The following is a 72,089-nucleotide window of genomic DNA, read 5'->3' as shown; positions in this document are numbered from 1 at the left end:
TATTACTGTTGAGTGAGGTATCACCTGAAGCCTGAAGATATGTTTGCTGAATATTCCAATACAATTATATTCAAAATTTTCTTAATTTAGGGGGATTATTTAGTGATTATTTTTAATTAAACTGATTTTGAAACATTTTGAAACACTATAACACAAATATTGACCATTAAAAGACTCAACATGTGGTTGGATTGTTAAATAAGATTTCAATCGGAAGGGAGAACTTCTTAGAACTCTACCAAGCTATAAACTATTTGGTTTCATAATCCACTCACATAATGTTAAGTTATAAGCCATGATATAAAAATATTGCAACTATTTATGCACTGTAGAAGCCAAAACAATACTATATTACAGCACATCACAATTCATGAATATGAGTGTCAGGAATTATTTGACTGGAAAGTCTGAACACATGAATAAGGTAAAAAGAATAGAAAGAAACATCCATGAATTGAATATATACAAGTATGAAGTTTTCATCTCATTATAAGGCTAATTATAATATATAATTTATAGAAGTGATATTATTTGGTTTGGTTAAAAAATGGAATAATCACCAGAAAACATGCTTCCACTGGGAATAGTGAATGACCCAAATGATTCCACAGTGTAACATAGCTTTGTTTCTAAAACATGTCCTTGAGTTGAGTATCAGACAGACATCATATGCCAGACTTAACTGAGGAGAAAAAGTTCTGAATTGACCAGGCAATGGCAAACAAATGAAGGGAGCACTCAGTATGAGGAGAGTTTATAGAATAATCATTTAGTAAGGGTCATTTATAAGAGATTGGAGTTAGTAGGTATCTTTAGCATTCTCAAATTATTTGTAACCTTTGAAATGTTAGCACTTTATCAGATAGAAATGCAGTAAACCCTTCAAGGGTGCATCCATATAGATGCACCCTTGAAACCAGTATGGCATTTAAAATTAGTGACTAAAATAGTGACTGTTATCCTAAGTGACTGTTATCCTAAGTGAACCTGTTTGTGTGAATTATAATGTTTCATTCGATGAAGGGGGACTCAGTCTTCAAAGGCACCAAGAGACCCTTACTCTTAAAGCACCTGGCACCAGCCTTTTTTTGGATGATGGATGATGCACAGATGGCAGTGCCAAGCCAGAACATGCTTTATGATGACCCTGGTGGACTTTAGGGAACCAGACTGTAAGTGTGTACATAATTAAGACCCCTTATTTTAATCTAGCAGGTGTGAGAACTGGGGGGGGGGGAATAACACAGATGGGGGAACCTGAGATGGGCAACATCAGAAAGTGGTTGGGTTTCACCAGGAGCTGCAGGCAGGTAGAGATCCAAGTGGGAATAGAGGGGCAGGTGAGTGGGGAGGATAAATAGGATTCTGATTATAAGAAGCAAACGAAGATTGGGCATTGTGGACCTCAGGAGGAATTTGGGGGTGGGGGGTATTAATTATGAAAAGGAGGAACAGACTTCAAAGTAAAGGGAGCGGGGAGGGATAAAGGACATCACCTGGCCAGGAAAGATGTCAGGGGCCTGCGGGGAAGCTTGGGCACCCCAACGAAGACCGCTATCTGGGCTCCCTTCCTTTCCCCGCAGCAGCAGCAGCAGTCGTCGCCGCCGCGGGTTTTCTTCGGATGTCCAAGGTGGCGGCGCCCCTTCCCATCTCCTCCGCAGCTACTTTCCCGCCGGCGGCCTGAGCTCACCTGTCAACGTCCCTTCCCCGCCCTCTCCAGCTTCTCCTGCGGCGGCCGAGGCTCCTCCTGCCCGGTTTTCGGCCGCGCGCGCCGCGTCTCTCCTTCTCCCCCACTCACTCACCCTCCCGCCGCGGCCGGAGCTCGCCACTCACCGAATTTGGCCTCGGCCGCGACCGCGGCTCCGGCTCCGCTGCGCAGGAGGGGTCGGTGCCGGGCGACAACGAGGAGCAGAAGCAGCTGCTGCAGCAGGCGGCCAGGCAAGCGGGAGCCGAGCGACCTCATGGTCATGCGTGGCCCATGGCAAGCGCCCGAGGCTCCCTGCTCCTGGCCCCGAAGCCCGGCGGACAGCTCAGTCCGCGCGCGCAGCTCCTCGCTCCTCGGCTCGCCGCTGGGCAAGGCTGGCAACGCCACTCGGCTCCGGCGTCTCCAAGACCCAGGACAGCGACCAGCGCCGTCCCTCGCCCGCCTCGGCCCCTCCCTCTTTCCTTCCCCCTGCAGGCGCCTCCTCCGCTTCCTCGCCCCGAACGGCCGGCGAGCGAGGCGGCTGCCTTCGCCCCGCGGCTGCCCGAAGCGTTCCCTTCTGAAGAGGCAGAGGGGCGCGGATCCCCCGCCCCAGCCCTCGCTTCCCTCCCCCGGCTGAACTGTTCCAATTCGAGGCGTGGGTGCAGAGAAGTCCCCTGACCAAAATGGAAGCGCCGGGTCCGGCACTTTCAACCATGCCTTGGTAGCCTTACGCCTCGCCCCCGCTCCCCGGCCGGGCAGCCCGTGGCCTTCGGTTGAGGAGCCCACGGCCCCGCTCTCGCTTCTGGGTTCCTCCCCTCCCCTCCTCACCCCACCCAAGCCTTGGATGTGCCTCCACGATCTTCTGCGCCCTCAAAATTGTACCGCATGCCCCTAAGTGTAAGCAAAAGATGGCGTGCCTTCCCGCTGCCTTGGCCGGGACTACCGTGCGTTCACTTGGGAAGAAGCACCATTTTGTTTCAGGAAAACACACACGTTTGGAAAGCCGGACATCAGAAGCGCGCCTCCACCCCGCTGTGTGAGACTCCGCAGAGAAACGGGCTCAGCACCTCCTTAGTCCCTCCTCCTTGCTGGTGGTCGCAGCAAGCAAGCAGGTGCAATCTGGAAGTAGGAAGGTGCGATCCGAGGATGTCCGCAGCGTCTGGTCAGAAGTGAAACTGTGGAGCTGACAGTGCGTTGGGGTTTCTCCGGTTTCGGGGAGGGATCATGCTTTCTTTGATTCTGCAAAGAGTACACCGCTATCATGTTTTGCAGCCTCCTCTCCAAGAGGTTATTGGACGTGAAAGTCCGGTCCTCCTTTAAGACGTTCTGGTAGTGGCCACCACCTCCCCATCATAGCATGTTCCACCTTAGAAATGTTTGTTTAAAAACCGTGGGTCATCAAAAGTTAATGTGGCATAAAGGTGGAAAGTGGATCAAACTGAAGGATCTCTGATCAATTACATCTCATTGGATTTACAAATTAAATATAAATATCATAAAATCAGACTAGACTTTGACTCCTACTCTCAATTGTGATCACTAGGCATTGATCAGATTAGAGGGTAAGGAAGAGAAAAATTGGAGAGGCAAAGAAACCGCAAGCTTTTTACCACATTCAGTTTAAATTCCTGACCACTAGCTGTGTGTAAAACCCCAAGCGGTATTGGTAATGCAAATAAAGATAAAGTAAACCATCTTAAAATTCAGTTACTCAGGAGTCAAGTATGTTTTGAATAAAATTTAGTTCCATGTTCATGCAAAATACGTCTATGCAAAATATGACAGTAGCCTCCATCACGTTACAGTACATCCCAATCTAATCTGTGACCCTTGGATTACCTGGTGTTCTCCCACCCAGCCACTACCAGTTCAGTCAAGTGCTGTCACCTAGTGGTCAGAAGTATCTCTGATTTAAAAGCTGACAAGTGAACCAGAAGTCTCAAGGATGCTTCCCAGCCTTTTATATAATCAGATCATGAGTACTTGATAGGAAACAGACTGCAAGAGTTCACTACCATATTGACTGTTTATGAAAACCAGTTACTATAGAAATTATCTCCTGAGTCCATCTGTGGTTGTTTAAAATATCAAGGAAGGAATACGAAAAATTCAAAAATAAAATTTTGTTAACATATGACCTAATAATATGGCTCACATGCAACCTGTATTTGCATAAAGACACACCCCATTCCAGTTTAAATCCTACATGACAACCATTCTGTACAACTAATGAAATAAACTGCATCTTAGAAAGACCTCTTAATAAAATGTGTTTATTAGAAAATCAGACTTCTGATTTTTCAGATAAAAATCCTCCTCCTCCTCCACCACCACCACCACCATCACCACCACACCATCAGCACCTCCTCTTACAAAAGCAAAGAGGCAGTTCTGGCAACACAATTGAAGCCCCATCCCCCATTTACCCTGTTTCCCCAAAAGTAAGGCTTACCATGAAAATAAGCCCTAGCTTGATTTTTGGGGGTGGGCCTAATATAAGCCCTACCTCAAAAATAAACCCTACTTTTGGGGCAAGGCACACACTTAAAAATCAAGCTAGGGTGGGGCTGGGGTGTGTGGATCTGCCACACACGCCCCACACCCACTTACCTCACAGCCAGGCCTCTCCTCACTGGCCCACTTCTTCTCCGGCATCTTCTGCAGCAGGCCTCCATTTCTCAGTCAGAGGCCTTTCCGGAAGGCCTCTGCAGCTGAGAACAGAACATGGATATATATTACAAGATTTGCCTTTATTTTCTTATTGGTTTCCTGCAGACATTCTGAACTTTGTAGTAAAGCAGGGACTTTACTACCTAATTGGTAGTAGATTCAGGACAAATAAAAGAAACCACTTATTTTATGTTCTAAACTATGTAAGTCTAACTCTGGTTTTTCCTGTACCACTCTGAGTAAAGAGGAATTGTCTTGGGCCATATATAAAATATGTAATATAGTTAATGTATATAAATCACATATAATTAAAACTTTGTAATCTTGTGGGATGGCATTACTATCTGTCCAAAGCTGCATGAGTCCATAGGTCACAGTTTGGACACCACCTGTTCTAAACTGTACAGATATGACTTAAGTTAGAAGAGGTGTGGTTACTTATAAAGTAATAAAGATAGGGTAAAAATATAATAAATAATTAAAATTATTACAATCCTGCCTGAAGGTTTTCAGAACTAACAATTGGCCAACATGAATCCAGCCCTTTTTTGCAGTTTTTGAATTATAGAAGCTCTGTAAATCATCTATGAAAACCTGAGATCTTTTCTCATCACATTGCAATCTTTCAATGCAGCAGTGAGATCAAAAGGGCAAGATGGCAGCCACAACTACATGACCATGTTATCAAAGTATCATCTTGACTTTTTTAACATCATCTTTGTAGACATCCTTGCATTCATGTCTCAGTAAAGGTTTCAAAATAGGAACCAAACAAGTTCAGCATGCATTAAAAGAGATTCAAAGGTTTGCCCAAGTTGTTGTTATTATTATTATTATTATTATTATTATTATTATTATTATTATTTAATTATTATTATTTTATTATCATTATTATTATCATTATTATCATTATCATTATTATTATTCTCCTCCTCCTCCTCCTCTCCTCCTCTTAATCCATCTCCCACCTTCCCCACCATCTTCCTCCTTCCTTTTTCCTCCTTCCTCCTCCCTTCTGAACTCTTTCTCCCTCCTTCTCCTCTTCCCCTCCTCCTTCCTCTCTTTCTTCTCTTTTTCACCCTCATCCTCGCATTATGTACCACACCAATAAAGGTGAGATGTAAATCAACAATTAATACAATTAAAACAATTAATTTATAGACTGCCAAAAAGCAGACATTGCAAAGCAGTTTACAAATCATAAAAACAAAATGAAATGTTTAAAAAGCTCCCTAAAATCCAGCTAGTAGCAGAACGTGAAGAGCCTTGTTTGGGCTTTGAAACCAAGCAGGGCTAAATTGGATTAGAGTTTCAATAGGAGACCAGTAGAACATCTTAGGGCTGTAGGTCACAATGGAAATTAGAGAAAAAAACATTCTGAAAGAAATCAGTGGTGATTTTTTTTTCTTTTTAGGCATAGTGGATAAAGAAATGGAAAGGAAAATATTCTATTTTTACATATATTATAGGCTGCAAGGATATTATGTGCACACAGATGGAAAGAGGAACGTATATGTAAGAAGAAAAATGAAGTTTTATGACTTTGGGATTTGAATATTAGCTTTAATGTGATTAGACAAATATAGGGCTATAACGGAGTTACAGTTAGTAGAGTTAGTTAATAGATTTTTATGTAATAAAGATAAAGAAAATTGGGCCCTATCCAACAAAATTAGTTTCAGTGTGGAAAAAAGAAAAGTTTTACATTTAGACATGAAAAATCAAAGACTGGGTGAGACCTGGCTTAAAAACAGTAACTGTGAGAGGGAGAGATGATCACTTGACCATGAGCCAGCAGTGTGCAGCCGCCACCAAAAAAGCTAATACAATCCTGGTTTGTATAAAGAGAGGCATAGAATCAAGATCACATGCTCCCATCGATAGAGCACGCAATCTGGGCGTCCTCCTGGATTCACGACTCAGTTTTGAAGATCATATTGGAGTCGTGGCTAGGGGGGCATTTGCCCAGATTCGCCTGGTACGCCAGTTACACCCCTTCCTGGACCGAGATGCCCTACGTACAGTCACCCACGCACTCGTTACCTCCCGTATAGATTACTGCAATGCTCTCTACATGGGGCTGCCCTTAAAGACCACCCGGAGGCTTCAGCTGGTGCAGAATGCGGCCGCACGGGTAGTGATGGGAGCACCCCGATACTCCCATATTACACCCTTCCTGCGTGAGCTGCATTGGTTACCAGTTGCCCTCCGGGTGAGATTTAAGGTGCTGGTACTTACCTTTAAAGCCCTACATGGCTTAGGCCCGGGATACTTGCAGGATCATCTGCTGCCAGGAACGAATTCCCATTGCCCAGTACGCTCACACAGAGAAGGCCTCCTCAGGGTACCGTCGGCTAAACAATGTCGGCTGGCGACCCCCAGGGGGAGGGCCTTCTCTGTGGGAGCGCCAGCCCTGTGGAACCAACTCCCCCATGAGCTTCGGATGGCCCCAGATCTCTGGTCCTTTCGCCGCGGCTTCAAAACACTCCTTTTCCACCTGGCTGACCTGGACTGACAGGGATTTTAATTATGTTTAATTTTTAACTCTAACTTTTAATTTATTTTAATTTTAATTTTAATTTATTGTACAGAGGCCTTTAATTTTAATTTTTATCTTAACTTATGTATTTATTATATGTTACTGTTGTTAGCCGCCCTGAGTCCTTCAGGAGATAGGGCAGCATATAAGTCCCAATAATAAATAAACAAATAAATAAATTAGTACTGCTTTATAAAACCCTAGTAAGACTACACCTGGAATACTTCAGCCAGGTTTGGTCACCATATCACAAAAAGATATTGAGAGTTTGGAAAAACTTCAGAGAACAACTAAGATAATCAAAGGCCTGGAAACTAAAACATATGAAGAATGGATGCAGGACTTGGGTTTGGCTAATCTAAAAAAAAGAAGAAATAGGGGAGACATGATAGCAGTATTCCAATATTTGAGGGGCTGCCACAAAGAAGAGGGGGTTACGTTATTCACCAAACCACCAGAGGGAAGGACGGGAAACAATGGTTGGAAATTGATCAAAGAGAGAAGCAACCTGGAATTAAGGAGAAACTTCTTGACAGTGAGGGCAATTAACCAGTGGAACAGCTTGCCTCCAGAAATCGTGGGCGTTCCATCACTGGAGATTTTTAAAAAGAGAATAGACAGTCACTTGTCTGAGATGGTATAAGTCCTCCTGCTTGAGCAGGGGGCTAGACTAGAAGACCTCCAAGGTCTCTTCCAACTCTGTTCTATTCTAAAATGAATATTGTTTTCTAAATATTAATTATTAATATTTTAAAGTTTTTCTAAGTGTTGATATTATTTACTTAAACAGAGAGAGATTGTTGTATTTTATAATTGTCCCACTGGAGATCTTGGTGCTCTCTGAGCTTGGTTTTCTTATAGAAATTTTGTTATCCAACTAGGTAACATCTTCAGTGCTAGAAGAAAATGGGGTTTGTATTTCTAGCAATAATGATGTTACGTAGTTGAGTAATGAAAGGAAACAACCAAGCTCAGAGAGCACCAAGGACCCACAGTTCAACCCTAAACTACAAATATTCTCTTCTGTCAGTATAATCATCCCTATAATGAAAAAAAATGGGGCTCACTATTGTATAGGTTTTATGGGGGGAGGTTATAACTTTTTAACTTTGATCTTTTATCTCCTTGTTCTTTTCCCTTATGACAGTTTGTATTTTATTCTGTTATATGAATGAAGTAAATGGTAAACCTCTTGGTGCTTTTGCCAAGAAAATTTCATTAAAGTGACCATGAAGTTATCTAGAGAAGTTTATCCTAGTCCAGACATGTCAAACACAAGGCCCGGGGGGCAGATCCGGCCCGCGAAGTGGTTTCATGCGGCCCACAAAGCCATCCTGGAAACAGTGAGGGAACGGCCCCCACTGCCTTGGCCCTGGCCCAGAGACCCTCCTTCTGCCAGAGACCCTCAGATCTGTCCCACTCCTGCCCAGGCCCCATAGGCACCTTTGATGCGAACGATGTAGAGCTGGCCATGCCCACCCAGTAGGCCATATGCACTCTAGCCACGCCCACCCAGTAGGCCACGCCCACCCTGGGCATACCTATCCGGCCCCTTGAGGGCAACCGCAATGCTGATGCGGCCCTCAATGAAATTGAGTTTGACACTCCTGTCCTATTCCATTCAGTTACTGTTGTAGGGAAAAGTGGGAGGAGAAGGTACTGCGTATATCACCTTAAACTCTTGTATAAGAGATGGGATAGGTAGCTAACTAATGCATCAAGTATGTTTTCAAAATCTTGAATAAGAAGAATTATTTCTAGTCGTACTTTGAGATCATCAAAGCTATCAAGCTCTGGCTTTCTCAAAATAGAACTTGCCAGGGTTTGGAAGAGTTACTAAGTAGGTCAGAAAATAGGCAACTACTAGCATTTGATGCTTGAATTTATGTGTTTCTATAAATGTTATAATGATTTCTTACAGTTTTGGATTAGCACACTGTAAACTTGTAAAAATTGTGGTTTGTTACATAATTAGGGTTAAAACATAATTTGGTTTAATGCATAAATCCAGCCTGGAAACAAATCAGTAACTAATGTCCTATTTTTAACAGAAGGATACTGTGCTGTCCTTTGGGTAAATTGCATGCAATCATTCATCTGCAAATACAAAATCTAGCATCAAAGTTGCTGAATTTAAAATTTATGGGTAATAACAGCATGCAGCAAACAGTACATTGCATATAGAATGTAAGCTATCCAGATTTAACATCCATTTATTAACAATCGTTATCTTTATGTGAGTTTCCTTGATATAAGTTTGGCAAAATAATAGTAAGCATTTATAAAAGCTGGTTTTTTTAAAGAAAGGTTTAGATAAAAGCTATTGTTGAAACGTATGTAATTTTAATAAGATAAGCTGAAAATAGATAATAGAAATTAAAAAATGCAAAGATAGGCAATATATAGAGGACATAATGAAAAATGGGTTTATGGAAAGGTAAATTGCTGAATTCTCATGGGCTGAGCAAATCATATGGCTGGGGGAGGGGACAGGGGGAGGCCAAACTAAAAGAACATGAAGTGGAAAAAAGTGATTCCAGCAGCACATGGTAAACAGTGAGAAGACAGGGTATTAATTATTATCAGTTACCATTTACCATAGTATAATAAACAGTATAGTATAGTAAATCTGTAAGAAAACAACCAAGCTCAAAGACCCCACAGTTCAACTGTCAGATACAAATATTCTCTTCTAACTTTGTCCCTTATTCATGAACAGGTAGTCCTCATTTACTAACTGCCTTGTTTAATGATCTTTTGAAGATAGTGGGGGGGGGGGGACAGCTTTTCAATCAGTCCTTACATTCATGACCATTGCAGTGTCCTGCAGTCAAGCAATCACCATTTGAATGCTTCACAACTAGCTTCCGACAAAACAATGGAGAACACAGAAATAAAATTTCAAGCAGCAGTCATAGGATTTTCCACTTAGTGACCTCAGCAGTTCACAACAGATTTGCAGTCCCAATCGTGGTCACTAAGAGAGGACTACCTGTAAAAGACCCCACTGTAACCACCATCTTGACTTTTTTAAAACCATACCCTGCAGAAACCCCTGTACTAGCAAAAAAAGGTTAAAAAAACTCTTGCCAACAAGATTTAATTTAATTTTAATTTAATTTATTAATATTTCTATACCGCCCTTCTCCCGAAGGACTCAGGGCGGTGTACAGGGCAAGAATAAAACACAGAGATTTACAAAAGATAAAAGATAATTAAATACATGCCCGATTAAAAATACAGTAATACATAGTAAAAAAAAACCCAATAAAAATAGTAAAAAACCCCACCAATCCCCCCTCAGGCCAAGATGCTGGCTAAATCACTGCTACCCTGGGCCTCCACCCAATATGTAGGTACAGCAGTTTGCTCCTCAATTGTGACTGCTCTGTAGGGTTGATCCTTAGCAACTTTCTGAGATCTACAAAGTTCTGCTCTCTACAGTTAAACTGCCTAGGATGTGATGGTTGAACTTCAGGACCTGTCAGTGGATACAGGTAAGGCATCCCAGAGGGCTGGTCGAGATGGTTTCAATGAGAATAGGGTCATTGGCTCCACCATCTACTGGAATCACCTATGCCACATCTGTTAATCCCTCAATGCCCTGATTCCACTTCTGCTGGCCAGGAAAACCCAAAGACCCCGTCACGTGTATCTCATCCTGGAAAGTTAGTACCAGGACTTCAGCCAGATGCTTCCCATAATGCTGAGGTTGGACCTAAAGCCCAAAGTAAGACAACTGATATGCTGCCTCTGGGAGAAACCTGGAGTATTTCACTGCTGCTCTCTTTTAGAGGAGCCCATCTTTGTTCAGTTGAAAAAAAAGGTAAAGCTTGAAGGCAACTTCTGGTTTCCTGTATATTTTACCAAGCAAAACCTCAAAACCTGCATATCACTTCCTCCCTATCTTCCTCACCAGAGGACATGTCTAGCAGGAGTTACGTAAGCCTTCTCCTACCATAATGAAGAGCTCCTCCTATGCAGCTAATGAAGACTGCCTTTTCCCCTCTAGTGAAATAAAACCAATTAGGAGACCTCTCCTATCCCACCCCATCATTCCAATCCTATCCCATCTCTAATGTATTGGCTTTTTGTATGTGTTGAACTGCTTGCTAATTGCTTGCATTCATTTGCTAAGTGTTAGTTCACGTGTATGTTGTAACGATTGCTAGCTGGCCTAGACTGGTTGTCTCCAGCTGGCTAAGTAGGTCTCTGAACGAGCCCAAAGACCCCCCAAATATCTTCAAGATTTTGTAACCAAATAATTGTGTGTTCCATCCAGGGGAAAGGGGTGTAATGTATGGGGGTTTTGTATATGTTGTAAGTATTTGCTCTTGTTGCACTGCTTGCTAATTGCTTGCATTTAAGTGTTAGTTCACATGTTTGTTGTAAGGGTTGCTAGCCGGCCCGACTGGTTGTCTCCAGCCAGCTAAGTAGGTCTTTGGGTGGGAAACCCTATGCTTCAAACCTATTGGTTGCCGCCATTTAAATAGCTGCACAGCAGCTCCCCTGTTGCACCTGTTCTGTTTGACCTTCAATAAAGTATGTTGCTATTTTGAACCTTCCGTCTCGCTCAATGCCTGCAAGAACCGGCCACACAACACCATCCACAATTTGTTGCCAAAAAAATGTAAATGCACTACCTCTCTTTCACCACCAGAAGATGAAGTAGGAAATGCTAAAGAAACTACAAATATTGTATATCCTAGCTAGCCTTTGGGGATCAGAACTCTCTAATAGAGTGTTTCTCAATGTGAGCAACATTTAGAGGTGTGGATTCAACTTTGGAAAGTCTGGGAGCTGAAGTCCACATTTTTTATACTTGCTGACATTGAGAAGCACTGCTGTAGCATGAGGATTTGGTACACCCCTATACCATTCAAAAAGATAGCTAGCAATCCTGGGAATTGTGGCTTGACCATTGTCAAGCTTCACATTGCCAAGAGACAAGATGAAGATGAATTGATAGTCCTCCGGTTTATTAGTTGTTTAGCAATTAGGTGGCCATATTGGTTGATGGGATATAATGGAACTGTTAGGCTCATATAATATCTATGCCTTATTCATTTTTCTTTTTATTGTATTTTATATGTTTTAAGGTTTTTAAAATTGCATTCTTGATCTTTACCCTTGTACTGCAAATGTTTTAATTTCTGTTTTCTTTGTGCAGGCCATCAAGAGCTTTTTTTAAAATTTATTTTTATTTAAGTAAATAAAATGTTCCTATTACGATAAAGTAGCTCTGTTTATTCAAAATACTACTTTGGTATTTTCCAGATGGTGGATGCCATAAAAAAATCTAAGTACTTGCATAGGAATAAAAGAAGTAATGCATATCTTTTTCCAGGTTTTCTCAAATACTTGAACTGCTGCTTGGGGACATCTGGCATGAGGGAGTTAGAAAAGAAAGCACAGTTAGTTCAGCATTAGGCAGCCACCTGGATTTATACAACTCATAAATAACAGAGAAACTCTTGTGCCAAACCCAGGAGATTTGAGGGTGGCTGGAATGTCAACTAGCATTAAAGATCACAAGCCTTTTTAAATCAAAATATTTTACAGTGGAGACCACCAGATCTGAGATCATTACTGAAAGGGTTTCTTTTTCTTGTAACTGCCTTTAAAAAAAACCTAGAGAAATCAATATTGCTATTGGTTTGTGTCATTTCTGTACTGGCTGAATTTCACTGCAGAAAGTGCAAGAATTCTCTCTGAAAGTTAATACAAAATAAAAGAGGCTGCACAGGTCAGCCATTCATTCAAACAAAGGGAGAAAAATGGCAATATGTTAAAGCATTCTTGAATAAGAATGAAATTTTTCATTGCATTGACTGCAGCAAATAAACAAACTAAGCCAAACCCAACATCTGCAGTGAATATTTCTGCATGGGAGTGGGGAGCAAAACGCTGACAGGACAAACTAGTGTTTATTAACAGAAAGCAAATCGCACCCCCTTTTAGCACTTATGATGTTACCTATTTGGGTAATGAAATGTGTGCAAACAAATAACCAACCTCAGAAACCACCGGGGATTCCATTGTTCAACACTAAGCTAATGTTTTCTCTTCTATTAAACCATCATTCTCACCAAACTACAACCCCATAACCAATCAGATAAGCTACTTAGACCTATTGATACTTGAATGGGAGATCTCAGTAGAAACCAGAGGTTGGGCATAAACTGAGCATTCATTCATTCATTGGAGTCTGGAATTATGACTTCTTATACCAAGGTATACAATGTGGTCGGCAGTTTGGCGGGTCGAATCCCGAGTGCCGCGTAACAGAGTGAGCGCCTGTTACTCGTCCCAGCTTCTGCCAACCTAGCAGTTCGAAAGCACGTAAAAATGTAAGTAGAAAAATAGGGACCACTACGGTGGGAAGGTAACAGCGTTCTGTGCGCCTTTGGCGTCCAGTCATGCCGGCCACATGACCACAGAGACGTCCTTGGACAAGCGCTGGCTCTTCGGCTTTGAAACGGAGATGAGCACCGGCCCCTAGAGTCGGAAACGACTAGCACGCATGTGCGGGGGAACCTTTACCTTTTACCTTTATGTTTGAGTCTGCATATGTACGCATGCATGCGCACATGCATATAAGACAACAATTTAAATTAAACCTATCCCCTTAATTTTATTCATGGATTTATATAGTTTGTGCTCTCTTTTCATTATAACCCAAAGAACTAAACATATCCCTGAGATATTTTTCTGCTATTGTCAGAAATTCTTGACTTTTTTTTACAAGTGTTGATAGCAGAAGCTACACTAATTTGCATAACTAAGTAATCTATATTTGCTGATCTAGTAAAGATGATTTGAAAATGGTGATTCAACCATGGGAATATAATAATATATGTATATGAGAGTTGGAAATTTCTTAAGACTTACCACTGTAATGAACCACAGGAGGAGATAAGATACATTTAAAATCTAGTCCTGCATTGTTCTACAGTTTTGTCACCAATTAAGATGAATGAATTTATCATCCAGATGGGAAAATGTTGCAAAATTGTTTTCATAATGGTAGGAGTGGGTAGAGATTTCTGCAGTGTTTGAAGAGATTCTAATATTCTGAATAGCTCATTAAAATCACATCAGAAATAACTCTTTGCACCTTAAGTCAGTAAGCACATTCCATTGTCTTTCTTGCCAAATAGCTTACTGAGGGAAGGAAAACTGAGAATTTTTTCTTGATTGAGTTCAGTGAAGTATTAAAAATATTGATTTTTAATAACTACCACTAGTTTGTAATATATTTTGTCCTCATGAAAAAGGAGTAATAAGAGAGCTTTAAAAAGGGAGTGTCTCCGGTTTCTGAAAGTGTAGTAATTACCTAAGAGAAAGTCTAGAGAAGAATTAAGAGTTGTATTAAATGAAAACGCCAATTATAAATGAGCGTTAACCACAGACCTGAGCATCTGTTTAATGTTTACTGTAGGATATTTTCAGCACAGCCAACCTTAACTAAAACCCTTCAGGAATTACTGTTAGGAATTTAAGACTTTTTAGGAAAGTCATTTGCAGGTTTACTCTCTCCCTGGAAAAATCAAATTTAAAACCTTGGAAATATTTCCAAACCTGACTCCCCTCTGACTTAGAAATCAGAAAAAGTACACCTGCCTGAATATGATGCCTAACAGCAGTCTAGCACAGAGGTCCCCAACCTTTGGGGCAACAGGGACCGGTTCCATGGAGATTTTTCCGTGGACCGGAGGGGGCGTGGTTTTGTGTGCTGCCTGCATCTCGTGGATGGGGCTTCGTTTGTGTGGATTAGTAGCTGGCATGCCACAGCCTGGTACCAGTCCACAGATCCAGAGTTGGGGACCCCTGGTCTAGCAGAAAGTTTCTAAACCTCATGCTTGCTGGGGAATCTTGGGAACTGAAGTCTGCACATCTTAAATTTGTTGAGGATGAGATATTCTGGTGTAGCGTTATGTCTCCCACGTATTGTTAATGTTAACAATTTTAAAAAGACAATACTGACAGTCACATGATCAAAATTTGGATACTTGGCCACTAGTACCTATGATGTTTTCAGCATCCCAGAACATCTGATCACCATCTTCCCCAACAGACTTCCAATAAGCAAAATCAATGGGAGAAACTGGATTCACTTCACGAACGTATGATTCACTTAATAACTGTGGCAAAAAAGGTTGTAAGATCAGGCAACTCACTTAACAACCACTATGGTTAGCAATGGAAATTCTAGTCCCAGTTGTGGTCTTAAGTCAAAGACTACTTATGATTTTTATTTGCCAAGTCATTCGTTGAATGTGCATTTCTTCATACTATTCCAGCCTTCTAGGAGTTGCTATGCAGGTACAATAGGTCTACCAAATTGTTATGAATTTATTAATTTTGGGTTGTGTTTCCATAAAAGATGCTACTCATTCTTACCCTTATTATAAAATAGGCGTGCCTACCTGAACCAGGGTGGTGCAGTGGTTAGAATGCAGCATTGCAGGCTAACTCACTACTCACTGCCACCAGTTCAATTCTGACCAGCTCAAAGTTGACTCAGCCTTTCATCCTTCTGAGATCAGTAAAATGAGGACCCGGATTGTTGGGGTTAATATACTGACTGTAAACTGCTTAGAGAGGGCTGTAAAGCACTGTCAATTAGTATATAAGTCTAAGTGCTATTGCTATCTATATTGGAGTTACTGAAGAGTTAATCGGGAGAACAACCACAACCATGCAGTCAAAGTCCTTAATAGGTGCCACAATTTTCCCAGTGAGAAGTAGCTCTAAAGCTTTATCCTAAAAGGAATAATATTGGTGAGAATATTTTGAGAACCCCTCAAAACATACAATTTTGGTTATAGGACTGAAGAAATAATTTCATAGCCAGCCTGGAAGTGCCTGGACTGATTTCTCAGACAAGGTAACTTGCATAATTTCTTGTTAGCTAAATACTAATAGTCAGTAAAAGCAATATATATGTACAGAAGATCTGTATATCTTCAACTCTTTCAACTTCCCTAATGAAATGCATCCAGAGAAGCAATTGGATGAACCAAGGCCTATACTTATATTGAAAAAGTACAGCAGCTGAATTAGAGTTGGTGCACATGATTTTACCCATGAAATGTTGCAATGAATAAGAATTCTAAATCGGATATGGACAAAATTCCAATTACACCAAGTGGCTCTTCTGGATCTCAAGTGGATACAATGGTGGCAGAAAGGTCGTATCAACTCTCTGAGTAGGCTCCAAAATTTATCTTTGCTTGTTTGCTTATTTTTGATCTAGCTTTTTCCCTCTGCATCTGTATTGTTCTATTTAATTACAGGTAGTTTTCAACTGACTACCATCTGAGGTTATAATGGCACTGAAAAAAGTGACTTATGACCAGTCCTCACATTTACAGCCATCATGAAATCCCTGCACACATATGATCTTAACCAGCTTACATTTATTATTGTTGCAGTATCCTGAGGTTACCTAGTTGTCAGTTGTAATCTTCTCTTGACAATAAAGGGGGAAGCCAGATTCACTTAACTGCTGATTCATTTAATGGCAAAAAAGTACATAAAGTCAGCATAGTCACATGTCTCCCATATAGCTTAGCAGCAGATATTCCAATCCTAGTTATGGCCATAAATCAAGGACCACCTGTATAAGAATGTTTTTAAAAACACCAAATAGTGGCATTTTTTTGTAGCCTAAGCCTTCAAACAGTCATAACTAGACTAACAAAAAAAAGCTAAGATTTTTCCACAGTTGTGCTTAGAAAAGGAATGGTCCTATAAATCTGCAGACAATGCTTCTTCTTGATAGCATGAACAATAGGCACATTTCAAAGCAGAGTGGTCTCCATTGTCATTCAAGGCAACAAAAAGAAAAAAAGAAGAGACAGGCATATTGCAAAGAATGGGAAGAACAATTCTGGCTATTTTGGTTGAGTTCTAGTTGTCTCCATGGATTTTTGAAATACTTTATGTCACCAAAATAAAGGGTGAAGATGACAAGAATTGCACATACTTAGAGGTATTGTTTACAAATCAAGAGGAAATAATCATTCGAGCTGTACTCCAAATTGGTCAAGCTGAGTCATTGCTTTTTGAACCATAGAAATTGTGAAAGTTAAAGAAGAAAACCATAGAACAGGCAAGCTGGTTTAATCTTGCAAAATACAGGTAGTTCTCAACTTATGACTAACTGAAGTTAAGACAGATGCAAAAATGGAGAAATATGGTTCAAACCCAAAGTTTCAAGTCAGCCCCACCCCAGTGCATGGTCACATGACTCCATTTCAAGTACTCAGTAGCATAGCTACATTTATAGCTGTTGGAAGCATCCTGTGATCATAGGATCATGTATTAGTAGTTCTGCTAAAAATTGCTGTTACTTCCAGTTCATGGCAAAACCACACCATTGTGAATAATTGGTTCACTTAATGACCATGTTTTTCACTTAACAATCACAGATTCACTTAATGTTCATGATTTGCTTAACAACTGCGACAAATTTTTTTTAAAAAAATTGAGTTGGTCACATTACCCAGGCTCCCAAATTCCCCAATTATCAGTAATAGATCAAAGGATCAAGTTGATAGCTCAATGGTTGGGCACAAAATGATGACTGTGGGAAAAGCTTACTACCATTTCAGATCAGGATTAAATTCTAGAACAATTTATCTTTGTAAGAGCTGTTAAGCCTAGAAGCCTTCCTAAACTAATTTCAAATAAAGTTTACAAAACTTCCAACGGAGGGGAGGTGAAGAAAGTCAAGAGCATGATCATAGCAGAGATTTCAGGTACATAATGGTCTGGCTCCAGCTGTCAAGATAAATATGAGAATAAATATCAAACAGAATTAATGGGGTTTGCTCTGGTATTAATATGAAACTGTATGGATATATGTGTAAGAATAACAGAAAGAACAATAGAGATGGAAGGGACTTTGGAGGTCATCTGGTCCAACCCCCTGCTCAGGCAGAAAACCCTATACCCGTGGTGGTGAACCTATGCACACGTGCCACAGATGGCATGCAGAGCCCTCTCTGTGAGTATGCGCGCCGTCGTCCCAGTTCTAGGCCTTTAGCTGGGTTTTATAAAACTTTTTTGCTTTAGGCCTCCACTGTGTGCAAAAAAAAAAAAAGGTTCAATGAATCAATCAATTTCAATTTCTCGCGGGGGAAAAAAAAGATCTCACAAAGTTAGAATTGATTGATTGAACTTTTTAGTCCCACCCAGTCTGCTGTTACCACTGCAGCCACGCCCAGCCAATGGGCTACACCCACCTGGCACCCGACGATACATAAGTGGGGTTTGGGCACTCGGTCTCTAAAAGGTTCACCATCACTGCCCTATACCATTTCAGACAAATGGCTGGCCAGTCTCTTCTTAAAAACTTCCAGTGTTGGAGCATTCACAGCTTCTGGAGGCAGGTTGTTCCACTGGTTAATTGTTCTAACTGTGCTTCTTTAAAGAGTTGTAAAAAAATCCTATTTTCCCCTTTCCAACTTGAAGCACTATTTTGAAAATGAATCCCAAACACAGCATAGCTCCAAAGTTACTTTATTCATTATTAGTATAAGTTGTTGGAATGAAAATGTCTATTACCACTGATCATAACACCAACCACAATTACAATTATATACAATCCGACAAGCTAGACTCCAGGAGTATGTGGATCGAGAACTACCAGAAGTACACGCAGGACTTCAAAGAGGCAGAGGAACTAGAGATCAAATTGCCAACATATGCTGGATCATGGGGAAAGCTAGGGAGTTTCAGAAAAACATCTACTTCTGCTTCGTTGACCATGCTAAAGCCTTTGATTGTGTGGTTCACAACAAATTGTGGCAAGTTCTTTGTCTCTTGAGAAACCTATATGCGGGTCAAGAAGCAAGTGAGAACTGGACACAGAACCACTGATTGGTTCAAAATTGGGAAAGGAGTCCGGCAAACTTAGAGAGACCTTGGGAAGAATTCCATGGATGAGAATCCTAAAGGGGAAAACAACTCAAGAAGCTTGGGAAATTTTGAAAAGTGAGATAATAAAGGCCCAGTCTAGCACAATATCAACAAAGAAGAAAAATAACAGCTTTCAAAAGAAACCAGCATGGCTGCATAAAGAACTCGCTGGTAAACTGAAAGATAAAAAGGACAAGTATAAGAAGTGGAAAGAGGGGCACATAACTAAGGCAGAATATCAGCAAACAGCCCGTTCCTGCAAAGATGAAGTGAGGGAAGCTAAGGCTCAAAATGAACTAAGGCTTGCGACCAAAGTCAAAAATAACAAAAAAAGCTTCTTTCAACATATAAAAAACAAGAAAAAAGTTAAGGAAATGATTGGTCCATTAGTGGGGGAAAGTGGCAAGGTGACAAGCAACAGGGAGAAAGCAGAACTATTTAACTCGTTTTTTGCATCTGTCTTTACACAAAGGGAAAAACAGTCCAACCTACCAAAACCAGTGCCATAAAAAACAAATACAAACGCAAGTTAAGATAGGCAAGAAAATGGCAAGTGAGCACCTGTCCAGCCTAGATGAGTTCAAATCAACAGGACCAGACGGATTACACCCCAAGGTTCTCAAGGAACTGGCAGACGTGATCTCAGAACCACTGAACTATATTTTTCAAAGATCCTGGAGCACTGGGGAACTACCAGAGGACTGGAAGAGAGCTGATGTTCCCTTCAGAAAAGGGAAAAAAATAGATCCAGGAAACTACAGACCTATCAGCCTGACCTCAATACCTGGGAAGATTCTGGAAAAGATAATCAAACAAGTCAGTGAACACCTTGATGCAAACAAAGTCATCACTAAAAGTCAACATGGGTTTGTCAAAAACAGATCATGCCAGACAAATCTTATTGCATTCTTTGACCAAGTGACAAAACTAGTGGACCAGAGGAATGCTGTAGATATAATTTACTTGGACTTCAGTAAGGCATTTGATAAAGTAGATCACAACCTACTACTTGATAAGATAGAAAAATGTGGTTTAGATAGCATCACCACCAGATGGATTCGTAGCTGGCTGACAGGCCGTACTCAGCGTGTGGTCCTCAATGGAACTGCATCTACATGGAAGGAAGTCTGTGTGCAGTGTGCTGCAGCTGCCAAAAAAGCCAACACAGTGCTAGGCTGCATTAACAGAGGGATAGAATCAAGATCAAGTGAAGTACTAATACCACTTTACAATGCCTTGGTAAGGCCACAACTGGAATACTGCATCCAGTTTTGGCCACCACGATGTAAAAAAGATGTCAAGACTGTAGAAAGAGTACAGGGAAGAGCAACAAAGATGATTGGGGGACTGGAGGCTAAAACATATAGGGAACGGTTGCTGGAATTGGGTATGTGTAGTTTAATGAAGGGAAGGGTGAGGGGTGACATGATAGCAGTGTTCCAATATCTCAGGGGCTGCTACAAAGAAGAGGGAGCCAAGCTATTCTCCAAAGCACCTGAAAGCAGGACAAGAAGCAACGGATGGAAACTAGTCAAGGAGAGAAGCAACCTAGAACTAAGGAGAAACTTCCTGACAGTTAGAACCTGCCTCCAGAAGTCGTGAATGCTCCAACACTGGAAGTTTTTAAGAAGAGACTGGCCAGCCATTTGTCTGAAATGGTATAGGGTTTCCTGCCTGAGCAGAGGGTTGGACTAGATGACCTCCAAGGTCCCTTCCAACTTCTTATTATTATTATTATTAAGGCTGTATACTGTTGCCCTGCCTGTTTAACTTATATGCAGAGCACATCATGAGAAAGGCAGGGTTAGATGAATCAAAAGTTGGAATTAAGATTGCCAGGAGAAATATCAACAACCTAAGATATGCAGATGATACCACTCTAATGGCAGAAAGTGAAGAAGAACTAAAGAGATGCGGGTGAAGGAGAATGCACAAGTGGGCTCAGCATTAAGAAAACCAAGATCATGGCATCCGGCCCTCTCAATTCCTGGCAAGTAGATGGGGAAGAAATGGAGGTAGTGACAGATTTTATTTTCCTGGGCTCCAAGATCACGCAGATGGCGACTGTAGCCAAGAAATTAAAAGACGCTTGCTCCTGGGGAGGAAAGCCATGGCAAATCTAGACAGCATACTAAAAACCAGACATCACCCTGCCAACAAAAGTGCATATAGTCAAGGCCATGGTTTTCCCAATTGCAATGTATGGCTTAAAAGTTGGACCATAAGAAAGTCCAAAGAATTGAGGCCTTTGAACTATGGTGCTGGAGAAGACTCCTGCGAGTCCCTTGGACTGCAAGGCGCTCAAACCGGTCAGTCCTAGAGGATATCAACCCTGACTGCTCTTTAGAAGGCCAGATCCTGAAGTTGAAACTCAAATACTTTGGCCACCTAATGAGAAGGAAGGTCTCACTGGAGAAGAGCCTAATGCTGGGAAAGGTTGAGGGCAAGTGAAGAAGGGGACAACAGAGAATGAGGTGGCCGGATGGAGTCACTGAAGCAGTAGGCATGAGCTTAAATGGACTCCAGAAGATGGTAGAGGACAGGAAGGCCTGGAGGAACGTTGTCCATAGGGTCGCGATGGGTCGGACACGACTTCGCAGCTAACAACAACAACAACAAAGACAATTCCTCTTCATTTAATGTGATCCAGGCAACCTAAAAATTTAATCATACCTTCTTTAAAATATATGTACAAGGAATAGCACAAGCACTTACAATATAAAATACTAGCATTTTTAAAATCTGTACACTTTTAATAAAATCAATTATATTGATTGAAAATTTTGAACCACAACTATTTTTTTTAATCTATGACAAAAAATATTTCAAAGAAAAACCAGTCAAAAGAATATTCTTTTTTACTTGAGGTAAAAAACTATACATTATGTGGTTCTCTTTGGAAAGTTTTAAATATATCTTCTATCCCTTCTCTTGTCCACATAGCATTTTATTCACAATGTCCAAGGCAGCTTCACAGAGCAGTCTGAAAAATAAGAACAGTGAAAAAACTTTATGAGGTATGAATGACAGTAAGTACACTTATTCCTCATTAGCTATAATAACTTACTGACACAGAAATATCACCAAGAAGTAATTACTTTATTGTGCCATTATTAGAAATAGGTGTAAGGCTTAGATCTTCTGTTCCTAATTATGGATTTCATCCATTTGCAAGAGCAGGTGAAAAAACTATTGTGAAGAGATGGGAGTTGTTGTGTGCATGCCATAAGTAGAAGCTCTCTCCATGAAACCTATTTCACACGACATCTCCAGATAAATGTCACTGTCTGTATGGAATGATCAACATAAAACAGCCTCTAAATCAGGCATGTCAAACTCGCATCACGTGACATCGCACAATGATGCATCCGATCTGTGGGCTGGCAGTTTGACACCCCTGCTCTATATAGCTACTGATTGACCTTGGTGGATCCAACTTGGTGGATCCAACTTCTTACAACATTGAAATAGTGGCTGAGCTCACAAATGCTAATAAGCAAGGATTCTTAAAAATATTTCTGATTGGCTGTCATTGTGACTTAATTTGCAGCTTTAAACTGCAAATCAGTGTGTGAGTTCACATTTCCAATTAAATCAAAGTGGAAGAACTTGACGGATTAATCTGGTCTTCCCAACTTGTGGAAACAAAACTGCCAGAATTCTCTGTCTAACATGGCCATTGCTGAGATTCCTAGGAGTTCACAAATGTAGAAAAAGTTCAGATTTGGGAAGAACCAGCTTGTTACTTGTATTAACAAGTCATTGACTATCCTGAGCTACCATGCTGAACTGAGTTTTAACATAATGAAAAGAAAACATTTCTTTTTTCTTCTCTAATGCAGCAAAAGGAGGTGATTTTTTTTCCATGAACAGAAACATAGTTTATTAAAAGGAATTATATGCTTCACATGCATTTAATAATATACATTGCTAAGTTTGTAGATGAAAACTCAGTACCGGTCTGCCAATTTAGAATCATCAAATGAATTTTTAAAAATTTATTTCTTATTTTTCAAATAAGATAAGTGAATTAAAAAAATCCGGTTATTATTGCACATAAAACCAACAATACTAAGCTATGAACACTACAGACTCATTTTAACAGTACAGAAACCATGCCTTACCCCCAGTCCAGCACAAATAAATCCCTCAAAATTACCTTTCCATGCCTTCTTTGGTCATTTCGCTGTGCACCATTATTTTTTTCTGAAGAGTAGCTGCAAAGGCATTCACAAAGGAAGTTTTTTGTTTATCTGTGAAAAATGCATGATTATGTTGAAGACTTTTGAGTCTTTTATTATTATAAGTTTTATTAATTTTTTAATATTTGAGTTCAAATATTTGTGAAGCAATACGGTGGTTGGGTAATCAAAAGTAAACAGTATCAAATAACAAGTTATTTGTAAATAGCTCAGGTTACATCAACAAGAATTCCATCTCCACTTCCCTTAGTTAAAACATAGTCAAATTAATCAATTTAATACATTTCTAATTGTGACCTAGTCAATTAAAAGAATGTTCAATATATTTTCACTAATACGTATCAATATCCTGCTTTCAAGGTAAAGGTTCCCCCGCACATGTGTGCTGGTCGTTTCCAACTCTAGGGGGCAGTGCTCATCTCCGTTTCAAAGCCGAAGAGCCAGCGCCTGTCCGAGGACGTCTCCGTGGTCATGTGGCCGGCATGACTAGACGCCAAAGGCGCACGGAACGCTGTTACCTTCCCACCGTAGTGGCCCCTATTTTTCTACTTGCATTTTTACGTGCTTTCGAATTGCTAGGTTGGCAGAAGCTAGGATGAGTAACAGGCACTAACTCTGTTACACGGCACTCGGGATTCAACCTGCCAAATTGCCGACCTTCTGATTGACAAGCTCAGCGTCCTAACTCACTGAGCCACCACAACCTAATTTCAATAAAATAATCTAGAGTAGCCTATGATGAATGGAAGAAAGCTTACTTTTTGGGTCACCCACATTTCCCTATTTCAATAAAGAGTAATTATCCTGTCTATAAAACTTACAGTTGCAAGAAAAAGTATGTGAACCCTTTGGGATTACGTGGAGTTTTGCATGAATTGACCATAAAATGCACTCTAAATGTCATGTAAGTCACAATAGAAAAACACAGTCTGCTTAAAATAATACTACACAAACATTAGCTGTTGTCATGTTTTAATTGAACATAAGATGGAAACATTCACAGTACAGGGTGGAAAAAGTATGTGAACCTTTGGACTTAATAACTGGTTGACCCTCCTTTGGCAGCAATAACCTCGACCAAACGTTTCCTGTAGTTGCAGATTAGACCTGCACAACGATCTGGAGTAATTTTGGACCACTCCTCTTCACAAAACTGTTTCAGTGTAGCAATATTCTTGGGATGTCTGGTGTGAATCGCTCTCTTAAGGTCATGCCACAGCATTTCAATCGGGTTGAGGTCAGGACTCTGACTGGGCCACTCCAGAAGGCGTATTCTGTTCTGTTGAAGCCATTGTTTTGTTGAATTACTTGTATGCTTTGGGTCAGTGTCCTGTTGCATCACCCATCCTCTGCGGAGCTTCAGTTGGCAGACAGATGGTCGTACATTTTTCTGCAAAATGTCCTGATAAACTCTGGAATTCATTTTCCCATCAATGACAACAATCTGTCCAGGCCCTGAGGCAGCAAAGCAGCCCCAAACCATGATGCTCCCTCCACCATGTTTTACAGTGGGGATGAGGTTTTGATGTTGGTGTGCTGTGCCTTTTTTTCCCCACACATAGTGTTGTGTGTTTTTCCCAAACAACTCAATTTTGGTTTCATCTATCCACAGTATATTTTGCCAGTAGTGCTGTGGAACATCCAGGTGCTCTTTTGCAAACTTCAAACGTGCTGCAATATTTTTTTTGGACAGCAATGGCTTCCTCCGTGGTGTCCTCCCATGTACTCCATTCTTGTTTAATGTTTTCCTTATTGTAGATGTGTCAACAAAAATGTTAGCATGTGCCAGAGATTTCTGTAGGTCTTTAGCTGACACTCTAGGATTCTTCTTTACCTCATTAAGCATTATGCGCTGTGCTCTTGCAGTCATTTTTACAGGACGACCACACCTAGGGAGAGTAGCAACAGTGCTAAACTTTCTCCATTTGTAGACAGTCTGTCTTACCGTGGACACATGAACATCAAATCTTTTGGAGAAACTTTGGTAACCCTTTCCAGCTTCATGCAAGTCAACAATTCTTGATCGTAGGTCTTCTGAGAGCTCTTTTCTGCGAGGCAAGGTTCACATCAGACAGTGTTTCTTGAGACCAGTAAACCCAAAACAGGTGTGTGTTTTTAAAGGGCAGGACAGCTGTCAGGAACACATCCAATATCATCACACTGGAGTCAAGGTTGGCTCACTCCTGGCTCCAATTAGCTCTTGGAGAAGTCATTAGGCTAGGGGTTCACATACTTTTTCCACCCTGCACTATGAATGTTTCCATCTTATGTTCAATTAAAACAAGACAACAGCTAATGTTTGTGTAGTATTATTTTAAGCAGACTGTGTTTTTCTATTGTTGTGACTTACATGACGTTTAGAGCGCATTTTATGGCCAATTCATGCAAAACTCCACGTAATCCCAAAGGGTTCACATACTTTTTCTTGCAACTGTACATTGTTCATTTCAAAACATTCTTATTTTTTATCAATAATGTCTATTTATTATCTTAACAATTCACCAATTATAGCAAAATATCTTATATTGTACCTTTCCAAATTCTATAATATATATCAATTCTAATAACCAACTTTCCTTTAAAAGTTAAATATAACATGAGTTTCTGTCTGTATCATTGCAATATATTCTATATGTCGCCTTAACCGTTCACCAATTGTTAAAATACTATCTTTTGTTATATCATTCCAAATTCTATATGGTTCAGATTTATATTCTAGAAGCTTAATTTTGTTATCCCTTACAGATCTAAAACCTAAATGTAAAATCAGTTATATTTTTGGAGATTCCCCTTAATCCATTAAAACATATTTTTAAACTCTATCCTTAGGAATCCCAAAAAAGAGATAAGTTCATTTTTTTAAATCTAACTTTTGCCATCAGGCTTCCCTTTTGGCGTCTTTAAATTCTCAAATGTATCTCTCTTTCTTCCTACACACATTATTTGAATCCAGGGAGAGTATCCAAATGTCAGTTTTGCAAAGAAAGTGTCCCCTTTGTAACCATTAAAAATTTGCTTTAATAGTTCAGTTTTTGATGTTTGACGTAATATAGTTGTCATTAAGTCAGTCAGGTTTTTTTCTTCTTCCAACTCCATCTGGGTTAGGTAGAAAGTAGTAGCTGGTCTTATGGTTGTCATCTGATTAGCTGAATCCTCAATATAGTGTATTTGAAGGCCTTTAATATCTTCACTCTTAATGTTGCTTTCTTTGGGTGCTATTGCTTTTTGAGTTGTAAGTTTTGTAGTTGACGTTGAAATTTGGACTTTAAGGTTCTGCAGAGGTTGCATTTGTTGTTCTTTGAAGTCTCCTATTTTAGTGTTCATTTCCATTTCTTCTGCTTTTGGATTGTCAGTTCCTCATTTAAGGTCAGTTTGATTGGGTGGCTTTAAGTTGTCAGACTTATCTTGCAGTTTGGCTTTAATTTGCTCTGTCATTGCCAAAATCGTGTCCAGTATCAGTTTGTAATTAAGTGGTGGGATATAGTCATCCATTTTGTTGTTGTTTACAGCTAAATTTTCCATGGAGGCTATTTTAATAAGAGTCAATGATTATCCACCACCAAATTGTTTTCGGTGCCAGGTGTTCCCATACTTATCTTTAAAAGTAAATGTCAAGGACAACTCTGTTATTCAGTCAGCTCTCACAATAGAAAAAAGATTTACTTGCTGTACCAAGTTTCACAAGATGTCATCAATAGCACATAGAATGTAATGTAAAATTTTTTTTTTCCAAATTAATATAAAACTTTTGTAGCATTAGTCCATTCTTTTTTTTCCTTAATTCACAGCTTGAAGAGAAAATAGGGTAGTAGATCCCCACCAAAAATAGCTTTTAATAAGTACAAATAAAATTGCTTAATTTCTTTGCTGAGTTACTTGATTTAAGGCTTTAAAATTTATTCCCCAAGTATATAATCGCCGTTCTTTCAAAAAATGGGGAGAAATTTTCAGAAAAGTCCCACAGGAAGATGGTTAGGGGAATAAGAAAGGTAAAGTCCCACCGAGATCCTCCAGATTGCTTCTTAGTGCTAGGTAGTGCTTTTGGCTTTCGGCAGGGAGCAGCTTAATGATCAGCCATTTTCATGGCTGGTCTCTTCTTCTTTGGGCTAAAGGAGATGCTCCGGATTCAGAGGGCTGCCACCCTTCCGCGATCACAGGGAGGGCCTCCTTGCGGTGGTCGCCCCTCCAGGGCGACTTTCGACCCTTTTCAGGGTCCTCCAAAAAAGAAAGATCGGACGGCAGGGAGTGGACTCTTCCTGCACATGCAGAAGCACCGCGTGCGCAAACTGGAAGCCAAGACTTTTGAGTCTTATTGAAAAAGAAAAATATGTTTGTTCTCTATTGCAGATTAAAAACTCAAGATTTCTCTTCTTATCAAATAGCAATATGTTCTAAATTTATTACTGGTAGTCCTCAACTCACAACAGGTTGCTCTTATGCCCATTTGCAGCAACCCACAGTTATATGACTGAAATTTATATTTTTACTGGAAATCAGCATTAATTTAGATTTTTACCCCCATCTTTTTAACTTCACAGTATAATTATTTGAGGGAACACCTACTGCCGGCATCAAGTTCCCTTCGTCCTGTGCGCTCCCACTTCGAGGGCCTTCTCAGGGTGCCGCCTGTAAAAGACTGCCGGCGGATAACACCCAGGGGGAGGGCCTTCTCAGTGGGTGCGCCTGCCCTGTGGAACCAGCTGCCCGTGGAGCTTAGGACTGCCCCCGACCTTCGGTCATTCCGCCGGGACCTGAAGACCTGGCTCTTTGAGCTTTCCGGCCCAGGCTGAGAGGTGTTTTCCCCCCTCAGGGATCAAATTTAATTATTTTAACTGTTTTTACCTCTTGTATTGTATTGATGTTTTTAAATACTTTGTAAACCGCCCTGAGTCCTACGGGAAAGGGGCGGTATATAAATTCAATAAACTTAAACTTAATTAACCAAGGCAGCGAACATACATAATACTTCTTCCTATTACTTTCGGTTTCCAGCAAAAATCGCCGCATAATGAACAATGAGTTCACCTTACAACCACCATGCTGCATGTGCATGGTCACATGGTGACCCATTTTACAACCATCAGAATTTAAGATTGAAATTGCATTTTCAATTAATAAATCGAGGATTATCTATGTGTTTCTGAAGACTGAAGGTTCATTTCATGGTCCATCAATGCTTATACAAATATTTTGTATACTTTTCTTAAAAGACTATGTACCTAATCTTTCTGCAGCATTTCTCAGTCCACGTAGGTGTTCATTGTGCCAAATAATTTGGTATATGTAGCAAATCTTGTTATTTCACCCAAAGGCATACCCTTTAAAATGAATGCTACTGGCCCTATTCAGAGCCTAGTGAAATTTCATGGTTCTCCCTGAAGAGAAGCAAGAAGAAATCACTTCCATTCCTTCATCCTGAACCATCAAAAATACATTAGAAATCTAGAAACTGGAATTAAGTTCATACAACTTCACTGGATTACTCACCTTTAATTAAAGCAACAATATACGCACAAGTGGTAAGGCTAATAATTCCTTCAGATTCTTCAGACTCAATGTATTCCAATAATTCATTTAGGAAACTCCTGAGTAAAATATGCAATATACAGAATCATGAACTATACAGAAAATAAAGACAAACAGATTAATTGTCAAAATATGAATTCATGACCTTGCAGAATTTTTAGATTTTAGAACCCTTTATGAAGTCTTCATAAGACTGTTAAAGGTTCTAAACATTTACTTCTATTTGCTGTTCTATTGCTGTATTCAGCAACGTTCTGAAGCAGTTCTTCCTCAAGACATTGCTTCCACCTTTAGCCTTCAAGTCATAATACTCTCCTTTTTATGATCTCTACTGCTTCTTCTTCTTCTAACATATTTGAAAGAGAGGATGGGACAAAATAGAAGGCATTTTATTTCTAGAATTTAATTTCTGCTTTTGAAAAATATGGGGTTCTGGAATTGAGAATCACAAAATGAGCAAGTCTCCAAAGACCAAAAGATAAATTCAGATGGAGGGAATAGCATTCCAGGTTTATTTAGCTGCACTGATGCTTTAGAAGCATCAAAAGTAAGTTTACAACATCCTTTCAATTAAAAAAAACTATTTATATTAGAGAAAAAGAAAGTGAGCGAGCAAGAGAAAGAAATGACAAAAACAGAGGGACGACAACACTCACTGTTGTATTTAAAACTGCCCTACCCAGAGTACTCAGCTTTGAAGCATGACGTAATTGGCTGGAATAGTATCACAGATAATCTAAAAGCTTGATAATGTTATCAACAGCTTATTTATTATTTATTATTTATTTATTAATTTAATTTATATACCGCCCTTCTCCCGGAGGACTCAGGGCGGTGAACAGGGCAATACATAAAAACTAGATACAAAAATTAAAAATTATTAAAACGTGATTAAACAATGCCCATAAATTAATACAAATTAAAATTGAAGTTCATTTATAAAAATCCCACCCCGTCCCATCAGGCCAGGCCAGCTTCTTTAAAGAGATGGGTTTTAAGATCGCGCCGGAAGGAGCGGAGATCGGGCGCCATCCGGAGCTCGACCGGAAGATGGTTCCATAAATCCGGTGCACCCACAGAGAACGCCCTCCCCCTGGGGGCCACCAGTCGGCATTCTTTGACCGGTGGCACCCTGAGGAGGCCCTCTCTGTGGGAGCGTACTGGGCGGAGGGAAGTTGACGCCGGCTGCAGGTGCTCCCCAAGGTATTCCAGAGTGTAGCAGATGTACATCTTTGTACAACTGTAGAATCAATTAGCCTGAAACATTGCTCTATATTATTTCAAGGGTCCCTTTGCTTCCAATTTTCATGTTCAATGTAAAAAATGCTTGAATGTTTAATTCTGTTTTAGTAGCTAATGAATCTTTAATATAAACTACTATCAATACTTCTCAATTGCAGCTCTTATTTTAAGAAAGGGCTACATGCAAGTAGACTGCAATTATGAGATTCCAGAAGTATCTGTAGAATATATTCAGTAGTTCAAAAATAAAAATCCAACTCAAAACCAGAACTGCATACAAGTTGGTCAATAGCACACCCTTGAGCATTAACTGCTCCAATTTTTCTTTTGCTTTGTAAAATCTTTTTCCCCTAATACTAGAATTAAGTAATTACCTAAGGAGGTAACACAAGAGGTCATCAACAGGGTACCAGATGAAGAAGACAAAATCCGTCCTCAGGACAGAAACAATAGTGTGGGAAAACAAATTGGACTAAGCATCCCCACCTAAAAGAGAGCTTACCTAACCACATTTGCTGATTTACTCAAAACAATCATTAAAACGCTGGAAAGTGGTGGAAGATCCAAGAATGTCTTAGGTGTTATTAGCTGTTCTGTATTTGATACCTAGAACAAAATAAATATGAAGAAGTGCTTTTAGCAAATAAGAAATCAATAAATAGGAGAAGAACTGACACTTGATATTACTTAACTGTCTTTTATGGCCATTGAAATAGCTAAGGTCTTGAAAGAGGAGGAGGAGGAGGAGGAGGAGGAAGACAGGCAGATAACCCCATAGGCAAAGAAATAACAGCAGCAAAACAGCAGTTGTGCTTTCTGGAAGGCACATAACATCACCCCCATTTGAAGGCTAAAAGCTTGACTGACAGCTCAGAACCTGTTGTCTAGAGACTTTGGGGAAGTCGGGGGGGGGGGGGAGACTTAGAGCCAGCCATTTTTTGCTCAGCCCCTTCACTCCATCAGAAGCATTCTCAAAATATTCACTGAAGATTTATTTTCACAGCAGATGTACATTCGATAACAAGGACCACCTAAGAATTTGAGAGCCCTTATTTCTACAGGCGTAGAAAGAGATATGAAGGCAGATGGTGTTTTAGAAAACTTTCAAAACTGCACTCCCTTTGCAAATGTAGCATTGACTACAGCAGTGATAACCAACTTACAACACACGTGTTCACAAATGGAACACCATGCCATTTTTGGTGGCACACCAGACCTCCAAACTGTCTGGAAGGCATGCTAAAAAGCCTTGCACAGCCTCTTGAGGCATCCAAAAATTGCACAAGCATTCTCACACAATTTTCTTTTCTTTTCTTTTGATACAAGTTTTATTATTTTTTTAATTTTACATTCAGATATTTGTGAAGCAATACGGTGGTTGGGTAATCAAAAGTAAACAATAGTCAATAACAAGTTATTTGTAAATAGCTCAAGTTGCATCAACAAAGATTCCCTCTCCGATTCCCTTAGTTATAACATAATCAAATTAATACTTTTCTGATTGTGGCCTAGTCAATTCAAAGAATTTTCAATATATTTTCACTTATACATATCAATGTCCTGTTTTTAAGTTTTACCTAATTGCAATAGAGTATTCTAGAATAGCCTATGATATATAAAAGAAAACTTAATTTTTGGGTAACCCCCATTTCCCTATTTCAATAAAAAGTAATTATCCTGTCCATAAAACTTACATTGTTCATTTCAAAACATTCTTATTTTTTTACAAGTAAATTCTATTTGTCATCTTAACAATTCACCAATTATTAGAAAAATCTTTTATTATCTTTCCAAATTCTATAATATACATCAATTCTAATAGCCAACTTTCCTTTCCCTTAGACACCTAAAAGTTAAATATAAAATCAATTTATATCTATATCATTACAACTAATATATTCTATATGTCATCTTAATAGTTCATCAGTTATTAAAATACTGTCTTTTATTATCATTCCAAATTCGATAATATAGTTCAGTTATATTCTAGAAGCTTAATTTTGTTTTCCCTTAAAGATCTAAAACCTAAATATAAAATCAGTTTATATTTTTTAAAGATTCCCCTTAATCCATTAAAAGAAACTTTTTAAGCTCTATCCTTACAAATCCCAAGAAAGAGACAAATCTAATTTTTTAAATTTAACTCTTGCCTTCTTTTTGTGCCAATCAGGCTTCCATATTGGTGCCTTTAAATTCTCAGATGTGTCTCCCTTTCTTCCTACACACATTATTTGAATCCAGGGAAACCATCCAAATGTCAGTTTTGCAAAGAAAGTATCTCCTTTGTAATCATTGAAGTGTTAATAGCTCAATTTTTGATGTTTGGTGTAATATAATTGTCATTAGTTCAGTCTGGTCTTTTTCTTCTTCCAATTCTATCTGGCTTAGGTAGAAAGTAGTAGCTGGTGTTATGGTCATCATTTGATTAGCTGAATCCTCAACATAGTGTATTTGAAGGCCTTTAATATCTTTCCTCTTAATGTTGCCTTCTTCGGGTACTATTGTTTTTTGACTTGTAGGTTTTATAGTTGAAGTAGAGTTTTGGGCTTCAAGATTCTCTATAAATTGTACTTGTTGTTCTTTAAGGTCTCCTATTTTAATGTTAGTTTCCACTTCTGTTTGTTTTTGGATTATCAATTCATCATTTAAGGTCAAAGTTTGATTTGGTGGCTTTAAGCTGACAGATTTATCTTGCAGTTTGGCTTTGATTTGTTCAGTTATTGCCAAGATTGTGTGCAATATCAGTTTGCAATTAAGTGGTGGGATATATTCTTCCATTTCGTTGTTTACAGATAAGTCTTTCATGGAGGCTATTTTAATAAGAGTCAATAATTCTCCACCTCCAGTATTCCTAGATTGTTTTCAGTGCCAGGTGTTCCCAATCTTATCTTTGAAAATAATGTCAAGGACAGCTGTTATTCAGTCAGCTTTCACAATAGAAAAAAGATTTACTTGCTGTACCAGGTTTCGCCACAAGATGGCAATAAAAAATAGCATATAGAATAAGATGTAAAATCTTTTTCCAGATTAATATAAAGCTTTTGTTCAATTAGTCTATTCTTTTTTTTTTCTCCTTAATTCACAGCTTAAGCAAAAAATAGGGTGGTAGATCTCTACAAAAATAAAAGCTTTTTAATAAGTACAAATAAGGTTGCTTAATTTCTTTGCTTAGTCACTTGATTTCTTTTAAGCCTTTAAAATTTATTCCCCAAGTATGCAGTCGCTGTTCTTTCAAAGGAGGGGGAAGAAATTTTTGGAAAAGTCCCACAGGAAGGTGGTTAGGGGGAATAAGAAAGGTAAAGTCTCACCCAGGTCCTCCAGATTGCTTTGTAGTGCTAGATGGTGCTTTGGGCTTTCGGCATGGAACGGCTTAATGATCGGCCATCTTAATGGTTGATCTCTTCTTCAGGCCAAAGGAGCTGCTCCGGATTCAAGCGGAGGGCTGCCGCCCTTCCGCGATCACAGGGAGGGCCTCCTTGCGGTGGTCGCCCCTCCAGGGCGACTTTCGACCCTTTTCAGGGTCCTCCAAAAAAGAAAGATCGGACGGCAGGGAGTGGACTCTTCCTGCACATCCGGAAGCATCGTGTGCGCAAACCGGAAGCCCTCACACAATTTTCTGAGGCCTGAGAGAGCAGGACCTTTGTATTCACCTTCCCAAGGATGAAGAGACCTCCAGACCCTCTAGAAGCCACATGAGAGAACCACAATCACACACAGCCTCTAAGTGACTCCCCAACCTTTCTGGTTCCAGGGGCTGGTTTCAGAATTGTCTTCCAGACCAGGAAGGGATGATTTCGCACACAACCTAGATCCTATGACGGTGCAAATGAAGCTTCGCTCACTTGCCCACTGCTTGCACGGCCTGTTTCCTAATCAGCCATGGGTAAGTATCAGTTAGGGGCTTCTGCTCCAAGACAAATGAAAATCGCATGTGCATTCACACGTGATTTTCTGAGGCTCCAGAGGCCCCCTATAGTGTAGGTTTTGGAGGATTGAGAAGAGGGTGGGAGAGAATCTAGGGCAGAAGCCCCACCCTTTTGGGCACCAGGGACCGGTTCTGTGGAGAGAGGTTTTTTCGCGGACTAGAGCGGATGTGGTTTTGTGTGCTGCCTGCATCCCATGGATGGGGCTCTGCTTCTTTGTGTAGCCTGGTTGCTAGCATGCTGTGGCCCAGTACTGGTCCCTGGACCGGGGGTTGGGGACCCCTGATCTAGAGGATAAGAGTCCAGATAGGAAGTCAAGAGGCCTGTTTTGTCCAAGGGGGTGTGTGACACGTCGGTAGAGTCAACATAGACCTTTTCTGAATTTTTAATATGACAAATCCAAAAGGTATACCAACATTGAGCTAAAGAGACTAAGGTGAAAATGCTTTCCATCACACCTGATAGATCCTTGAATATTTGCTTAGATCAATGTTTCTCACTGGAAGCCTGAAATTATATGGATATCAACTCCCGGAATTCCTCAGCCAGAATTCTGAGAGCTGAAGTCCATTACATCTTCAAGCTACAAAGATCAAGAAACACTGGCTTAAAACCATTCTTATATACCCAGCATATCTGCCATAACAGTAAAGCGAAACATATTACCTTTTTTTTCAAGTTGTAGTTTATCTCAACCACTACTGCAGCCAAAAGAGAAGAAATAACTCCTTGAAAAACCATTGGAAAAATCAACATACAGGACTGGACTACGTGTACTAATTCTCCAAGAGGCTCTTGAGCAGAATGAATTAACTAGAAAAAAAAACACAAAAAAATCAGCTTTATAGCCAACAAGCCTACACAAATACCTACTATATATACATCTTAAAGAAGCTGAGACAAAAATGCATAACTACACAAATTAAAGCATACAAAGCTTCCAGAAAAACTTTTAGTTTAAAAGCTGCACTCTCTTCAGATTGTTTCAGCACTAAGGTAAAGGTAAAGGTTCCCCCGCACATGCGTGCTAGTCATTTCCAACTCTAGGGGCTGGTGCTCATCTCCGTTTCAAAGCCGAAGAGCCAGCACTTGTCCGAAGACGTCTCCGTGGTCATGTGACCGGCATGACTAGACGCGAAAGGCGCACGGAACGCTGTTACCTTCCCACCGCAGTGGTCCCTATTTTTCTACTTGCATTTTTACATGCTTTCGAACTGCTAGGTTGGCAGAAGCTGAGACGAGTTACAGCCGCTCACTCTGTTACACGGCACTCGGGATTCGACCTGCCAAACTGCTGACCTTCTGATCAACAAGCTCAGCGTCCTAACCCACTGAGCCACCGCTGTTTCAGCACTAAAGAACACTAAAATACTTCTATTTTCATACAAAAATAGGTCCCCTCTATTCTGAAGGGACTGGGACTGGAATTTTGGTATATGCCATGACAGTTGTAAGTCAAGACAACCACATGACTGTACTCAATTTTATTACTGTCTTAATGGTGATCATAAGTCCACATCTATTCTCCCAAATAGGCTATTTTCCTGGAAATTGGCAAAACCCCACAAATCACAATGACTGCAGAATACTGCAATCAACTGTAAATATGAGCCAGTTGCCAAGTACCTGAAATGCAGTTATGTAACTGCTGGAGTGGGCTAGGGAGAGCACAATATTTAAGATGGCTGGAGATGTTTTATGAGTCATAAACCACTCTTTCCAGGACTGTTATATCTCTGTACAGCCCTTAAACAATTGGTCATTAATTGAGGACTACCTGTATCTTCTTTCTCTTATGTCACTATAGCACAAACTTCAAAAGAAACAACCAAACATTCCAATTCTCCCAGGGCTATTTAAAGGAGGCTGAAATCAATATCAGAGTCCAGGGGCAATCATTTTATAGAATTATTTTCCAATGTAAAGAGGTATTAAAAGGCTCAAGAAGAAATAGTCATGAATCTTTATAATCTGAAACCAAAAAAAAACCTGAGGCTGAGAAAAGAACTTAATAGCCTTACAATGAACTGGAAATATGAAAGACAGGTAGCAGAAACAATAAAAGGTGACACATTTTAGATAAAACAATACAAAGTCTAGTTTTTAAGCTGGTCCACCTTTAATTAATATTGACCCAGAAGGCAAGTCCTTCAAAACAAACTAAGAAACAATGTAGCACAATATCTAATAAAGCAATTGCAAGTCCTATTAGGGCATCTTGTGCTGTGCTGTCCCTTTAGGAAGCAATAGTTTTATTTCTCTAACCAATGTTACCATCTATCTATGAAAAGTTATCCTATCATCTCTGAAACTTAAAAGGGGTTTTTGTTTTGTTTTTTTGCATTTGCATCCTTGCTCTGCCTATCACTAGCCTTTTTACAAAGTGATTTTCAAAGAAAAATAAAAAAAATAAAGAAAGGATAAGTATCTCAGAAATATGGGACTGAATAAAGATCTTCACGTGGAGTTGTCAAAGCTCCCCCTTAAAACAACACTACCAACGTCTGAGCTATTTTTAGTTCTGTCACAAAATGTCACCCAATGTCAACTTTTTCATTAGAAAACTGAACACCTTTGTTATATGAGTTAGTTAGAAAGTAATTGCATCTTGGTATTTTAAAAGGAAGAGGAAGTCTGAAATATACTCGAAATATTCAAAGCACAACTTAAAAGTCTAGAACTATGCTGGAGGACCATTTCTCCCAATTATGGCTGCAGAATTCTTTCTTTTATAAACAAGGATCAAAACTTAGTTACTAAAACTAAGCACAATAGTTGAAATGGAAAAATTCAAACTGGGGGGGGGGGAATAAATCATGGCCAGGTTTAGACGCAACTGATACCTGAATCCCCTCTTCTTTTTGTCTTCTGAGCCTAAGTGCCATAGATTCTAGAATTTCCTGGAATATTTTCGGAACTTTATTTAGAAGTTCTTTTATGCAATCAGTGTTGCCAATGTCACAGGCTAAGGAAGCTTCAATAATCTCTCTCAGGATAGAAAATAACATTGGAATGAAAATGGAGCCTTTTCCTAACAAAACAAAACAAAACAACAATGTGATGCTGCAGCAAAAACAATATGCACACTCTAAGGCTGTATCTTCAAAAGTGTAGCATCTGGATCAAAAAGGAAAATTGAATCTGCCTATGCAACACTGATCAAATTGCTCCTTCCATTTATCTCTGCAAACCCTATTTTTACATTTATTTTATTTATTAAATTTGTTTTTGGAGGGATCCCTGGGAGAGGAGACGGGATGAGTGGCCAGGAAGAAAAACATTATGAGGAATAGTTGGACACATGGAGCAGGTTTAGTTTGAAGATTGTGAGGATGCATCATAGCTTTTCTTCAGGTGCCTGAAGGTGGAGTAGAACTGTTCAGAACTGTTACAGGAGAAGAAACAATGGGTTAAAATTATAAGGAAATAAGTTTTGTTTGGGTGTCCGGAAATAATTCCATGAGCTGCTCAAAAACAGAGCAGCTTGCCTTAAGGAACTAGTAACTTCCCTTCTGCTGAATGGGTTAAAATATTGACACTTGTCCTGGATGCCACAGTAGTGAATGCCGGGCAATTGTGAGGAGTTCACTAAATGTTTTCTAAAGATTCTTCCGACACTTACATTCTATGAAAAAAAAGTAAGATCTGTAGCAGATAGTAAACATAGTTATTCTATTCCAAATATATTGTTCAGTCTTCCCCAATATGGTCATTTTTCAGCTGTTTTAAACTCCCAGAATTCTCAGCAACAATCTTGACTGTTTCAAATTCTGAAATTGAAGCTCATGTACCTAAAGGGCGCACTAAGGGGAGGGCGATAAACTTATTAATTCCTGGAAGTTGTTGAATTTGTACTGTTTCAGTAAAAAGACAGTTGAAAGTATACTCCTTATAAACCGAGGGATAGAATCCTGAAACTCTTAAGAAAACAGCAGCACTTCAGTTACATTTCATCACATTATTTTACATACATATCATATGCTGTATGCCATATGTTTGACTTTAATAAGCTTGCCTTTTAGTGGTCCAAATATTGTCTTGAAAATAAAGTTTTCAGGAAAAACACATGGAATAGTGCACCAGCAGTAAAGGCTGATATATCTATACCATATAGGACATAGTTTGGAGAATTCTGTTATCTGTTACTATATTTATAGATTGTGATACTTGTCACTGATCTTATACCATCCTAACGGTTTCAGGCTAAGACAAGATTTGTTAAGATACTACAGACTTCATACAATCAAATAGAGAAGGGGGGGGAAATGCAATATATACATAAAAAAATCATACCTGTGTACATGAGCCTAGATGCCAAGTTCATAAGACTAGCTTGAAATTTAAAATCACCAAGTCCAACAGCTATAAGATCTTTGCACACCGCTAGGTAAGTCTTGACACAAAAAACAAAGAACGGATATGATTTACATTTATAAACCAAAAAAACCTTACTTTTTGTATACTCCTAAAATGGAACAACTAAGATTAGGTCATCTTTCAGATGATTTATTAAGAAACAAAAGTTACTAGTTCTCAATAAAGTAGAAAATACTAAAAGTAGCTTGAAAGCTTTCATTCAATTTTATTTTTAGAATTCCCCAAGTTTCTTAATGTCATACCAGCCCTGGCAAAGGAAAAAACAGTATGGATTTTGCAGAGGGAAAAAATTAGTGCGGTTTTTTGGGTATGTCTGTTAAGTGTATGGATGAAGGTGACCACTTTAGTGGGTTTTCAGATACTTCTTATAAATTTTCTCATCAAAAGCTTTTGGGCAAACCTAGAGACCATGGGATAGGGGGATCTCTCATTTTATGGGTTGCTGCCTGGTTAAAATTCAAAAAACAAAGAATAGGAACAAAATAGGAATTTTTCTCAGTGAAGGATCTGAGAGAACAAATTCTTAACTTGATCCTAAACGGTCCTAAAAGATCTTGATTTTTAAGTTCATGAACACTGCAATTCCATCATAACCTGCAAATGATACCACACTATGCAAAGTGGTGAAAAACAAAGGGGAGTCAGAAAACCTCCATAAGACTCTCTTTTAAATGGATGAAGAGTCAACCAAATGGCAAATACGGTTCAATTGAATTAAACATAAAATTATGTACATGGGAGGAAAGACTCTAATTTCCCATTTATACAAATGGGGTCTGACCAGTCATAGTGAAGATGTCAATTGAGTATAGAGACAGTTCTTGAGTTACAACCATAATGGAGTATGCCCATTAGTCAAAAGTCAATATGGTGGTAAAATGGGTCAATCACATAACTGAGCCTATATTATGGCGTCTTTTTGCAGCAGTCATTAGATGAATGCGACGGTTGTAAAAGTGAACTCTATGGTCGTTGAATGAATGCTATCGTTGTTAAACCAGTGGTTCACTGTAGGTGCAATTTCGTCAAAAACCAGAAGTAACAGCCATAAAATGCAGTCACATGACTGGGACATGGCGTTCATATTGATGAGTGCCTAAAGTCCAGTCATGTGACCATTCCCCCCCCCCAACTATTGAAATTTCAGATGTGGGTTGAACATTGACTTTTTTGGGCCTGTAGTAACTTTGACTGATTCCTAAATGATTGGTTGTTAAGTGGAAGGCTAAGTGAAAAAAGCACATGCCAGGAAATCTGAAGGGACTGAAAATAAATACATCAACACTGTAACTTCTTGATACAAATTTGTGATATATCAACCCTGAGAGTAATGTGAAAAGTTCTAGTTGTCGTGTTTGAGAAAAGGATTTAAAAGAGCTGGAATGTCAAACCAGAGCAACCAAAACGATCTATACAAGGAAAGAATGAAAGCTTAGAAATCATTAGTTTGAAAAAAAGCAAACCAGGAGGGAACATTATCAAGGTATCTAAAATCAATCCTGACAAATGATTTTGTAAGCTGCAGGAGGTTTGAAACCAGCTTTCCACAGGCACGCATCCCATGTGGCCACATACAGAGAACACAATGTTATCCCATTCAATATATCTGCCAGTCACAATTGCCCTGCCTGGTTGATTGCACAGGATTGTTAAAGAATGGAATGAAAGGAAGGAGAAGTGAACCTGGTTGAGTTCCTGGAAGAAAATTGTAATATAAATATAATGAATAAAATAAAACACTGCGTTTCTGATCAGATGGAAAACTAAAATGCAGAAGCAGTTCTAAATTCTACGTTGCCTCTAAACTGGGAAAACAAAGTATGTTTAAGGTAACTCAATGCAGTTTATGATGGGGGTGGTGTCAGATAGATTACTCACAAACAATTAGAGCCAGCTTGTCTAGCTCAGTGCAACTTATCTCACAGGGTTGTTGTTTTGTTGTTGGGGGAGCGGGAATAGGAAGAAGAAAAAGTATTATGTAAGCTCATGCCTTGGGTTACTTATAAAGTAATAAAGGCAGGATGAAAATTTAATAAATAATATATCACCATATATAAGGAGCATGCTAAACAGGGAACAAATTCACACACAAACAGAATACCTGAATCACCATTTGACAGATTTCACTGGATGGCTTCAAGTAACCCTCTTCTTCCTTTAACAAAAAATGAGGCAGAATGCTGTTTTCTATCCAGGCCCCAGTCCTCTCCAAAGCTGACAGATAATCCTGTTCTTCAGAGACAAACTGTTAAGAGAAAGAAACATATCCAGCTACAATGGAATTGCAGGATTCAAGATTCATTCTACTCAAATGAGCAGCAGGTCTTTGACTTACAATACCTTATGTAAAAGATGTATATTTAATCTGCAGTAGAGACTGAAGGCTCTTACTGCCGTTGCTTCATACAAGCCACAATACGCCGGGTCACACCCTTGAATATAAGTATCTAGGGCATCCTGCAAAGAAGAAATATTAATGTTTAATATTAAATTAATTTATATATAGTTAAATATTTAAACTTTTTCTTAAAAAAAAACACCACACAATAGATATGTGATTTGAAATATTGGTATCCTTCCTGTTTCATTCAAATTTGTAAATGTTTCATTTAATTCAAAATGTTTTATATTGTCTTTTAAAACAAGAAATGTCCAATATTTCGATACTTAAAAGTATATAGGGCTGGGATCACATTTGATGGGAGTTGATTTTAATTTTTGATTTTGTGCCCACAGTAAAAAGTAAAAAAAATGACAATAAAGGTTATCTAACTATCTATTTTGATTTTAACTGCAGTGACCTCAGTATTATGCTTTACATTCTCTAGTTCCCAAACCGCAGTAGAGCTTGACTGTCTTTATAAGCAGCAGGGTGGCTGCACATTTAAATAAACTGGGCGTTAGCTGCACATACTACTTTTCTTCTAACAAATGATTTTGTAGGATGTAGCCAGTTCACTGGCATCGATGCAAATTGCCAATGCACTGGTTTTGCTTTTGAAATGGAGGTTTCCGTTCCTTCCCCGAATCCTTGTCCCTCCACCACATTTTTAAAGAGGGGAAGGAAGATAATGCCCGAGCCCCATCCAAGAGGGGAAGCGTTCAGCCCATGGAGGGCTTTTCTGTATCTCTCAGTATCATTCGTTTGGCATCGTGTCTACCCACAGCAACTTTATTGTCATCCTAGCAGAAAACAAATTTCACACCACAGAGCTGGATATAAACATCCAATCCAATATCCAATCAGTTCAATGTTCAGTCAACAAGCCAATATTAATGCACTGTGGAGTTCTAAGAGAAGTTCATTTTAAAATAGCAGTGAAGAAATGTGGATCTTATTTCGAGGTTATTCTCATGGTAGCACATTCCAGTCCCAGCATAAAGGCAGACACAATACTGGAGTCAGCAGCACACAAGGGCGCACAGATATGAGAAATCCTTTGGGATCTCTGCTCTATGGGGCCAGGTAATCTTATCTTAATCAGAATTGCCCCATAAGGCACAGGGAGACGGCTCTTTTTATGAAGAACAGTTCCACTGAGTAAAACTGACTGTTTGCTACATTTGTTGGAAGAAACTGCTTAAAACTTTACTAAGCATTTATGGGATGAATATAGATCATCCCCAACTTACAATCATTTGTTTAGGGAAAGGAATAAAGTTATAAAGGCACTGAAAGAAGTAACTTATGAATGGTCCTCACACTTACATCCATCATAGGTCCCAACAGTCATGTGGTCAAATTTGGGGTGCTCAGCAATCAGCAGGTATTTACAACAGTTGCGGCATCCCTGAGCCAGGCCTTACCACTTGCAGCCTAGACAGCTTCTGACAAAGTCAATGGAGATGGCCAGATCCCCTTAGTGACTGCGTGATTTACTTAACAACTGCAGTGATTCACTTAACAGCCATGGCAAAAAAGATTGTTAAGATTCACTTAACAACCACCTTGTTTAGGAATGGAAATTCTGGTCATAAACCTATGAAGGACACGCAAGAAGAAATCAATTGCACCTAAAGAAAGCATTATTAGAAGTATTCGTTAGATCTGATTGTATAATAATGGCGGAGCTGACCTTTCCACATTCAAGAACTTTCAGAAGCTGGTTCAGTTTCTCTCTGGAGAGGGACAAAAGGCAGTTTCGGTTCATATAATGAGTCAATAAATATTCTAAATAATCAAGGGCCAGTTCCGGTTTGGGCTCATCCATTTCTTGAATTTGTACTTTCCGTTGAGTCTTATTAGTCTAAGAACAGGGAATAAATAGTCCTTTTATTGGTAGGCATGAAACAGGGAACAATAAATCCAATCAACCCCAGAAGCTGCACAAATCTATACAGCAAACCTTTCTCTTCCTTGGCTCAGCTGTTATCCAATCACAGATTAATTCAAGGATGTGTCCTAATTTGCCCCAGCGACATAGACAGTCAAGTAGGGTAGAATATTTCTTTTCAGTCACACCATTTTCCATGTTCTTCAGCTTTGAAATCACACCACAACTAGCGACAAGTATAGAAAAGGTGATGTGTTAGATTAGATCAAAGAGAAAAATCTATCTAAAAAACAAAAAAAAAATCTTTCCACTCTTTCAGCTATAGAACTTCTGTTTTAACTAACCCAACCTATAGAGCGCTCTTTTCAAAGAAAAGCTTTCAATCTACATTTTCAGCTTTACAAAATAACAAGCCGTACCTGAATGTAGGAATAGCAGTAGGTGGGATGAAAGAGGCCAGAATAATTATTGGAGACACGCAACGATCATCCTGTGAGAAGCACATACACACACAAAAAAAAAACCTACTAGAAATCTTTGTTAAGCAGAAGGATTGAGAATACATCAAATGGTACCCCTGCATTTTAAAGCATAACAAAAACCTTTCAGAAGGTAAAACCAGCAAGTGTGAGCCTGACACTTATTAAAGCATCTTCTTATACAGAAGCACTTACCCACTAATTTGGGCTGTCTAGACTGTGCCACAAATATAAACTAGCAACTCTATTGGAAGTTACATTCAGTTTGGATGAAAATGTTCACAGCTGGATAATTGCTCCTGAAGGCATTTTCATAAAATTGTAGTTCTGTATATATAAAAAAGAGCCTGCTGATTTTAGCTCCATTAATAATAAAAGCTCTAGGCTGAAACATTACTTATTCTTAAATTAGAGTAAGATTGATCAAATGTAGATGAAGATTTCAATTACCTTATCAAATAAGATGCATCTACAATGAGATATGATAAGAAAAGTGATTTCATAGAACACTGATTTTTCTTATTCCTGACCACTGATCAAGAACTTCCTGTCTTTTTCCCACTCTCAAAACTTTGCTTCTCTCCACCCCAAAACCTAATTTGGGCCTAGTCAGAGATTAAGGTTGTGGTAGAAAATCTATAATTCTTATACTTTCATCCCTTTCGTGGATGACATTAAGCCTTTGCAATGCAAGCCATTATATTGGCAATGTGCTGCTAAGTTAAATTCATGTGTTTAATGACAATGTATGGATTGCTCCAGCTCATGGTAACAAACACTGTGGGACCTGAAACTAGCACAGTAATATTATTTGATGGTTTGTTCTCAACCGTCAACCACAGTTGGATAATATTCATGCAGAGAACAAATTATGTCAATTTTATCTGACATTTACCTTAAATATTTTTAAATATTCTGGTAGCACAGAAGCAAACTTTTGAATAATATGATTTTTTGCTTCTTCATTGCTATCAAGTGGTTTCTGAATACTCCTCCAGAGAATTACAATAACTTCAAGCAAGCCAGCCATGGAAGGTATGTCATCAACCAAAAGTACGTTATCTGTTACCTGAAATGTAAAATAGATTATAATTAGAGAAAACTGTTCTTCTTAAATAATATGTCTCAAATTATGGGTTACTTGAAAAATGGAATAACTAATATGTGTGTTAAGAAGACTTGAATTACTTAAGACAGAATCAGTGCTCCTAGGGGTGTCCACAGAGGGAGTTAAAAAAAAGTCACCACCTGTAATGGTGTGTGAGAATAACCTTGGGAAGCAGGAGGAAGAGCTGTAGACAAGGCAAAGGTGTGATAAGCAGTATAAAATCTGCAGAAGCAGAGGGGGTATAGCAAGCATCTTAGAAGACTCTCCCTAATTTCTTGGTCTGTAAAGTGAGAGGGGAAGAGATACAGGTAGTACTCAACTTATGACCATAATTTGGGCCAGAAGTTCCATCGCTAAGAGTTGTTCAATGAGTTACACCCAATTTTATCTATTTTGCCAGTTTTAAACGAATCACTGTAACTGTTAAGTAATCCTACAGAACTTAAGCCAAACTGGCTTCCCTCATTGACTTTGCTTGTTGGGAGCTAGTTAGGAAGGTTGCAAATGGTGATCGCATGACCATGGGATACTGCAACCATAACTGCATGCCAGTTGCCAATTTTGATCACGCAACTGTGGGGATGCTGCAACAATCGTTAAGTGTGAGGACCCATCACTTTTGTTAGTGCCACTGTAACTCTGAATGGTTGCTAAAAGGATGACTGTAAGTCAAAGACTACATGTATATTTTGAGACGTGCAAGATTCATGTCAGCCTTGTGAGGTAGTCCAGAAAAGAAACAAGAAGCATCACCAATAACTTCATTTTAAGGTTACATTAACGGAATCATGCTGAAGTGATGTTCATTGCCATCTCTAACAAACCAGCAATGGATTATACTGTATATCTTGCGTGAATTATATATCTCTACATGGGGCTACCCTTGAAGACCACTCGGAGGCTCCAGCTGGTACAGAATGCAGCCGCAAGAGTTGTGTTGGGAGTTTCCCGACACTCCCATGTTACACCTCTGCTCCGCGAGCTGCATTGGCTTCCAGTTGTCTTCCGGGTGAGATTCAAGGTGTTGGTAATGACCTACAAAGCCCTACATGGCATGGGTCCGGAATACCTTGGGGAGCACCTGCGGCCGGCGTCAACTTCCCTCTGCCCAGTACGCTCCCACAGAGAGGGCCTCCTCAGGGTGCCACCGGTCAAAGAATGTCGACTGGTGGCCCCCAGGGGGAGGGCGTTCTCTGTGGGCGCGCCGGACTTATGGAACCATCTTCCGGTCGAGCTCCGGATGGCGCCTGACCTCCGCTCCTTCCAGCGCGACCTTAAAACCTACCTTTTTGAACAAGCTTGCCTGGCCTGATGGGATGGGGTTGGGTTTTATTAACTTGTTTTTAACCTATTTTAATGTGTAATGTGTTTTAACTTATTCATGGGCACTTTGTTTTATCGTTTTTAATTTTTGTATTTTGTTTTTTAATATGTATTGCCCTGTTCATTGCCCTGAGTCCTTCAGGAGAAGGGCGGTATACAAATAAAATAAAATAAAATTAAATAAATAAATAAATAAATAAATAAATAAATAAATAATCAATCAATCTTGTGGTGATGATGTCACAAGCCATCATCACAGAAGATATATAATTCACATCATCACCTTCTTGCCGACACCAACATCATCTTGATATATATTTTAGAAAAAAGTAAATGAATAGGCAGGTGACATCAAAAGCACAACCTATATCAGCTTGCTATCACGATTACCAAAGGCAGTTGTTGATTGGGAATTTTTATTCATAAAATTTAAAAATTATTAACTGGCACTCCTCAAAAATAATGTAATGGCCCAGACATTCCTGCTAGGTTTTTGCACTATGTCACAACTCATGAAGTTGCTACTCACTCAACACAAGATTGAAATTTAAACAAACCCTTTAACAGAATTTATGGAAGAACCTCTTTGAAATGGAAGGCTGTAATGCTGAGAAATATTTTCATCAGATAAAGCAGCAAAATATGCTAGAACATCACAAATCCAAGCCAGTTGTCATAAAACCATTTTCAATTAAAGTGCTGTTCTTACACTCATGTTTTCTTTCTCACTGTGCTCATCTCCACTCTCAGATTCCTTTAATTGCTGTTGGATACAGCCATTCAAACAATTCCGAATGTTAAGCATCAGTTTAGCTAGAATAAAAGAACAAAGTATCTCAATTATAAAAAATGACAAGTGTCAATGTGGACAGTAAAGTTACTGGCCCAAATATTACTTCACTAAAAAAGTAGGAGTGTAGTATATGTACACTTCAGCAAAATAAATAAAAGCAATTTAATAAAAGCATGCAGCTGTTCAGATTAATATTTCATCAACCACTTTTCTTGTTAAGGATTTCAATAGATTTGTAAATAGTTTTGAGCATGTTAAAAACCTATACAATTTAAAACCATATCAAAATAAAATATTTAAAATAGGATTGTAGTTAACACTCAATGACCAAGAAAATGTTGAGGAAAAAGTAGTATTTTCATTTAAAAATAAGCCTGCCCAGTAATTAGCACCTTTTATACATGCATTACAACCAAGTTATTCCTCTTTGTTTAGCCCAGAATTCTTCAGAAACAATTACTGTCCCTGGCCATTTATAAAAAAGCAATATGAATGTGGGGAAATATAAATAGTCCTTGACATACAAGTGGAGCATACCCATTACAGTCATAAATCATGAGTCATAAAAGGGGTCTGTCACCTGACTAATGATTTTACAATGTTGTTAAGCAAACATTTGTGATTGTAACTGTGAATACCATGATCATTAAGTGAACACTATAGTTGTTGAGCAAGCCTATTGTTCTCTAGGGTGCAATTCTGCAGCAAAACCATTGTAAAATGTGGTCACGTGACTGACTGCAGGATTCTGCAAAAGGCCATAAATATGGACATGTTGCCAAGTGCCTGAAGTGTGGTCATGTGACTACAGGAGGGGTGACATTAGGTCATAATTAGTCCTTAGGTCACTAAGTGATCAGCTGCCAAGTCAAGAACTACCTGTAACACATCAATTTGTTCCATATTGGTCAACTTCTTAAAGGTTGCTTTCTACAGAATTACCTATATTGTTGGGACTAGTATGCTCGTGAACGTATTGATAGAATGTTCTAGCTGCAGATGCATTCATTTGGATGAGTGTCACACAGCGTTCACACCACACTTCTGGTTGATTGACGGGCAAGAAAGAGTTGGTCAGAAGGTTTACTAGCCGCCGAGACACGGGCCGTGAATCAATCTCAAGACGAGTTAAGAGGTGCTCTACAGGACAAATTTTCCAAAACTGATTGGATAGGATGGGAATGGGGGAGAAACAAAGTTGTTGTGATTAGATTTGATAGTGGATTTACCTTCAGATGAACTTCTTCCTGAATAATTAGCATATGAAATCCTACATTCTTACACAAGTTCATAAGTTGTTTCTTCTGTTTACAATTTTTTACGAACCTCTCCCTTGAAAAGCAGCCTGCATTTTGCAACATCAATTTGTCTTTTGCTAGTCAGGAATCAAAACAGTGTATCTGCCTTTATCTGCATTGTACTCATTGATTTTAGATTAACCACTTGCAGACAAAACACTACAGTAGTGTATCAATGTTCAACATAGGGCTGATACTATATGCAGATAGTTCTCAACTTACGACTACAATTGGAACCAGAATTTCGATTGCTAAGTGAGATGATTTTTAAGTGAGTTGCGTTTGATTTTACTATCTTTTTGGCCACAGTTAAGCAAAATACCGCAGCTGTTAGGTAAATCATGTGGTTGTTGAATAAATCCAGCTTCTTCTACTAACACTGCTTATTAGGCCAGCTACAAAAGTCACAAATGGTAATCACATGATCCTGGAACACTGCAATTGTTGTAAATGCATGCCAAGCATCCAAATCTTGACCATTTGACCATGGACATGCTGTGATGGTCATGTGAGGACCAGCTGTAAGACACTTTTCTTACTTCCACTTTAACTAAATGAATGGTTGTAAGTGAAATACTACCTGTAATTGGGTCTACCTTTATTGAATATGAAAATGCTTTGTTTTCCAACATAGATTAAAATAAGAATAACTAATAATTTGTTCCTCCACAACCAGAGTTCTTTTGATATCACCTCCACCAAGGGAGCCTATATTTAAGCAAGGAATACTTCAAACTTTGCATTCCAATTCCAAAACTGATCCATTGTTCGGAATTAAGCACTGCACAGCTACATTAGAATAATTGCACACCTCCAGGAATGAGGTCTGGACCATAGGGAGTTCTATTAGACAGGATGTTTTACAGATCTGATCTTCACTGATCTGGTTTGTTGATGCAGAGAATAAATCGACAATACAACCCTCACTTATTTTCTACCCCCTCAGGTTATTCAGTGACATCTCAAACTAATGCGATCCCTTCCGCGGGATGCTACTTTGCAGCTGAAAAAAATAAATAAATTGAATCCCTTACACAGAAAGACTGCATGATTTCAAAAAATAAACCATAAGAATCTAATCAAATGCTACCTTTTAGCTGTTAGTTTACTACTGGACCTGTCATAAAGATAACTGCTAGCGAAATTGCAGGGGAGAAAGAATATTGTAAGTTCTTTCTTATTGATTAATTTAAAACATAACAATGGAAAATTGTTTGGGGTGAAATGTTAATGAATTCTTTGGACTCTTTTCCTTTTAAAATACTGATGAATGCACACACTTCAGAATAAATTGCCTAGTTTTATGCCTCCTGTCTGCTGCCTGGCAAACTAATTTATCCCACCTTTGCAGCCTTCATAGCCTTAATTTTCAGCAACATATCAACGAAAGCCACCCTAACTTTCTCTGAATTGTCATGAAGATTGTATTTCAGGGTTGGCAGAAGCTGTTCCAGTAATGGGTGGCTTAGTATATTGTCCAAAATTATAGGCAAGCACTGGAAGAGAAACAGAAAAATATCAATAAAAGGTTATCACAAGAAAACAGGGCTACTTGCATTGAGTCTATTTTACCTGCAAAATACCTGAAGCTAAGGGGATAGAGGCTAGGGAATGAAAAAGAGCAAGACAATCCATTTTTATTAAACATTTCATTTAAATGCAAAGTAGCATGTGGGCTGATGATACAAATTCTCTATTAATATTCCTTCAGAGAATGGGCTGCTAAAGCAGAACAAAGGGATCAGATATATGGTTGAGGGAACCTAGAACTAATGATTTTAGAATGTTCTGTCCAGCTGATGTTTTATTTCAGGTTAAAGTGCCCATTGATCCAGAGGTCTTGAAACGATATTGCTGAGATAGTAAAGTTCTAATGAAATATAGCACCTTTTAAATGGATCAACAACACTTTGCAGCATGCTTGTGACTTAAGATGTGTGCTTCCCTTGGCCCTACTTTGAAGATTTCTCTTTTTCCTAAAAGGGAAACAATGCTGCAATACTCAACATAGGAAGATGAATATTATAGATTCATCTTAGCCAGTGGAAGCTTAAATGTAGTCATCATTCAAGAGCATCAGCTTTGATGATTACTCAGTTGAACAATGAAATGTGTGAGAAAAAACAACCAAGCTCAGAGAGCAACAAGGACCCCAAAGATCAGCTTAGTGATAGTCTGCACTTAGATAATATAGCATTTTGCATCTTTTTACAGCAAGCCAACGTCCGTAACCAGAATTTGGGATTGTGCAAGACACAGCCCACAATGTTTGGAACAACCTTATTTGATGCTAACCAAAGCTAGTACAGTCCTCATCTTACAATCATTCACCTAATGACTGTTCAAAACTGCAATGGCACTAGAAAAAGTGCCTTACAACTGGTCCTCACCCTTATGACCGTTGCAGGACCCTCAGGTTCATGAGATCACAATTGAGGCACTTGGCAACTAGCATGTATTTGTGGCAGTTGCAATGTCCTGGGTTATGTGGCTGCCATTTGTGGCCTTCCCAGCCGGCTCCCAACAAGTAACGTCAATGGGGGAAGCTCAAATCGCTTAATGACTGCATGAATTACTTAACTGCAGTGAATCGCTCAATAACCATGGCAAAAAGATCATAAAATCGAATGCAACTTACTTAACAACTGCCTTCCTTAGCAATGGAAATCATGGTCCCAACTGTGGTCATAGATTGAGGACTAGCTGTACATGCAATTAAAAGCCTAAGTTTGCAATAGTGGTGAATATCTGTAGCTTGGGTGTAGGATGAGGGTGAATGTTTCATTACCAGGCTGGGCTGAACACAGGCTGAAGATGTTACCTGGCCTGGTAACGAAACATTCGGAAACCAACCCTCAAGCTCAAAAAAGAACCTCCATCCTCAAAAGCCTAAGTGCATTACGCAAGTGAAAATTTGCAGTTATCTCGCATAAAGTAATTTTCTTCAAGGAGAGATGATAATGGCTAAACAAAAGATACTTTATCTACTCACTTACTTTAAAAACAGCACATCGGACATCAGCTGAACTTGCATCAAAGGCAAGATCTTCAATCAAAGTTCTCAGAAGTTCAGCAAGCACTGTTGCCGGAATCATCTCCCAATATTTACATGTAATTTTACTAACTCCAAGCACTCCTGTTGAGCGGACTAAGGGTTGAGGATCTTCTAAGAGAGCCTGTGAATACAATTTAAGTAAAAAGCAACAATACTATGATATTCACCCTATTTTGCATTTAAGTTATTTGGCTCCATGTCAACAAAATGCTGGAAACAATCTCAAGATTAACTTCAATTGGTTTCATCTTCTGGTATCTTTCCATTAGCAGAAGAAACAATTAGCAGATGGGAAAAAAATTAACGTTCCCTTTCTGCAGCTCTACAAATCTAATCCAGAGGATTCAGGAATACCCCATGAAACAGATCTAAGAATTTGCTGGAGACTAATTCTGGATGTTGTACAGCATTTTTAGACAAACTGTACTAAACCTTTGTAAGCCTACTATATCTATAGAATATATGAGCTTCCATAATACTAAATATGTTTTCTTCCTAAGCAGGGGGTTGGACTAGAAAACCTCCAAGGTCCCTTCCAACTCTGTTATTCTGTTATATTGTAACTTACTGTGTTTTCAAAATATCTCATAATCTGTAATTTATTTGTTAGGTAAAGGTAAAGGTTCCCCCACACATGCGTGCTAGTCGTTTCCGACTCTAGGGGCCGATGGTCATCTCCGTTTCAAAGCCGAAGAGCCAGCGCTTGTCCGAGGATGTCTCCATGGTCATGTGGCCGGCATGACTAGACGCCAAAGGCACACGGAACGCTGTTACCTTCCCACCATAGTGGTCCCTATTTTTCTACTTGCATTTTTACGTGCTTTCCAACTGCTAGGTTGGCAGAAGCTGGGACGAGTAACAGGCATTCACTCTGCTACGCGGCACTCGGGATTCGACCCGCCAAACTGCCGACCTTCTGATCGACAATCTCAGTGTCCTAACCCACTGAGCCACCACGATTTATTTGTTACTAAGATGCTTATTGGAAATTTAAATTTGGAATCAAGAAATTATAACTACATAGTGGAAAAAAATGAAATAGTATTCAATATTTGGCTGTTAAGTCTCCATGCCAAAATATAGCATTATTTGTTTATGTCACCCTACTTCTTCTTTAAAACATATAGAATAAGAAAATATAATTGACAATGGGGAAGGGAGAGGAGAGGAGAGGAGAGGAGAGGAGAGGAGAGGAGAGGAGAGGAGAGGAGAGGACTATCCAGACTTTAATAAACTAACCAGACTTTAGATGTACAAAAATTAAATAAAACTGATCCAATAAAAAGTTCATATGAAGAATTTAAAAGGTACTTACAAAAAGTTCATCAAACTGCCTCTGGATTTCTATTTCCATATCTTGTTTATTAAAACTAGGGTCCAGAATAGGGAACGCATCACCAAAAAGTAATGCTGCATTTGAACGAATCTCAGAATTCCTGGTCTGATAAAATACAAGTACAACAGCAGAATTTTGAATTAAATTTAGTCTAGCTTTTGAAAATTAGCTGGATGAAAGTAGGACAATTTGATAGAAATAAATTACCTTCAAAGCTCTCCAAAGAATAGGTTGATAAAGTCTATAAAGAACTTCTTCGACTCCTTGGCGACATTTATTTTGTTTATGGAAATAGCTCAGCAGCTAATAAACAAAAGTAAATTAAAATGATTTAAGAGACCCGCTCCAGCCGATTTTATTCAGCTCTTTGCAAAATATGAGCCACTTGATACCTATATATGAAATTTGCAATGTTCTGCAGCAGAATAGATCTCTAACTTGTATATGGTATATATCTGCTTTCTCGCTCAGTAAGACACACAAACGAAATACAGCTGTGTCAACCATAAGAGAATCTCACACAACTAAGTCCTGGTAGCTAAGCAGCTTTTCAACATGCTACACGATAGACTGTTCTAAATTAAAGATCCTTTCAAAACTGATGTTGGGAAGGAATCCCAAAAGATAGTCTGAGAGAATGGCTTGAAATAACACTCACCCCTCGCACTTTAGCATGTAGTGGGGACTTCCGGGGAAGATGACATGCTTGATGCATGAAATCCTGAATGCAGCTATATTCAATTACCTGAAATAAGAATATACATCCTACTTAATATTCAAAAGTTGAAAAAAAGCATTTTAAAGAAACAATCATACTGACTCCTAATTTGCATCCACAATGCCACTTACAAAACTCATTAAGAGTTTTGGATCAAGAAATCTGCAGGGATGCCCCATTTTTCTGATCAATTTAACTACAGCTAATCCTTGAGTTATAACCATAATGGAGCCTCCCCATTACGGTCCTAAGTCACAATAGTCATAAAACAGTTCAGTCAACAGATCAGTTTCACTTCATGTAATGCTAAGCCAAGTTTGTTTTAACCATGACTTACTGAGCCATAATTGGCTGGGTTCACGTATCAAACTAAAACAGAAATCAATGTTCTAAATAGATTGCATTCATGCCAATATCCATTCAAATTCAAGCTTAGCATATTAAATGAATCCAGCTATTTGCCCCTGTGATGTATAGGTAATCCTCAGCCAAAAACCACAATTGGGAAAAGAATTTCTGTTGCTAGGCAAGGTGGTTTTTAAGTGATTCATGCTCAATTTTACAGTCTTTTTGCCATGGTTCTTAAGTGAATCGCTGCACTTGTTAGGTCAGGGGTCAGCAACCTGAAACAGTGAAAGAGCCACTCGGAACCGGTTCCCTCACAAAAGGAAAAACTGGGAGCCGCAAAAAATGTGTGTGCATGCGCGTACATGCGCACATGTGCAGAACAGGGTTTGACTGAAGAGTGGAGCCAAGGCGAGATATGCACCTACCCTGCATATTTGAATTGATTGGTTGAACTTTTTTAGTCCCACTTTTTTTTTGGACTGCACATGGCAGAGGACTGGGAGCCGCAGGAGACGGCTGAAAGAGCCGCATGCGGCTCCGGAGCCACGGGTTGCAGACCTGTGTGTTAGGCGAATCACATGGCCATTAAGCGAATCCATGTACTGATATTGCTTGTCGGAAACCCCTGAGAAGATTGCAAATGGTGATCACATACCCTGGGCACTGCAACTATCACAAACACTTGCTGGATTTTGATCACATGACCATAAGGAAATTGCAAGGGTGGTAAATGTGAGGACTGGTCCTAAACCACTTTTTTCAGTGCTGTTATAACTTCAAACGGTTGCTAAATGAATGGTTGTAAATCAAGGACTTCCTGTACTAATATGAACACTGAAAATGCCCACTCATCTGAAAAACATGTTAAATCTTTTCTTTAAATAAATCCAATTTGTAATTATTCTGGAGCATTATACCTCTAGTATTTCCCCTGAACTCTTCTTCCAGGCTCTGAAGTATATGTCAGCAACATGGTTCATCAGGGACCTGGGACAGTAAAATAAAAGACACAGTACAGTGAATTTAAAGACATTTATTTAGATTCAGAAGGCATCCAGGCCTTTTGCAATTTTCCTTCTTAAGTTAAATTTTTAGTTTAGTATTTTTCAGATCTGGTAGAATATAAAAGTTTGGCTTAAGTCTCAGTTTTTTATTACATTCCCTATGGGCTCTAAACCTAAAATTGCTACCTGTAATAAGTGCTCTATTAAAGTCTGTGCAACATCTCACTCTGTATCTTTTAATAATATATTTATTTTCTAGTGTTTGTGAACACATGCTTCTAAAGTTTTAGCTCTTCTTCTTCCTACTAGTCACAGTTGAGATAAAGCCTAAAAATATTTTGCAAGGCTTCTAAAGAAATAGCTGCCTGTAAAAAAGTATTTGTTATCTTCATACATTCGCCATTTTAAATACCCAAATAGGTAAGGCAAACCTCTAAGCAAATGGAACACTAAGCATTTCTCTGTGAGTTATTAGTGTTTCAAATTGGTAAGCAAAGGCAGGCAACATGGCAAATTATACAGATTGCAGGACTTGCCCATGACTGACAAATCAGAATTCAGGAAACCCCCAACTCACCTTCTTGGTGGAAGAGAAACTTACCTAGGAAAACACAAGAGTTGATTTTTAATAGTCCCATGTATCAACTTAATGAAATTTACATTCCATGTAAAAAGAAAGCTCAAGAATCTTCTCCCCTGGAAAAATAGCCAGATAATATCACTTAAGTAGATATGAACTCTTTTAAACTGAGTATAGGTAGTCCTTGACTTAATTTGCTTAAGTGACCAAAGTTACAACACTAAAAAAAAAAAACTTATGACATTTTTCACACTTACAACCATTGCAGCATTCCCACGGTCATGTGAGCAAAATTTGGGTGTTTGGCAACTGGCATGTAGAATCGCACAGTCCTGGGCCTATGTGATAACTATTTTTAATATTCCCAGCTGACTTCCAACAAGTAAAGTCAATGAGGGAAGCCAGATTCACTGAACAACCGCATGATTCACTTAATAACTGTAGTAATTTGTTTAACAATGATGTCCAAAAAAAATCATAAAATAAGGCACAACTCTTAACAACTGTTTTCCTCAGCAACATAAATTTTGGGCTGAATTGTAGTTATAGGTTGAGAACTATCACACTGCTTTTGTTTACTTAAGGCTAGAATCCTATATATTAAAAAAGGGAGTATTTAGCCTATTGAGTATCACTGGACTTCATTCTTTATTGAATATTAATACAAGTATCCTCAATTTACAGCCAGTCATTTGACAACCATTTGAATTTACAATGGATTTCTCCCAAGCTACTTATGACACAGGTTTGAAGTTCCGATGGCTGGGGAAATCTGTGGTCATATGATAGCTTTTTGGGTGCTTTGGAACCAAACCACAATTATGGACGTTTACAGTATCACATGACCATGATTTTATAATGTTTAGTGTTCACTTAAAAACTGCTGCATTTGCTTAACAGCTGCCAAAAAAAAGGTTGTGAAATAGTGCATAGTCATATGATGACCAGTTTAACAATCAGCACAACTTACACTGTAATTCTGGGCCCAGTTATGGTTATAAGTCAAGGAGTATCTGTAGGATTAGATTGTACAACCATGCTCTAGAAAGCTTTTAAATATGCTCACATCAAAGTCCATAATTAAAGAAATTTCTAAAGAACATTAAGCAAAGAAAACGTAAGCACCCAAAAAGTTAGCTTTCCCTTTTTTTCCAAAAGGGCAGGGAACCCTATCTTGCATTATTCAGGTTTTTGATTACATATTTAACATATTTATTTTACAATAAACCTCACCCCTTCTTTAAAGTTTGTCTTCCAAATATATCTGGACTGCAGGTACTTATTTACTTACCATTTATTCAATAAATTTATAAGGCCATCCATTTTAATTACATGACTCTTGGCAGCCAACAATTATAGCAAAACAAAAACAATAAAAATGCAGCCAATAATTAAAAAAATAACACCGCACAGCATAAAATATCAGTCATTTTAGCCAATGAGTTCACCATTATGCTGTACACATTATAAGAAGTCCACGCGCATTTAAAAAATATACAGATTCTTACCTCTTCTTTTTTAATATAGCCTGGGCTCATAAAGCACTGAAGTAACAATTCTTTAATTTCATTACTCTCTTCTGAGTCATAATCAAAGCACAGCAGAGCCGAGTGAAGGTGACATAGGCGGGTTATATCTGCGCCCTAATGGAGATGAGTTAAGATTATTTTATGATACTGACGAGGCAAGAGACATAGATCTACAGAAAGCAGGAAGAGGAGGAATGGCAAGTATTGTGATCGCCAGCGATATGCTCGACATACACGCATAAGCTTGGAGCATCATCTGCTTGGGGGTTGACCCCCCCTGGATGGTTCCCATGAGTTGACACTGAGCAGCTACTTGCTGGGATCATAAATTTTGGAGCCAAGATGCTTTGCTACACTACCCTGGCATATAATTCAGCCTGCTCATCCATTCCTGCCAATGTTTCTAAAAAGATCTGGCTTCTCTCAGGTTTATCCAGGAGAAAGAAAATTAAATGATTTGTGGTGTACGTTAAAATACAAAAGTGGCACTCAGAGGTCTGTCTCAAACATACAACTCTAGACACTGAACACACATTGCTTACCACAACAGCTTTCTTCTCCAGACTCTTCTTCAGACGCATCAAGAAAGCAGTTCTCCCAAATTGTTCTTTTCCTTTTAATCCCTTCTCCCACCAGCATTGAGCAAGGCATTGAACGGCTTCCGACAGAGATTTTTCAGAATCAGGTAATGCAGAAAGAATGTCTGTAACGTAGTTATTTAATGAAAATGCAATGGATTTGGGGGCAACAAAAAGAATGTAATCTTCATATGCTATGCCTCTAAAGTTTTCATGTGGCTCTTAGATATTACAGTAAGTATCTTTATGAAAGTCAAAGATCAGTTCATGATAAATCTCAATACAGGCAGTCCTTGTTTTCCAACTATTTGAAGTTATGACAGCAATGGAACAGGTGTTTTACAGCTAGTAAAGTAGCTCTGGCCACTGTAAATGACCATGCTACCCCTCTCCCACCCACCTGCAGACACGTGACTACGGGGCAGGTGGGTCAGCTTTAGAATCAATCATTTTCACCATCACATGACTGCAATTTACAATGATTTTTGCCAGTTTGCAGCATGTTTTACAGAAAAACCATCAATTCAAATGAATGGGTTTACTTAACAAACACACTGTTTGTTTAACAAGTGCCATAAAAAAAGACCGGAAAATTACTTCCAGTCACGTGGATGTCATGACTTATCAAGCTAAGAATTTATGGTCATAATTCCAGGTTCAACTATGGCCATATGTCAGTAAAAGAAACAGAATGTGCGTGTGTGGAGTGGGTGGGTAGGTGGGTACAAAAACAAACTGTAGAATTAATTGAGCTTTCTGATCAATCAGGACTGCATTTAGCATGATAAAGCAGAATTGAGGTATATTTAGATAGCCATTAATATCTGTGACATCACTAGGCCAGTTGTAAAAAAAAACACCTCTTTTAGAAAGTTCTTTCAGTGCTAGAATTAATATACCAATATTAACATGTTCCTCAAGAAATAGCATGGTGCATCACGCAAGATTAATGCAGTTTTGGATAGATTGGTGTCCAATCAAATCTCCTTGATTCTGAAAAATTAACCATAAGGTTTTCCAATCTGAAACTCTTTCAATCAAAGGAACATTAAGCTTGGAAATCGGGTCCCTACTCAAAGATTCAAGTGATAAACACACCAGCAGAGTCAGTATTTACGTCAACATTTTAGTTTACTACTTGCTATTATGAGAATCTTCAAAATAACAAGAGCTAAGCATTTATGAAGAATATACAATCATTCTAAGTTGCACCACTGAAGAACAAATTCAATAAATTAAAAGTAGTTTAAGAAAATATGCAATTCCAAGGGTAAAACCCACAAGCATCAGTCTAGGACAGGCATGTCAAACTCGTGATGTCACATGATATCGCGCGACGTATCAGGACTTTTCCCCCATTGCCGCCAATGGGGTGGACGTGGTTTCGGCATGACGCATCCGGCCCATAGGCCGGCAGTTTGACATGCCTGGTCTAGGACTACTACCTGAGGCATACAGTTATATTACACACAATACATACCATTTAATATCACCGCACATTCTAAAAGAGCTTTGATGTCAGCATTTTCATCTAATGTAGGAATGGATGCAATAACTATAGTTGCTACACCTTGAATAACAGCTGCATTTTGCTTCTGAAAATTCAGATAACAATTAAAAAGAGAGCTATAGACTTCAAAAAATATATATACAAAAGTATATATATATTTTAAAAAAGCAATTCAAAAGATCCAATAAATACATTTTTGCTGAAACTGCAAAATATCTAGCAAATAAAATTTTGAAAGAATTCTTGGCTTGGTGTTATTTGGATATAAATTCATTTGTGTTAAAAATACCCAAGTGTCAGAATCCATTTATATCCCATTCCTAAATCCCTATCTGTATACCCCCAAATCTCACCCCTCACTGGATTCTGCCATTCCCAAGGAGGAGGAGAGAAGATGTTAATTGGCCATCCCTATCCATTAGATGCAAGGTTATTTATTCAGCCTGCCTGGAGGCTGTCATCAAAGACCAGGGAAAGAATCTTTGAACTGAGAAGAACAAAGAAAGAGCGGGGGGGGGGGGGGGGGAGAGATATTCTGGTTTGTATCTCTGATTGGAATCTGAAGGGGAAGAAGTAAATGTCGTAAAGGCATGGAAGATCCCTTTTCCCATGGAAGGTTTTGACACCTGAACCTTAATTTATCTGGGACTGACCAAATGGACTGAGGGGAGGGGGTTTTACTCGGGGACACTTTAAAAGTATCAATCTGCAACACAGTTTCCAGATCCTGTCTAGATTTTCCACTGACAATCATGTTTTAGTAAAAGTTCCTGCTTGGACAATCCTGTCTCCAAGAATTCTTCTTTCCTAAGACGTGGATTGGGGTTGGTCTTGACACCAAGTGTGTCCTCTATACTAGTCAATAAATATTCAATAAAGTATACTCAATAAAAATCCGGATTATATTTGTGGTTTTGTTTCCTGTTTTATGGGTGAGGGGATGAAGTTGTATACTGCTACAAAGCCCACTGGAGTTGAGTAGCTAGAATAAATTTAAATAAATAAATATAAATATAAATGCCTATAGGAAGAAAATCAAGGAAATGCCTAATTTAAATGGGCAATAATTAACTAGAATCACTATTCCAATCCCAAGAAAATCAGTAGTTTTATTATATAAAAAATAGCTTGAACAATATCTACAACCCAGAACACGGTCCAGTATTTATTTTTTAGATTTTTTTATCCCACCTTAACTGTTTTATAATGTGAAAACACATAAGCCTCCTATTTTCCCAACAATAACCCTGTGAGGAAGGTTGACCCAAGAGACACTGATCTAGTCACCCAAATCAAGTTTCACACCTAAGGTAGGACTAGAACTCACAGTCTGCTGATTTCTAGGCTAGCACCTTTAGCACTACACCAGAGGTCCCCAACCCTGGCAACTTTAAGACTTGTGGACTTTAACTCTGGGAGTTGAAGTCCACAGGTCTTAAAGTTGCCAAGGTTGGGGACCCCTGCACTACACCAAAGTGGGCCTCTCTTAAGTATGCTGCTTTTAGTATGTATAATATGTATAATACTATGTATAATATTATGTATAATAACTAATGTATTCAGGGCAAATTACCTGTGTTGCATTGTTTTCAGTTTTCATACAGTCATCCTTCACTCTTTGCCATTCTTCTATGGGGTTATCTAGCAAAACCTTGGCTAACAAGTCCTTTAATCTATTCCACAATGCTTCCTTTTGCTTTCTTGGTAGCTCTTGAACCAGTTCACGTAGATCAAGGGAATCTGATGCATCCTTCTAAAAGTATAGGTCAAGAATAGCTCATCACTTAATACATTATTTCACAGTACACCTCATTATATTGTAAAAAATCAGGTTTGGACTTTAAAAAGCCACCAAGATATTCAATTCTTATTTTTTTAAAAAAAATCCTAATTTTGAAGATTTAAAATTATATACCTACAATTACACATGTCAACTAGGATTTCTCTTACCGACAGACCTTGATTTACAACCACAATTGGAAACAGAATTTCCATTGTTAGGCAAGGTGGTTAAGTGAATTGTACCTAATTTTATAACCTTGGCACAGTTGTTAAGTAAATCACTGCAGTTGTTAAGTGAATCCAGCTCCCCCTAATTTGCTTGTTGGAAGCTGGCTGAAAAGATTGCAAATGCTGATCACATGATTCCAGGGATACTGCAATGGTAATAAATACCTCTCAGTTCCCAACCATCCAAATTTTGATCAAACAACAAAGGGGATGCTGCAGTGGTTATAAATGCAAGGACCACTTATAAGACATTTTCTTCACTGCTGTTGTAAGTTTGAGGGATTGTTAGACAGCATTGCCACCAGATGTATTCGTAACTGGCTAACCAACCACATCAACGTATATTCCCTAATGGAGCTACATCTACAAGGAGAGAAGTATGTAGTGGAGTATCCCAGACCTATCTTAGACCTAGTACTCTTCAAAATTTTCATCAATGATTTAGATCAGGGCTTTTCAACCAGTGCTATGGGTACCACCTGTGGTACATTGGCACCTAGCAGGTGGTACGTGACCATCCTAGAAAAGTGGTAGCAGGGGAGGGGAATGAGCTGAACCGGTGGCAGCACCGCAGAAGCCTGAGCAAGAGATGACTGGAGCTGCAGGGCTGTCAGGGCTCAGCGGAAGCACCAGGATCAGACCAGGTTCCAGCTGGAGTTCATCGTTTCTGCTGAGCCCAGAAGAAGCGCCTGGCACTTCCGCTGAGCCCAGAAGAAGCACCGATCAGCTGAAATGTTGCAGCATCTCCAGGGTCTTTTGATTTACATTCAGATGCTTGGCAACTGATTCATATTTATGACGGTCAGTGTCCCAGGATCATGGGAAGTGACCAAAACCTGCTGCAACCACCCAGCAGAGGGGGTGGGAATAAAAACTAACCCCACCCACCCCACCCCCACTGCCAATCCTCAACAGAAATGCTCACAACAATGAAAACCTTGGACAGGAGGAAGAGTGCAGCCGGGCAGGCAGGCAGGTGTCTTACTCAGATGTAGTTTGGGGGGCACTTTTTTCAGTGCCATTGTAACTTCGAACAGCCACTAAGTGAACAGTTGTAAGTCGAGGACTACCTGTATTTCATCACTTCCCCCCCTTTTTTTGTCATCAAGTTTTTGACACCTTGCTAGGCAACTGGTGGTACTCGGATGTTGCCATATCCTAAAAGTTGTACAATGGGTGAAAAAGTTGAAAAGCCCTGTTTTAGATGAGAGGATAGATGGGGAATTCATCAGATTTTCAGACAACACCAAGCTGGCAGAAAGAGCAAACACTCCAAAAGATAGACTCAAGATACAGAAGGATTTTGACAGACTTGAACACTGGGCGCTATCTAACAAAATGAAATTTAATGGTGACAAAAGTAAGGTCCTACATTTGAGCAAGAAAAACCAAACACACAGGTATGGAGTAGGTGGTACTTGGCTCAATAGTACTAATTGCGAGAGAGACAATCACTTAAATATGAGCCAACACTGTACTGCAGCTGCCAAAAAAGTCAACAAAGTCCTAGGCTGAATTAACAGAGGGATAGAATCAAGATCACGTGAAGTATTAATACCACTTTATAATGTTTTGGTAAGACCACACTTGGAATACTGCATTGAGTTTTGGTCACCACAATATATAAAAGATGTTGAGACTCTGGAAAGAGCAGAGAGAAGAGCAACAAAGATGATTAAGGGACTGGAGGCCAAAACATATAGGGAACGGCTGCTGGAATTGGGTATGTGTAGTTTAACGAAGAGAAGGGTGAGGGGTGGCATGATAGCAGTGTTTCAATATCTCAGGGGCTGCCACAAAGAAGAGGGAGGCAAGCTATTCTCCAAAGCACCTGAAAGCAGGACAAGAAGCAACGGATGGAAACTAGTCAAGGAGAGAAGCAACCTAGAACTAAGGAGAAATTTCCTGACACTTAGAACAATTAACCAGTGGAACAACCTGCCTCCAGAGGTGGTGAATGCTCCAACACTGGAAGTTTTTAAGAAGAGACTGGACAGCCATTTGCCTGAAATGGTATAGGTTTTCCTGCCTGAGCAGGGGGTTGGACTAGATGACCTCCAAGGTCCCTCCCAACTCTGTTATTCTGAGGACCACCTGTATAAGTTGGACAATGAAAAATCTGGGTCTTAAGCAAAGCAGTGCTACAAAAGACCAAAAGAACTACAACTACCTGCTTAAGCTGTTACTTTGTATAGCAATAGTATCAGGATGAATATGATCAATGATCAAATAAAATGCTAATACAAAGAAGACTGAATGGAAATGTTCCTTTTTATATAACAAAAGTACAATATTGAAAAGAATCTCATTTCAGGAAATCATCACTTATGCCAAAAAGCATTCCAGCTTTCTTTTCTAAGATTCTAATATCATTTTGACCAATTTGATTTTTTTTTTCCTATTGAATATACTGTAAGTCCACCAGCATCGTAAATCTAAATGTACACTTACATCAAAAAATGATCCCATTTTTTCTTAATATTTATTTTGTTATAATGAACATCAATAAAACACAAAGAAAAAGAAATGATTCCCCAAATTTCTGCTACTTTATTACCAATAAATTATCTTATTTGCCAAATCTTTTACTTTTTAAGTATATTTTTACAGGACAGTTTCTTTGGTCCTCAGATTTAAGCGTAAGCTGACAAACAGCCTAAATGAAATAGAAATAAGATTCAAGAACAATGAATTACAAATCCACACAAAAGAAGGGGGGTTGTTCTGATCTTAATACTGACTAAGACTGAAACAAACTCCAAAGAAGTTCAGCAAAACAGAGCATTGGGAAAAACTCTTCAGTCTTACTCTAGTCTAACATGTAGTAGTTTTGAAGGGAAAAGGAAAAATGATGAAAGATATGGACAGAAAAGGCTAAAGAAATGCCACCTGAGGTGCCAGTCGGATATGGACAAAAAAGTCAAGATGTTGTACAATGGTGTGATCAAAGCTCCACCTGTTCTTTATGTGGGTAAAGACGGTTGACTTTTTCCTCCCCTCTAATTCTCGACATAAAAAGTTTGTCCATTTTTACTTACTTGAAGCTGGGTGAAATGCAAAAACTCTTCAATGGAACCCTTACATACAACCTGTAGGAAGGTCTCACGTCTTGTCATGGTATACTATTTGAAGTTCATAGACATCTAGGGGGAAAATATTGTAACAAACAATAACACAATTAAATGAATTGCAATTCAGCCAGATATCTAATTTCATAGGACGCTAAGTTTATTGTCAGATCAAGATTTCAGTTCTTGAGTTGTGGAAATACACCTCAAAATGAATTAAAATAATTTGCAGTATTAAATTTAGTAAATCACCAGCTGGTCAGCCTTCAGACAAATGGATTTTATTTTCCAAAATTCCTAAAACTCCCTGGGAATTTTTCATAAGTTTCTCAAAATCTGGTTATATCATTAGGCCTGGGCATCCCCAGAAATTGGTGAGTTGCCAAACAACCTGTTACTCTTGCCCTCTCCTTCCCTTTTATTTATTTATTTATTTATTTATTTATTTTTATTCCATTTATATCCCGCCCTTTTAACCGTAATGCTGATTTTTTAATTTAACTTTTTATATTTCTTTGTAGTTTTTATTGTATGCATTTCAGAGTCGCATTTTGAAATGGGCGGCCATATAAATGTGATGAATGGAGTCCTTGGTTGTCTCTGAACTTGGCTGTTTTCTTGAAGATCTTCCATTAGCCAACCAGATATCATTGTCGTCACCATCACCATCAATGTTGAAAGTTAAGATTCACATATCAGGAAGAAGTCAATGTTAAGAACAGCTGTACCAAAAGTTTAAGATAAAAATAAACTCATAGTATTGGCTCCATATGTTGTATATAGTATACATATGTTGTATATTGTATGTTTTAAATGTGATATGTATGTGTACACTTTGAGAGGAAGTAACTAAATTTCATTTTTAATGTGTGCCATTGTGCCCACAGGGAAAAAAATGACAATAAAGGTTATCTATCTATCCACCCAAAAGAGCCACTGGTTTTCAAAAAACAACAACCCAACTGTGTGTCTAGCAATTACCATATGCTGAGCAAAGAATGAAGCAGCTTCTTGGAACTGCACTTCAAAGTTTTGCAAGTTTTGAGGATAGTGGAATCTGGGGTTCTATATAGACATAATCATCTGTCATAGAGAGGTATAACTAGTACAGTTGGTTACTATCTGACAAAAAGCTCTTCCTAATGAGATTTGTGACAGTGTCACCAGTCAGCCCATAGACAAACTCTATGGAGAAAAAATAACAAAAGTTGAGATTCATAGTTCGGGGAACTGCTATCATTATACAAATGTTTAAAGACATAAATGAGAAATCATAGGTAGACTGAAAGATTTGTTTAGGAAAGAGGCAAGAAGCTTTCAATTTGCTACAGCCAAGGATTGCTGTATTGTGTTTCCAAAAATATGTGTATGTTTTTAATCATGGTAGATTAAAAATGAGCTCAGGACCATTTCATTTCAGAAAGTGGCTCTAATTATGGCTTGCAATCTTCATAACCAATTTTCTCTGCTGTCTTTCTGGGCACCTGGTAGGTCAAACTATATTTTGGTAAAGAGCAGTCTAGAACAAAACAATTAACAAATTGTTTAAAAGTAAAAGTTAAAGATTAAATATAGAACACAAGCTAAAATAATACTGCACTGTATAGTTTTTACTTTTCAGAAAAAATATAAAAAGTATACATTGCACTCCTGCTTATTTTTTATAAGAAAAACTTATTTTCTAAATTCCTTCTATGAGAAAGAATTAAATTTCACTTCTCATTGATGGTATTTCTACACCAATCCTCTACTTCATAATCTGGAAATGAATGTAAAAGTTATATACCAGCAAAGCAAAATAAAAACAGCATGGTAGAGAAAAATTCATAATCCAACCTTAAAACTTTAAAATCCAGAAAAATCCAGAATCTATTGAAAGGTTTTTTTTTTGGGGGGGGGGAATTGTCAATGTCTGGGAAAATTACCCCAAAAGCTTTCTCTTGTAGCAAATATATCAATGATACCTTCATTCCACAAATTATCCAGGCAGTTCTGACCATCACAAATTTTCTTATTATTATGGTTATTTGCACTTAGCCAGAAGTTTAAACCAATGTGGCATTTTTGCCTGCCTATCAAGTATTATATTTTTATCCCACTTTTGTACATTAAAAAGTTAGCAATCTCCATCCCATTTGCCAGAAAACCAAGGCAAATATTCCTTTTCATGGATAATAATTAGAACACAGATGCCCAACTTTTTATTATACTATGCTCCATAGAGCCAGACAAGGGCTTACACCCAAGTCTGCACATACCCAAGTACATTATCGCCTACCTAGGTCAGAAACACAAATACACACCGACACATAGACTCGTGTTGGAATCACACAAGCACCACGAAACTCACTTTAGGATAGCCCTTCTCAGAGGAACAGCCATTCTTTTCCCTCTACCCAGCTTCCTCCTGGATGTCAGTGCCCATGATTCGAAACCATCAGAACTGCCGGAGAATTAAACACAAGCACACTCACACGATTTTCCGGTGCGCGTTGCTGCAGGTTCTTGCGGCCTAGTTCACTTGAACGCCTTTTCCTTCGGGCTCTCGAATATGGGATTCGCGATGAGGAAACGCTCCCCTTTCACAGCCACGTCCAATGTACCCGGCGACAGTTCAAACGTACGATATTTTCCACGGACATCGGCTGCCTGGCTCACTTTTCCGCCTCTCCCGATTCGATTTGGCGCTTCTGCTGCCAGATTCAAATTCTCCCGCGGCTGACACCGCCAAATGACTCTCACTGAGCATGCGCACGCAACTTGACTCGCGACTGCCCTCCAAGGGAAGAGGAAGAAGAGGCTTGCTGCGCGTGCGCATCCCCCCCCCTTACAGATGACGTTTTCTTGCTTAAGCCTGCCTTCCCCTAGTCGGGGGCCGTCCAGATGGAATAGACTACAACTCCTATGATCCCCATGCATAAGTGGAATGCAAGCCAGAAATGTACAACAATAATATGCACTATTAACTTGGGTCGAAGTGCAATTTATCATCTCTTTGCTCAACTTGGACAACTTTAAGACGGGTGGACTTCAACGCCCAGAATTCCGCAGTTATATTCAGTTATGGTCCTCAGGCTGCAGTTTGGGTTTTATTTATACACAGCCCATGGGGATTGTGTTCGATAAAGAACGCCAGTGATTGGTAAATTGCTTTGTGGCTCAGCCCAGATTCCACTTTTTGCTTATTTTATACAGGTAAGATTTCAAGGAATACTGTGTGGCAGGTAATATAACAAAGTCTTATCAACAGAAGTTAAAAGTATGAGAACTGGACGGCTCTTTTAGCATCTACCCATATAGAAACTTCCAAAGCAATCTGAATTTCGACAATATTTGCAGGATGAGGTCTCGCTCAAATAACTTATTCTTTGTAAATCAGTGGGTAGTTGGAAATTAATTCTGTAAAGGTGTGGGCTCTGTTCTTGTGTCTGTCCATCTGTTTCATCTGTGTAAATAACAGAACAGGAGCAAATCTGATGAAAAAAGGCTCAGCTTGAAAATGAGCCAGATACAGCTGGGGGCTGAATAGAAAAATATTATTTAGTGACTGCCTCAGATACTGACTATTTGCAGTTATGGCAGTGATGAAAAAATACCTTTGCAACCAATGCTCAGATATATGAATTTTGCAAGTCTGCAAAGCAAAGGAAAGTGAGTGCATAAGTATAGTCAGTTTCATTCAATGACCACTTAATGACCAAGATGCTAGTCTAAATTGTGGTCACTAAATAAGGACTACTCATTCCCCCCCCCAGTCTATTCCAACAGGAGGACTGTTGGGCAGGAACTTGGAATGTTGCTGGCCACTCCATTCTAAGCCCCCTCCCGGATGGAACACATCAGTCCTCTTCTGTTTTTTCTATCAAATGGACGGACAGCAGAGGCATCTGCCAGGCGGCAAATATTCTGAGCACCATCTTGATTTTTTTTGACACTCCACAGATACTCCTGCAGATACTCCTAAGTCTCTCTACTAACATTCCTTACCAATTTCTGTTGAATTGGGAAAATATTAGTCTAGCAAAGCAAGTAAAAAATTGATGATAGCATAAACTAAACTACAATGTTATAAGTTTTCGGCTTAGTGAGGTGTGTGAGCCCTGACCCTATCCATTCAGGCAAAGCACTGCAAAATGCCCAAACACAAAGACCACAAAATATAATATCCAAAATGGTATGATATTTTTGTTGTTGTTAGCTGTAAAGTCGTGTCCGACCTATCGCGACCCCATAGACAACGTTGCTCCAGGCCTTCCTGTCCCCTACCATCTTCTGGAGTCCATTTAAGCTCACACCTACTGCTTCAGTGACTCCATCCAGCCACCTCATTCTCTGTCATCCCTTTCTTCTATTGCCCTCAATCTTTCCCAGCTTTCACAGCCATACATTGCAACTGGGAAGACCATATTTATTTATTTATTTATTTTATTATATTTATATACCGTCCTTTCCCGAAGGACTCAGGGCGGTTTACAGGGTGGTTAAAACAAAAAATACAAAAGTTAAAAACAGATTAAAAAAAATTATATCCGTCCCTGAACAAATAAAGCCCCAGTTAAAATTAAAATTCTCAGCCTGGGCCAGAGAGCTCGAAGAACCAGGTCTTCAGGTCCCCTACCATCTTCTGGAGTCCATTTAAGCTCACACCTACTGCTTCAGTGACTCCATCCAGCCACCTCATTCTCTGTCATCCCTTTCTTCTATTGCCCTCAATCTTTCCCAGCTTTCACAGCCATACATTGCAACTGGGAAGACCATATTTATTTATTTATTTATTTTATTATATTTATATACCGTCCTTTCCCGAAGGACTCAGGGCAGTTTACAGGGTGGTTAAAACAAAAAATACAAAAGTTAAAAACAGATTAAAAAAAATTATATCCGTCCCTGAACAAATAAAGCCCCAGTTAAAATTAAAATTAAAATTCTCAGCCTGGGCCAGAGAGCTCGAAGAACCAGGTCTTCAGGTCCCGGCGGAACGAATGGAGGTCGGGGGCGGTCCTAAGCTCCACTGGCAGCTGGTTCCAAAGGGCAGGCGCACCCACTGAGAAGGCCCTATCCCTGGGTGTTGTCCGCCGGCAGTCTCTTACCGGCGGTACCCTGAGAAGACCCTTCCTGTGGGAGCGCACTGGATGAAGGGAGCTTGATGCCGGCAGCAGGTGTTCCCTCAGATAACCCGGACCCAAGCCATTTAGGGCTTTATAGGTCATCACCAGCACCTTGAATCTCACCCGGAGGGCAACCGGGAGCCAATGCAGCTTGCGGAGTAGAGGTGTTACATGGGAGTATCGGGAAACCCCCATCACAACTCGCGCGGCTGCATTCTGCACCAGCTGAAGCCTCCGAATGGTCCTCAAGGGCAGCCCCATGTAGAGAGCGTTGCAGTAGTCTAAACGGGAGGTCATGAGCGCATGAGTGACTGTGCGTAGGGCATCTCGGTCCAGATAGGGTCGCAACTGGCGCACCAGGCAGACCTGGGCAAAAGCCCCCCGGTCACGGATCCTATATGGTCTTCAAAATTGAGTTGTGAATCCAGGAGGATGCCCAGGTTGCGAGCCCTATCAACGGGGGTAACACCTCACCCCCCATCGTTAGAGGTGGAATAGTCTGGTTAGCCTGAGATGCCGATATGCACAGCCACTCAGTCTTGGCAGGATTGAGACGAAGCCTGTTTCTCCCCATCCAGACCTGGACCGCCTCGAGGCAACGGGACATCACGGCGAGGGCATCGCTGGGTTGGTTCAGGGTGGAAAGAAAAAGTTGGGTATCATCAGCGTACTGATGATACCCCACCCCAAAACCACAAATGATCTCACCCAGCGGCTTCATATAGATGTTGAACAGGAGGGGCGAGAGAACCGACCCCTGAGGGACTCCACAAACGAGAGGCCTCGGGGCGGATCTCTGCCCTCCCTTCAACACCGACTGCGAACGGCCCAGGAGATAGGAGGAGAACCACCGTAAAACAGTGCCTCCCACTCCCAGCCCCCTGAGACGTCGCAGTAGGATACCATGGTCGATGGTATCGAAAGCCGCTGAGAGATCTAATAGGACTAGGACAGAGGAGCAATCCCTGTCCCGAGCCCGCCAGAGATCATTCACCAGCGCAACCAGTGCCATCTCCGTGCTGTGCCCGGGCCTGAAACCCGATTGGTACGGGTCCAGATAATCAGTTTCCTCCAGGAACAGAGGAAGCTGATGCGCCACCACACTCTCAACAACCTTCGCCAAAAAGCGAAGGTTGGAGACTGGACGATAGTTATTTAAAACAGCCGGGTCCAGGGCAGGCTTTTTGAGGAGGGGTCTCACCACCGCCTCCTTGAAGGTGGCAGGAAAGACACCCTCCTTCAAAGAAGCAGTTATTACTGCCTGGAACCAGCCTTGTGTCTCCTCCCGGGCCGCATAAACCAGCCAGGAGGGACACAGATCCAACAAACAGGTGGTGGTGCTCAGCCTCCCCATGATCCTGTCCACATCATCAGGGGAAACAGGATCGAACTCAGTCCAGATAACATGCTCAAGACCGTCCGATTCCTCCACGTCAGACTCTGCCCAGTCAGAGTCCAGACCGGCCCGGATCTGAGCGATTTTGTCCACCAGATGATGACTAAACTCCTCGGATCGTCCCTGCAAGGGATCCTCCCTCACCTCCTGGTTAAGGAGGGAGCGAGTCACCCTAAACAGGGCGGCCGGGCGATTATCTGCGGACACGATGAGGGCAGCGAAGTAATTAGACTTCGCCATCCTCATCACCGCAAGATAAGACCTTATAAAGGTTCTTAACTGCAATCGGTCAGATTCGGATCGGCTGGACCTCCAACCGCTCTCTAGACCCCGTCTCTGACGCTTCATCTCCCGGAGCTCCGCAGAGCCTTGACTATACGCACTTTTGTTCGTAGGGTGATGTCTCTGCTTTTTAGTGTGCTGTCTAGATTTGCCATGGCTTTCCTCCCCAGGAGCAAGCGTCTTTTAATTTCTTGGCTGCAGTCCCCATCTGCGGTGATCTTGGAGCCCAGGAAAATAAAATCTGTCACTACCTCCATTTCTTCCCCATCTATTTGCCAGGAATTGAGAGGGCCGGATGCCATGATCTTGGTTTTCTTAATGTTTAGTTTCAACCTAACGTTTGCACTCTCCTTCTTCCCTCGCAACAAGAGGCTCTTTAGTTCCTCTTCCCCTTCAATTCAATTGGGTGTATCTTTCTTTTTCTCCCTTGCCTTTCACTTCCCTCCTGTCCTCAGCTATTTGCAAAGCTTCCTCAGACAGCCATTTTGCTTTCTTGCATTTCTTTTTCTTTGGGATGGTTTTAGTTGTTACCTCTTGTACAATGTTGCGAACCTCCGTCCATAGTTCTTCAGGCACTCTGTGTATCAGATCTAATTCCTTAAATCTATTTGTCACCTCTACTGTATATTCGTCAGGGATATGATTTACTTCTTACCTGAGTGGCCTACTGCTTTTCCCTACTTTCTTCAGTTTAAGCCTAAATTTTGCAACAAGAAGCTCTGAGCCACAGTCAGCTCCTAGTCTTGTTTTTACTGACTGTACAGAGCTTCTCCATCTTTGGCTGCAGAGCACATAAGTCAATCTGATTTCTGTGTTGACCGTCTGGTGATGTCCATGTGTAGAGCCGTCTCTTGGGTTGTTGGAAAAGAGTGTTTGCTATGACCATCGTATTCTCTTGACAAAATTCTATCAGCCTGTGCCCTGCTTCATTTTGTACTCCAAGGCCAAACTTACCTGTTATTCCAGTTATCTTTTGGCTTCCTACTTTAGCATTCCAACCCACCATGATGATAAGGACATCATTTTTTGGTGTTAGTTCTATAAGGTGCTGTAGGGCTTCATAGAACCGGTCAATTTCATCCTCTTCAGCACCGGTGGTTGAGGCATAGACTTGGACTACTGTGATATTGAATGGTTTGTCTTGGATTCGAACTGAGATCATTCTGTCATTTTGGGGATTGTATCCCAGTATTGCTTTTCCTACTCTTTTATCAACTATGAAGGCTACTCCATTTCTTCTGAGGGATTCTTGCCCGCAGTAGTATACCTGATGGTCATCTGATGGTCACCCATTCCTGTCCATTTTAGTTCGCTGATTTCTAAGATGTCAATGTTCAGTCTTCTCATCTCTTGTTTGACCACGTCCAGCTTTCCTTGATTCATGGATCTTACATTCCAGGTTCCTATGGAGAAAAAATCTTTACAGCATCGAACTTTCCTTTCACCACCAGATACATCCACAGCTGAGCGTCCTTTCGGCTTTGGCCCAGTCGCTTCATTCTTTCTGGCGCTACTAGTACTAGCCCTCTGCTCTTCCCCAGTAGCATATTAGACGCCTTCTCACCTGAGGGGCTCATCCTACAGCGTCATAGTGTTTTGCCTTTTGGTGCTGTCCATAGGGTTTTCATGCCAAAGATACTGGAGTGGATTGCCATTTCCTTCTCCAGTGGATCATGTTTTGTCAGAACTCTCTGCTATGACCTGTCCGTCTTGAGTGGCCCTGCACGGCATAGCTTATAGCTTCATTGAATTACACAAGCCCCTTCCCCACAACAAGGCAGTAATCCATGAAGGGGGTATAATATTTAAGGAACTACAAAATTGATTTTTGTATTAAACTACATACATGCACACACACACACACACAAATTAAAGCTCTCCCACCAAGACATCTCTCCTGAGACCCAAGAATATGTATTCTGTCTGGGAAGCAGCTGTCGGCCTTGTGACTGTTGGGTGCTCTTCACTTAAGCGCTTAACTTTCCCACTGGAATCTTAGTAGAGTGAGCATCAAAATCAGTTCTGAGGAGATAATGTCCAGAATGATTTCTTTGAATGGTGTTTACAGAAACAGCATGAGACAATGCTTCATGAACCTACTACCCAAGCCTTGGTTTTTTATAATGTACACTTGCACGTCAACAATTTTGCACGCTTCCATCTAAACTTCTTTGCAAATTGGTTGGAATTTGAGTGGCTTT

The 72,089-nt window shown here is 39.6% G+C and overlaps 2 protein-coding genes across 2 annotated transcripts in view; both read right to left on the bottom strand.

Annotated features, from left to right (window-relative positions):
- PTPRN2 (protein tyrosine phosphatase receptor type N2) overlaps nt 1-2,142 on the bottom strand; it is a gene marked incomplete at its 3' end in the record, with an annotated part of 756,267 nt that extends 754,125 nt beyond the window's left edge. The window contains exon 1 of the mRNA XM_083376709.1: nt 1,834-2,142. Coding sequence (XP_083232835.1) covers nt 1,834-1,969 — 136 coding nt within the window. The 5' untranslated portion in view covers nt 1,970-2,142. The remainder of the gene's footprint in view (nt 1-1,833) is intronic.
- A 19,598-nt stretch (nt 2,143-21,740) lies between these two features.
- Nucleotides 21,741-63,150, bottom strand: NCAPG2 (non-SMC condensin II complex subunit G2; the record flags this gene model as incomplete). The annotated part of the gene is made up of 28 exons (XM_083379047.1): nt 21,741-21,804; nt 22,981-23,074; nt 28,511-28,608; nt 30,294-30,397; nt 33,400-33,472; nt 34,289-34,527; nt 36,558-36,745; nt 38,008-38,107; nt 40,193-40,336; nt 40,432-40,548; nt 42,168-42,338; nt 42,438-42,591; nt 42,785-42,855; nt 43,740-43,913; nt 45,985-46,088; nt 47,011-47,230; nt 48,710-48,862; nt 50,363-50,542; nt 51,737-51,862; nt 51,965-52,060; nt 52,416-52,502; nt 53,741-53,810; nt 54,429-54,523; nt 55,916-56,050; nt 56,479-56,639; nt 57,995-58,109; nt 59,598-59,777; nt 63,073-63,150. The coding sequence occupies 28 exons, from the start codon at nt 63,148-63,150 to the stop codon at nt 21,741-21,743; spliced, it is 3,591 nt and encodes a 1,196-aa protein (XP_083235173.1).
- Nucleotides 63,151-72,089: the final 8,939 nt, after the last annotated feature.

This window comes from Vipera ursinii (assembly GCF_947247035.1).
Source record: "Vipera ursinii genome assembly, chromosome: Z".
Taxonomy (NCBI): domain Eukaryota; kingdom Metazoa; phylum Chordata; class Lepidosauria; order Squamata; family Viperidae; genus Vipera; species Vipera ursinii.
This window is presented reverse-complemented; position numbering and strand designations above follow the sequence as displayed.